Genomic DNA, 72,089 nt, shown 5'->3' with positions numbered 1-72,089 from the left:
TCAAGAAAGGTCATGGAGTCCTAGCCAGAGCAATAAGACAAGAGAAAGACATCCAAGGAATCCAAATAGGAAAAGAAGAAGTCAAACTATCACTATTTGCAGATGATATGATAATATACATAGAGAACCCCAAAAACTCCACAGAAAAACTAATTCAACTCATCAATCAATTCAGTAAAGTGGCAGGATACAAAATCAACACGCAAAAGTCAGTAGCCTTCCTATACACAAACAATAAATCTGAAGAAGAAGAAATCAAAAAAACCACCCCTTTTATTATCGAAACAAAAAAAATCAAATATTTGGGAATAAATCTAACAAAAGAGGTAAAGGACCTATACAAAGAAAACTATAAAACACTGTTAAAAGAAATAGAAGAAGACACAAAGAAATGGAAAGACATCCCCTGCTCATGGATTGGAAGAATAAACATTATTAAAATGGCCATCCTACCAAAAGCAATATACAGATTCAATGCTATTCCAATCAAAATCTCAATGGCATTCTTCAAAGAAATAGAACAATTATTGATGAAATTCATATGGAATCACCAAAAACCCCGAATAGCCAAAGCTCTACTGAAAAAAAAGAAGGAAATGGAGGCATCACACTCCCAGACTTCAAACTATACTACAAAGCCATAATCATCAAAACTGCATGGTATTGGAACAAGAACAGACATACAGACCAATGGAATCGAATAGAAAGTCCAGAAATAAACCCACAGATTTATGGTCAACTAATCTTTGACAAAGGAGCAAAGACTATGCATTGGAGCAAAGAAAGTTTGTTCAATAAATGGTGCTGGGAAAACTGGGTCGCTACATGCAAAAGAATGAAGCTTGACCACTACCTCACACCATACACAAAAATCAACTCAAAATGGATTAAAGAACTAGACATAAGACCTGAAACCATAAAATACATAGAAGGAAATATAGGCGAAACACTACGGGATTTGCACATCAAAGACATCTTTACAGACACATCACCCAAAGCAGTGATAGTGAAGAGAAAGATCAACAGCTGGGACTACATCAAATTAAAGAGCTTCTGCACAGCAAAAGAGACAATAACAAAAACAAAGAGAAACCCCACCAACTGGGAGAACATTTTTGCACCCAACACTAATGATAAAGGACTGATCACAAAAATCTGCAAAGAGCTGATGAGACTCAGCAACAACAAAGAATATAATCCAGTCAAAAAATGGGCAGAAGAGCTAAAAAGAAACTTCTCTGAAGAGGAAATGCAAATGGCCAACAGACATATGAAAAAATGTTCAACATCACTTGTAATCAGGGAAATGCAAATCAAAACTACCATGAGATACCATCTCACACCAGTGAGAATGGCACATATTAAAAAAACTAGCAACAACAAATGTTGGCGAGGATGTGGAGAAAAAGGAACTCTTGTGCACTGTTGGTGGGAGTGCAAACTGGTCCAACCACTATGGAGAGCTGTGTGGAGATTTCTGGACCTACTAAACATAGAGCTTCCATATGATCCAGCAATTCCACTCCTAGGTATTTACCCAAAGGACACAGAAACATCAATTCCAAAGAGCACCTGCACTCCTATGTTTATAGCAGCACTGTTTACAATAGCTAAGCTTTGGAAACAACCCAAATGCCCAAAAATAGATGACTGGATCAAGAAGATGTGGTACATATATACCATGGAATATTACTCAGCATTCAAAAAAGATAAACACATGCAATTTGCAGCAACATGGATGGCACTGGAAGGGATCATGCTCAGCGAAATAAGCCAAAAAGAAAAAGAAAAATACCGGATGGTCTCACTCATAGCAGGAATCTAGAAAACTTAAATAAGGGACCAGGAAAATGAATATAAGAAAGTGAAAATCAAAATCAACAAAAAACTATGAACCAGAGACACTTTTTGGGGGGGGGGGGGCGGGAGGGGAAGGATTGGGGTCAGAATGGGGCGTTTGCAATTGTATGGGGGAATATAAAAATAAAATTTAATATTTAAAAAAAAAATAAAATAAAATAAAATAAAATAATGTCAGTTACTTAAATTTAAATTTAAAAAAAAAAAAAAAAAAAAAGAAAGGTCATGGAAAATCCAACAGAGACATCCTCTTTATACCAGGATAAGCAAAGATGAGTAACATAGCTGGTTCACTTGGGGGGAGACAGATAGGTAGACAAAATTCAACAGACTGTGGTTATGAAGGTGTTATTCAGGGAAACCAATCTGGAGGGGTGTAGGAAGGCTTCCTAGAAAAGGGGGCATTCTCTAGAAAGCTGGAAGGAAGACAGGCGACGTACTCAAGGAGAGAGAGAGCAGAACATGTATAAATGCTTCAGAGCATTAAAGAGTTTGGTGTATTTGAAGAGTTACAGGGAGTTTGTTTTTGCCAAATAATAAAGTGAGGCCTGAGGAGCTGGTGAAATAGACAAGGTCATAAAGAGCTTCAAAATTCCCGTGAATGACTCTTTAATTCTTTGGGCAATGGAAGTCACTAAACGGATTTTTTCAGGGGTCACATGGCAAGTTTGGGGCAAGTCATCCTCACCTATTATGTTAGTACAGTCCTAGAATTGGGAAATTCTGAGGAATTTTATTTTCTCTGAGGAAAATTATTTTCTCACCCTTTTAGACTATGAAACTATTAAACTGTAGAAACTCTGGAAAGTGTCCCAAAATGTAATCAATGATAAGAAAAAATCTGCTTATGAGCTCTTCATGCAGAGGTACCATTGTGAACATTTTGGAACACATACCTTCACTTTTTTTCAATCCATATTTTAAAATAATTGAGATTATAAATTTTATTTACTTATTTATTTGTTATTTTATTTATTTATTTTTTTAAATGTAGAAATGCTGTTTCTTTCTTTTTTTTTTTTAAAGATTTATTTATTTATTTATACAAGCATTGGGTACAGTCAGAAGCGCGGGAGGGTGAGAGAATTCACCAGAGTCAGAGCAGAGAGCAGAGCAGGCAGACTGACGAAGTACACTGCTGAGGGGAGCAGCGGGTGGCAGGAGAGGTCTGCGCGCCATGTGGGACCCTCCTCCGGTGGCCGGGGAGCACCCGGGGATTGAACCGGCGCCACAGAGGCTGCGGGCAGCTTAGCAACCCAGCGCTCAACTGCTGTGCCACCAGGGAGGCCCGAGATTATAAATATATAAGTACATTGTTATTACTGTGCTTTATTTCATATTCATTTCCCATGACTGAAAATGGAACCAATCAGAAGCTTCCTGACAGATCTCCCTCCAACAGCCCTGCCCCCTTCCCAGTTCTCATTCTATCCTCAACAACATAAACCAAAGTAATTTTGTTAAAATCTACAGAAAACTACAAATAGCAAGAAGAAAAAAGTTATATATACACTTGTCCAAGGTTCCATTGTTAACATATTGATGTATTTTTCCCTAGACTTTTTATTTTGTGAATATTTTTAAATAACTTATGTTACATGGAATGTAGTCATTTTTTTTCATTTTCTTTTAGCATAAATCCAACTCTAAGAAGAAGTCAATTATACAAACTGATATTTAGAAATTATTTCCCAAGTATTTTCCATTCATGCAATTTTCCAAATAATCTAGACCCTTTCCCCTCCCCCAATCTCTCAGCTAAGAGAGGCCATCAAAGAGTGGCAAACTTGGTCTGAATTGTTTAAATCCACTTTAAAGTTGTGTTTTAAATTGTGTTTTGGTGTTGTTCCCTCAGCTTGTAAAAGAGCATTTTTAATATGAGATTTGCTGTCATTTTGCTTTAAAGATGTTAGTGAGACCTTGTCCATTACCTCACAAGATGTCTCCTTTAAGAGGTCTCAAGAGGAATATTCTCACAACTTATTGCTAAAAAAAATGTTTTGCTTCTCCATAGCAGGGGGAAGATTTTTCATAAATCTTTTATTTTGTTTTTTAAAATATTTTTATTTATTTATGCATACTAGTACTGGGGTGTAGGCCAGAGGTTTGGGGGAGGTTATAGGATTCACCACAGACTGGGGAGCAGAACAGGCAGATCCACTGAAATACACTGCTGAGGGGAGTAGCGGGCAAGATAGGAAAGGTCTGCTGTGCCATGAGGGTTAGTTCCCTGGCCCGGGACGGAACTATGTTGCAGTGGCTGCTGATAGCTTGATAGTGCTGAGACTTAACTCCTTACGCCACCAGGGAGGCCCCATTTTTCATGTCTTATGGATACTGCAAACCAGGTAACAAATGTATTTTCTTTTTTTAATTGGCCACTAGGAGATTACAGCTGAAGTTCTAGTATATAAACTAGTATGTTATAGGTTATTGTGTAGTTTATGGACCAATATTATATATATATATATATATATATATATATATATATATATATATAGGATTTATTTATCTATGCATACAAGAAATGAGGTATAGGCCAGAGGTGAGGGGGTAAGAGGATTCACCAGAGACAGAGTGGGGAGCAGAACAGGCTGATTGACTAAAATACACTGCTGAGGGGAGCAGCGGGCAAGGCAGGAGAGGTCTGCTGCGTCATGTGGGTTAGCTCCCTGGTGGGGGATCCAACTCAGCTTGCAGCCATGACAGGGCTGAGACTTAATCCCTAAGCCGCCAGGAAGGCCCCCAGGGCAGTTCATTAACTTAACTTTGTGGAAGAGAAATTCAGTTGCAAACCTGGGAGGATGAAATTTTTTTCTTCTCTTGCAATGTAAATCATGCAATAAACGGCACAGGCTTTGTCTCTGAAACACAGCTTTTCTCTGCTTGGTCACATGAGGTTAGGTCTGCTCCTGCTCACACACTGAAACAGCAAAATCTCATCTGAAGCTCTGACATGGTGGCAATCCTTTGATCTTGCAGGGTGGACTCCATTTTTAATAGCAGCCAAGAATTCCAGTCATGGCAGGTCTTTCCCCTGTCTACTCAGGTACACAAAGCTGGAGAACTGACCGGAGAGCTTGGCAGAAAGTAGTGATCTGAGAGTTGGAAAGAACTCTCTTCAGACTCTATCTGCCCATTCCAAATCACAAATGAAAATGGCTAGAAAGGTGACATTTCAGGACTTCTGTGTTCTTCAACTCATGTTTTCTTTTTGTGAGATTAAGAAAAAAATGTCCATAGTTTTAAGTTTTCCAGTTCTGGTGTACTCTATTTAAGTCAGTGGGAAGATCTCGATGTAGAAACCACCTGCTTTAGAAGTTAGGCAATATTTGGGTGTGTTGTGGAAAGTTGTCTTGGAGAAGCTTTTCCACTGCATGAGAATGACTTATCGAAAAGGGGCAAGGACGTGCCTGGGTTGCGGTGGTGTCCTGAAGTCTTGACACCTCCAGGTCATTGCCCTTGAGTGCATGGGCACAGCTGAGAGACCTCAGCAAGGCACAGCAAAGGAAGCTTTGGGACTGACATGGAAGAAAATATCACTTCTGGCCCTGCCACTCACTCTTGATGGGACATGGTACAAGGTTCAAGACCTTTTTAGACTTCAGTTTCTTTACTTGAGCGCAGCCCTGTGAAGCTGTCTGCAGCCTCTGCAGTGCGGGTTCGATCCCAGCTGGCCACGGAGAGACCCACATGGTGCAGCAGACCTCTCCTGCTTTGTTTAAAATTGTAAGCTCTTTTAGTTTTTGTAATGACTGCATCTGACCATTCTGAACTTTCTGAAAAACTACTTCTCAGTTGTGATTAGGGCACCACAGTTGTGAAAAGTGCACAGACTTTGAAAGTCAAGAGACCTGGCTCCAAGTGCCACCACTGCCACTTCTTAAATGTGTTCTGAGCACGTCACTTTTAATCTCCACACTTCACTTACCTCTTCCATAAATGGGACATTCTAATATCGCTGGTGTATGTTTTTGTTGTGATAAGTGACTGGCACAGATATTAGCAAAGCCATGCTTAATAAATGGTAGTTTTTATATTGTAATGACTGCAGGCTTGATAAGGACATTTGGGTCTACTAATCAGCTGACTAACAGAAGATGGTGGCTGTCTTTTTTTTTTTTTGTTTATTCTACAAAAGAATGAGGCAACAACTTGAAGTAGAAGAAACAACAAATGCACAAATTCTGTAGACTCAGTTTCTTTATTCATAAAGTGAAGGCCTTGTGCCAGATAATTCTTAAGACCTCACTATGAGTCTCTAATTTTCCTGTGTAGTTGTGAACTGAATCTGAATATAATTCCCAAGAAATTCAAAGAAATAAACTCCAAAATGGGGCTTTAAGTAGTGGCAATATTATTGCAATAAATTAAAGTATGACTAGTTTAAAGGACAATATTCATTTGAATGCATAATTGAAGTTAGATTATTTCAATACTAAGTAATGAACGCATACTCTGTTATATTCTGGTGGATTGGTTACACTTTGTAGCCTCACCTTGGACATATGGGAAGAACAGAAAAAGATAGTACAGATAGTAAGAGGTAGAAGATTAGAACAAGAACAAGATTTTCAAACAAGGTTGGTTCCAGCTCCAGCTCCTCCTGGGTAAAACAAGACTCACTTGACTCACTTGTAGAGTGTGTCTTACTCTACACAGCGACTATATTCCTGAAAGCAACTGAGAAGTATTTGTAAATTGAATCATATTTTATTTTTTTTTAAGATTTATTTATTTATGCATACAAGAGTTGGGGTACTGGCCAGAAGTATGGGGGTGGGGGGTGAGAGGATTCACCAGAGACAGAGTAGAGAACAGAACAGGCGGATTGAATGAAATATTCTGCTGAGGGGTGCAGCGAGCAAGTCAGGAGAGGACTGCTGCACCATGTGGGTAGCTCCCTCGGTGGCCGGGGATCGAACTGGTGCTACAGAGGCTGTGGATTTCTTCATAGTGCTGTGCTTAACCCCTTGCACCACCAGAAAGGCCCTGAATCATGTTTTAAATGTAACATTGGTGTGTTGCATTAAGAACACTTCCATGGTTATTGTAATAATGCCGCTATGAACGTAGGGATGCAGGTGCCCTTTGGAATTAATGTTTCTGTGTCATTTGGGTAAATACCTAGACATGGAATTGCTGGATCGTATGGAAGTTCTATGTTTAGTAGGTCAAGAAATCTCCAAACAGCTCTCCATAGTGGTTGGACAATTTACAATAGCTAAGCTATGGAAACAACCCAAATGCCCAAAAATAGATGACTGGATCAAGAAGATGTGGTATATATACACAATGGAATATTACTCAGCAATCAAAAAAGATAAACACATGCAGTTTGCAGCAACATGGATGGAGCTAGAAGGGATCATGCTCAGCGAAATAAGTCAGAAAGAAAAAGAAAAATACCAGATGGTCTCACTCATAGCAGGAATTTAGAAAACTTAAATAAGAGACCAGGAAAAAGACTAATCAATACAAAGTAAAAATCAAAATCAACAAGCAACTATAAACCAGAGACACACTACGGGGGGTGGGGAGGGGTGGGGAGAGGAAGGACTAGAGTCAAAATAAGGGAGGGGGGTGCAACGGTATGGGGAGTACAACTATAATGAAAATGCATACATTGTGCAAAGATGAAAATGATGTAAGAATTATATAAAATAAAATATTAAAAAAAAACACTTCCATGGTAAAAATTTTTGCAAAAAGAGATGCTAGTTTCTAACTCTAAATCTATAGTGGATGTGCTTAAAGGAAAGTTCAACTCTAGCTATTTTCCTGGAGAGGAAAGTGATGTTAAGCCACCCTGATGAGAGCCGGTGTGGGAACAGCTTGTTTGGCCTCCTGGGCTCTCTGGGGAAAAGTAGATGGAGAGGAGAAATAGACACATGTTCCAGAAGTGGACTTTGAATGGGCCTTTGGCCAAACTTGGCCCAATTTCTCAACTGAAAGAGGCACTGACCAAGTCTGCGTGCTGACCCAAAGCCAACTTGCGTTGGATATGCTCTCTGCCAGGCCGGCCCAGCACCCTCTCCCAGAGGCACTGACCCAGCAAGGGGTAGGAAATGCCTCCTGGGACCAGAAATTTTGCTCTTTCCTCCTTCTTCCTCCTGGTTCCAGCTCTTGTGCCGCTCTCAAGATTGGGGTGGGAGGATGGGAGAAAGAGGCCAGCAAGTGGAAGGAGAGGCAACAGGGCCACCCATGAAGATGCAGGGCTTAGAGAATGCCAGGAGAACCCAGGAGGGAGTCATCTCAGAAGAGGAAAACAATTTGGATATGCTTGGGGACTAAGAGAAAAATGAGGAAGGAGTTTAGGGAAACCTCAAGAACACAATAGAAAAGGAGGAAGGAAAGAATCTAGGATGGAACGATAACTGGGAAGAGACATAGAAGAATCTGGTTCAAGCTTAATGTCCCAGGTGCTAATCCAGAGCCCAAGTTCAACCCTTTTCAATTTAGAAAAATATCCTGCCATTAACTCTTCAGAATGAAGCTTGATGTGCAGGAAATTTCATTTAACTGTTGCTTCTTCACATTCTTCTGGAATGACAAGGAATTTCAGCATGATAGCTCATTTTCCAGAAAGATTCATGGTAGGAATTTTAACTCTGCAGAGTCTGCATTTGCAGAAGTTATCACTGGAATGACATGCTAAAGAGCAGAGCTAAAATTAGCTTGCTGTTCAATTTGAAATCACTACTTTGGTTTTAAAACTATCTCACTGTGATATCAAGGTTACCGTATTCAATATTCTCTGTCCTGGAAAGGGGCACCACACCTGGGATTCATGGATAATTCCAACACCCACTTTACCACGCCATTGTCAACACAGTTACGTGAGGGAATAAGATTGTTTCTACAAAATTTCATTCTTTCATAGTAACTGTCTTTCTAGAGGTAAACTTTCAGACAGAAGAAACAAAGAGGAGCTGGATCAAATGGTTTAAGTAACCCACACACTGTGTAAACAACTTCTGGGAGATAACCGAAGGTAAGAGTCAACAGATTTAACTGCTAAGTCACTGATCAACCAATCAGATTTTACCCTGGGCACAAACAGCCCATAACAGTCCCAGAGATAACACTTCCATAGCAGCTGATTCTTCTTCACCGAGGTGTTTGCCCACTTGCAATGATGTACCTAGTCCTTGAGTATTATTTGTTTAATATCTGCCTTCCTCTCCATGCTCTAAGCCTATTGAGGGGTTTCGCTAGGTGTCAGATAAATTGGAGGTGCTCAGTAAATCTCTGTAATCTGACTGCAAATTCAACACTAGTGACTCATATGGAGAATATCCCAAACATTCTATTGTAGTTAATTTAAAAGTTGGCAAGCAGAATAGAAAAGCCCTCAGTTTCCAGCCAATAGTTCTGCTTATGTCCCAGCTCTGCTATTAACTTGCTGTGTGACGCTGGTCAAGTCCCTTCTCCTCTTTCTATCTCTTTGCTGTGAAATGACCTTTGAGGATTTGATGACTTTAGAGGACAATTCCAGCTCTAGAATTCAGTTTGCTTCTAAAGTGGACAGGGAAGGTTCAGTGGTAACCAGAAAAAAATATTAGGAACTGATAACAACTACCAAATCCTGCTTAGAGGAAAAGTGGGAACAAGATTTTGTTTGAAATATGCTTGGGTTGCACGAGGTAAATGTTCTTTCTGTGAGAGAGGAAGGTCATAGGATATGATTACTTAATCCGCCTCTGAGTTTCCTGGGTAGCTTTGGCCAAGCTAGAGATACCTATCACTCTTGTTCAAGGTCCATTTCCTACTGAGTTGTCACACTGCTAAATTATTGTTGAGTGAAGTCCAAAAGGGGAAATATTTTGCAATCTAGAGTTGGACCCTGGAGTTATACAGTCATGATTACTGATACGGATTTTTCCAGAAACATTCAGTGCACCAGCGCCATACTGAGGAGCCCTCTTATTTCTGTGTTATTTCACGAGCTTACTCTGCTGGTAGCGCTGGGGCTCATGAATGTTTTCCCAAAAGAGCGAACAGATTTCACTTTGCCACTTCTCAAGTCATTTCTTTCACTATAAGGAATGAACATTTAAGCCAGACTTTATTTTAATAACTCAAATTAAAAAGCATTTTAGCAGTTAGGTTGCATTTGAAAACATAAAAAGAGTAATCTGTGTATTAAATCAGAGTAAAACAGCTCCAGAACTTCCTGAATCTTAACACGGATGCTGTTTTGACACTTTGACAATTGTTGACTTTTATTAATTAATTAATTGACTGATTAATTAATTGTTATTTATCTATATTTAGTTGTTGACTAAAACTCTCACCATCCTTAGAGTTCACCATTAAAACTCCCACCGTCTTTAGAGTTCTAGAGTTGGACCCTGGAGAGAGCTGTTTGCTTCCTTGCAACTATGTACCTAATCAGTTATGAGAATGGTGATAAAATAATTTTAGCACAATGTGTTCAAAGATCCTAGACAGGCTTTCAAGAGCCCTCCCTTTCCCCCAGGTATGTGTGAGCCCTCTTCTCGCTTTAGTTTGCTCCCCTGAGAACAATGCAGCTGGAAGCCCAGAAGCTCTGGATTCTATGAAGACTCTTAGAGGTTGAGATGGGAGGCACAAGGGAAAGGTAGAAACAGAAAAACGATGGGGTTCTGGGCTTTAGAAAGGGAGGTTAAGCTCATCTACCTACCTCTTCATACATAAGGAAAATCTAAGTCCAAGAAAGGTTTGTGATTTGCCCAAGGTCACATAACCTATTGGTAGCAGAACTGCCCTACTGGTCAGGTCTCTAGCCCCTAATCCTGTGCCCTTCCCACCATGCCACATTGTTGAAAAATAAAAAATATGGCATGTCTGTATGTCCTATATTGATGATTCCAAAGTAAAAATGTTTCCCATCTACCTCTGAGAAATGAGTGGATCTTTAGGTCTTTCAAGAACCATCCCCCGCCACCCCCCCCCCCCCCCCGCCACCAAAAACAAAAGTGTAAACACACACACACACACACACAGAGGCACTATGCCAAGGGAATCAGGGGTAATGAAAAGTCCTTGGCAAGTAGATACTTCAAAGCTTCAGAGCATGTATCTAAAGAGTTTCAATAGAGTGCAACGTTTTATGGGTTCTCCTAATCCCTAGTAAACGTTCCTTGCTGAATAAGCAAAAACATTTTTAATGACTACTAGAGAGCTAGAGACACAAATCCATGATTTTGTGTCAGAGCTGCTTTTCCTGGGACTTTTAGTCTCCTGCTCTGCAATCATGGAGGGAGAATTTATATCAGTGCCACTAGTTCCAAGCTAATGAGTTTAGAGAGCCCAAGGCTTTCCTTTCTGAAGTTTGCTGGCCAGTTACTCTATACTTATTTCTAGCAATCAGTCCTTCCACCACCACAATCTCTACCCGTTGATCCACCACTAAGAACATTTTTAGGCTTATGTTAGTTTCATGCTAATCCTGGGGAATCTGTCAAATATCATCCCAGAACCTCCTTTCTAGGTGGGGAGTAGATGATGAGCCAGCAATGAAAATGGGATCATTATAGTTAGTTCAAGCTAAGAACTGGTCTCATGTATGGGAAGTCCAGGGCAACCAGTTCATTGTATGGGGAGCTAGTGGTCTACAGAAGACAAAAGCCCACGGCCCTGTGGTTCAAGAGAGAGAAAGGTGAACCTTAGAGAGCTGAGGGGCTCTAAGGGCAGATGGTGCCTTGGGGGACAGGCTTTCCCAGCCTTGCTGCGTTGTTATCCCTGCCAGGCCTACTGCCAGAGCCTCTGGGAAATTCCATTTCAGGTGGCAGCTTCAGAGGAATTGGAACTGTAAAAACTTGTGTAAACATTTGGAGTTTACATTCCATTGGTGGAATGAGCAAAAAATGGGGCATTTTCAAGGCAAAATTTCAGGCCATAGATGACAAATTGAAGGACTTGGGTTTTCTGAGGTCTCTTTTAAGGTCCATACCAGGTCCCTTAGATATAACCTTTCTTGCAGCAGCTTCACAAGGAGTTCATGTCATGTTCTCAGTCTTACCACCCTTTGATCATTAAAGTTCCTATTAGGAGACAGTTGATTTAAATGTTTCTTGACCATTGTATAGATTGACATGACATACCAAGTCAAGTCTAGCATGGTTTAACTAAACTTACCAAAGAATATAAGATAAGAAAAGGTACCAAACACTAGAGTAAAGCAAAGTAAAGCTGAATTGTTGTGGCCTCTACCTTCTGCAACAAAGGAAGCAAAACAGGAATCAGGAAGAATCAAGGTTAGGATGGGTAGGGCCTCTCCCACTCTCCCAAGGTTAAATCTGTAGAAAATTGCTGGATGGTGGAATAAAAATTCAGGAAGGAGATAGAAACACTTAAAAAAATATAATAAGTTCCAAAAGTGGCTCATGCAGGATATCTAAGTTTTTTTTTTTTTCAGTGGAAATTTAAAAGGAAAATCTGAAAAATTACAACATCTTTCTACCTGGGGTGAAAATAACTCATGTCCTTTCTTTCAACCTTAAATCTGATAAGACTTTATACCTTAAAATGGGATGGAAGAAAAATAGTTGTGACTCATATCCCATATTAAAAACTTGAAGGTTTTTTCATGGCAAGAAGGGATAGTGTGGAGGTAAATGGTCAGGAAAAAAAGGCAGACAAAGACTTTGAGAGTGGGAAGAAAGTCAGAGGATATTGGGGGGAAGAAAGTGAAGGGGACCCATGGAACTTTTTTTTTTTTTATCAGTCAAGGAACATACGGATACCTTAATTGCAGTAAGGCTCCATGCTTGCAATATAAAAGATGAATAATGAGGTGGCGAATGCATCCAGCTTTCAATTCCTCTCTAAAAACTTAATCTGAGAACTTCCTTGAAGCTCTGGGAATGTGTCCCCTTGGGACAACCCCCTACAGTATGATAAACTAGACTATACCTAAGGCATTCTCAGTGTGGCTCTTATAGTGGCCTTGTGGAGGTATCTATTTTGTCAAGAAGGGAATCCTGAGAGATTTGGTAGATGTGCTATGTTGAATGAAGTACATGCATTGAGCATTTGCTCCAAGGTCACCTACTTATTCTGCAGTCATATTTGGGGTTTGAAAGGCAAAATTGTGGGTATCATGCAAATTATATTATTCATTGCTTTGTAGCTAAATAAAAAGTGTCACCTAGCTCTATGCTGTCTATAAGAAACTGACTTCAAATGTAATGACTTAGGTAGGCTGGAAGTAAAGGAATGATATAAGATATAGCACAGAAATGCCAATTAAAAGTAGAAGTGACTATATCAATATTAAAGTAAATTTTGGAATGAAGAAAACTACCAAAGGTAGAAAAGGACATTATGTAATGACAAAAGGGTCAAACTACAAAAACATAGTAATCCTAAATGTGTATGTACAAAACAACAGAGCTGAAAAATATCTGAAACAAAACACAATAAAGCAGAAAGGAAAAAAACACAAATCCACAATTATAGTTGGAGAATTCAACAAATCTCTTCCACAATTGATAGAATAACTATACAAAAAATGGGCAAAACTATGAAAGAACTTAACAACACCATCAACCAATAGCAAATAAATGACATTTATAGAATGTCAACCAGTAGCAGAATATACACTCTTCTCAAGTATCCCCTTAACAGATAGCAACATAATCCACATATTGGGCCTAAAACAAAACTCAACAAATTTAAAACAAAACTTTACAATTGTAAAGACTGTGTCATCCTAACTATCAATCAATAATGGAAAGATAACAGAAAAATACCCAAACACTTAGAAACTAAATAACCCAATTCTAAATAATCCATGAGTTAAAGAGGAAACGTCAAGAAAAAAAATAAATACATTCAACTGAATGAAAACAAAAACATAATATGGCAAATTTGTGGAACACAGCTAAGGCAATGCCAAGAGCAAAATTTATAGCACTAAACAGATATACTAGAAGAGAAGAAATCAATAATTTAATTTCCTACCTCAAAACTGAGAAAAACAAAATCAAGGCAAGCAGAAGGAAAATAATAGAGATAAAAGCAGTAATCCATGACATTTGAAACAGAAAAATAATATAGAAAATTCACAAAACAAAAAGCTGATACTTTGCAAAGATCAACTGACACAACTTTAACAAAATCAAGAAATGAAAAAAAGAATGAAAATAACAAATTACCAATGTTAGAAGTAAAACAGAGGCTATCACTACAGATTCTGAAGCCATCCTGAGATTGTAACAATCCATGAATTTTAGAAACGAAGAGAGAAACATCCTCAACTTGACAAAGAGCTTCTACAGAAAACCTAGAGATAAACTTAATAGTGATATTTTATATAATATTTTAAAAACTATTGTATTTGATATACTACCAATGAACACACTGAGAATGAAATTAAAAACATAAGAGCATTTAGAATTACCCATAAAATGAAAACTTGTGTATAAATCTAACAAAAATGCAGAGGACTTACATGCTGAGACTATACAATGATGATGAAAAAATATCAAGACCTAAATAAATCAAGAGATAGACCTTGTCCAAGAATTTGGAGATACAGTAGAATAAAGATATCAATTCTTCTCAACTTGATACAGTTTTAATGCACTTGATGTCAAAATTCCAGCAGGATTTATTTTATATAAAAATAGACAAGAGCATTTGAAAACTTATATGTAAGGCAAGGAACTAGAAGAGCGCACGTAATTTTGAAAAATATGACATGAAGAGAATTCAGTCTAATCTATTTTAAGATTTATTATATAATTACAGTAATCAAGATTGTATTCTATTGGTGGAAGAATACACATGTGGAACAAAACAGAGACCCCAAAAATAAACTCCCACAAATATGCCAGACTAATTTTTGACAAAGATGTAAAAGTAATTCAATGAAGCCAACATTACACTAATACCAAAATCGAACAAGGACAACACAAAAAAAGAAAACTACAGGCCAATCTCTCTCATGAACACTGATGCAAAAAAAAAAAAAACAACAAACACCTTTTCAATAAGTGGCACAGGAACAATTGGACATTCATAAACAAAAAAAAAATGTTGACATAAATCTCCATCTTTTACAAAAATTGACACAAATGGATCACTGATTTTTATTTTTTTGCATAGAACTGGGGTGTAGGCCAGAGGTGGAGGTGGTGGTGAGAGGATTTATGAGAGACAGAGTGGGGAGCACAACAGGAGGACTTACTGAAATACACTGCTGAGGGGAGCAGCCTGCAAGACAGGAGTGGACTGCAGTGCCAAATATTATTTTGCTCCCTGGCTGGGGATCAAACTCAGGCTGTAGTGGTGATAGCAGTGACACTTAACCCCTAGGCCACCGGGAAGCCCCTGGATCACCTACTTAAATGCAAAACATAAATCTATAAACTCAGAAATAAATAGGAGAAATTCTTGGAAATCAAATAGTAGCCAGAGAGTTAGACTTGATACCAAAATTATAAACTGGATCTCATAAATAATAAACATGTTTGCTTTGCAAAAATCCCTGCTCAGAAGATGAAAAAACTATAAAGTAGAAGAAAATATCTGCATACCACATAACAGACAAAAGGCTAGTACTTAGAAAAATATTAAAAAAATCAAAACTCAATAGTTAAAAAATTAAACTATGCAGGTAGAAAATGAGTAAAATATATGAAAATTCATTTGCTCACAGGATATACATTTGCCAAATAAGTACACAGAGATGTTCAGCATCATAATCATTAGAGAAGTACAAATTAAAAACCACAATGAAATATTATTACTAATACACCCATCAGAATAGCTAAGATAAGAAGTTGTAAAACAAAAGTGCTGATGAGAATACAGAAAATGGGATCACACAGTCACAGCTGGTGAGAATGTAAATTGATACAGTTGCTCTGCAAAATAGTTTGGATTTTTTTTTAACTAAACATGCAACAGTTTATACCGCTGAGTATCTATCCCAGAGAAATGAAACTTTATGTTCATACAAATACCTGTATATGAATGTTTATAACAGTTCTATTTGTAATAGTCAAAAGTTGGAAGTAACCCAGGTTTTCTCCTATGGGTGAATGGTTAAAAAAGCTCATAGCATGGAATGCTTCTCTGTCATAAAAGGAACAAACTGATGATGTATGCAACAACCTGGATGAATTTCTAGAGAATTATGTTACATGAAAAAAGCCGACCCTCAAAGGTTACATATTTTATTATTGCAGTTACATAACATTCTTAAAATAACAAAATTATTGAAATGGAGGATAGATTAACTGTTGCCAGGGGCTAAGGACAGAGTGAGGACAGAAGGGAAGTCGTATAGCTACAATACAGCCACCTTTGGGATCCGTATGATGACATCCTGTTTCTTGACTGAATCAATGTCAATATTCTGATTGTGATGCTATATTTTGCAAAATGTTACCTTAAGGAGAAACTTAGATAAAGGGGACATGAGAGTTCTGTATTATTACTTACAGTTGCCTGTATTATATCATGCAACTCAAAATATAATTATTTCAAAATAAAAAGTTTGATTTGAAAAAGTCAACTCCACACATAATGGCTCCCAAAATATAAAATGTTTAAGAATAATTGTAATAAAAGGTAGGAAAGAATTCTACACTGAAAATTAACAAATGTTACTTAGATAAAATAAAAGAGACCTAAAAGCAAGAAATATATCATGTTCATGAGCAGACTTATAGTATTAAGATACCAATTCTTCTGAGACTGACTCATAAATTCAATGCAACCCCTATCAAAATGCAAACTGATTCTAAAACGCACATAGAAATACAAAGAAACAGAAGAGCCAAACAATTTAGAAATTTTTTTTTTTGAGAATTGATTTCTAGTCTTACTATAGGGCTTTTCTAACATTAGTGCAAAAATGTACCTATAGATAAATGAAGCATAACATGTCCAGTAATGGGTGCATATTAAAATGGTAAATTGACTTTTGAAGGTTTCCATGCAATTCAGTAGGAAGGGAGTATTTTGGTAAGGAAATGTTTTAAATTTTGATTGTGGGGATGGCAATGTGGGTACATGTGACTGAGCTGTCCCATTAAAATGAATGCATCTGACTGAATGCAAATCACTATATGTAAATAAGCCTGTGTATCTCACATCATACACAAAAATTATTTTGAAATGAATTATGCATTTAATTATAAATGCCAAACTACAAAATTTCTAAGAAAACAGGAGAAACTCTACAACTTTGATGCAAACAGTTATTTTTTGATACAAAAATCACTATTGTAAAAGAAAAAAAATTGATAAACTTGATGTCCCCAATGGAAGCTCTTCTTTTCTTCTATCAGTGGTTTATAATGCTGGTGGCACATCTGGAACATCAGTCTCATATAAAAACAAAACACTTATTCCAGGTAATTGGGTTTTAATGTGTTTTTGAGAAACACATTTTTTTTAAGATTTATTTTTTATTTATACAAGAGCTAGGGTACAGGCCAGATGCACAGGAGGGTAAGACGATTCACCAGAGACAGAGTAACAGAACTAGCAGACTGGCTGAAATACACTGCTGAGGGGAGCAGCAGGCAAGACAGGAGAGGTCTGCCATGCCATGTGGGATTCTCTCCAGTGGCCGGGATCGAGCCCACGCTGCAGAGGCTGCAGACAGCTTCACAGTGCTGCACTCAACAGCCTGCACTACCAGGGTGGCCCCCAGAAACACATTTGTAAGGTATATAGGTTTTGACGCCATTTTCAAAGTACAAATATATCTCACATGTCATTTGTATATCCTGTGTTTTCTAACATATGATCTATTTTTCTATTTATACATGAATTCATAAATAAAGTAAGCCGCACATACATCAAATAATTCATTCAATTTGCACCCTTTTTTATGTATCAGGGACTTTTAGATGCTTGGTTACACAAAGAACTTGACTGTTTCTGACCAGAGTTGCATGGGGAGACAGAACTCTAGGTGGGATAAAAGTGTGAATATATGGAGCCTCCCTGGTGGTGTAGGGGTTAAAGACAACACTATCAAGTTATCGCCAGCCACTGCAGTACTGAGTTTGATCCCCAACTGGCCAGGGAGCTACCCACATGGCACAGCAGACCTCTCCTGTCTCACCCACTGCTCCCCTCAGCAGTGTATTTCAGTAGATCCTCCCGTTCTGCTCCCCACTCCGTCTGGTGAATCCTCTCACCCACCTCTGACTCATACCTCAGTTCTTGTATGCATAAATAAATAAATCTTTAACAACAACAACAACAAAAGTGTGAATATATGGAGTAAAGCAGGTGGGCTATATCCACCTCGTGTGCGTGGCAGGGAGAGAGATCAGAAAAGGTCTCAGAGAGGAGGGAGGCATTCCATTTGAACCAATTTTTGAAAGATGACTGGATGTGACTCTGAGACACATGTGATTCTGATGACCTTAACCCTCCCCCACCACACACACAAAAACATGCACACATTGAAAGTAGCCATGCTTATCCTATAGTTGGGGACCTGAAGGGAGAAAACTCACTGCATTTCTGTCTCCTTTCTGGAGTTCTAGGGAAGTAGAATCTTTTAGACATGTTTTCCTTAAGCCCTTCCTCTTTTCTCCTTTCTGGCTAGTGAGCTCCAGCAACCATGAATCTTCAAAGTTATTGAAGTCAGCACAGAATTTCTGATATATGGCCATTTACATCCTTAGCCTTTTCTTCTCATTTCTAGCTTTTATCTTCTGACTTGTTTCCTCTAAGCTTCTGCCAGTTTTATCAGTCAGGTCCTTGGAATATACTGTCCCCATGGGTCCTCTTTGTGCTTTTAGAGAGTAAGAGGCTGTTCTGTGTAGAACTCTGCCATCTCACAGAAACACAGACAGCCAGAAGGGGGCTCATTTTCTTTTCATGTTGCTATCAGGATCTTAGGGAAAATATTCCACAGATAAACTGATTTCAAGATATTGGTTGGAAGGAAACTGTATACAAAGGGTGGATTTTGAACAAATAGGAACTGTAATGGGAAAAGGAGGAAAGGATAAGATCCATGAATACTTATCCTTGGATAATTCCCTGGATCTGGATTTCTATGTGTATCTAGGTAGAGACAGGTGATAGATCATCTCTGAAGTAGTGTGGGTAGGTAGCTATTGATAAATCTGTTTACCAGTTATGCCAAACAAATAAGCAGCCATATTTTACCAGGTTCCTTTTTCCTCCTGTGCCAGAGGAGAGAGGAGCCCAGTGATTCACTTCTCTGCAGACTCCCAGTCGCTCCTGAGCACACACTCACATCATGTTTGCACACACGGCCTTCCCACTACTTCACCAAACGCCTCCAGGCCTTTGCTCAGGGACCCAGTCGGGCTCCCAAAAAAATCCTTCATTCTTTCTCAACTGTGCCTCCCAAGACAGATGTTCTATGTCAAGAACACCAAGTCCAGCCCTGAGGCTTAGCCAGCAAAAACTCACTAGTGGCCCTTGCCTTTGGGAGATGATGTAATGCATGGTGGGGATGTGCACTGCAGTCTCCCCCAAAGGCGGAAGATAGCGTGAACTCACAGGGGCCTGGGCGGGGGATGAGATGGGCCATCCCCTTCTCTCTGCTGAGTGGCTACAGTGTTTAAGCCAGCCTGTGAGAAGGTCACTTGTCCTAGACATCTCCAGGAGATTCCACAGCAACTTCGACTTACAGTTTAGTTCCCAACACCCTCTGCTTACATTGTTCTCAGGGTAACACTGTAGCATTAAGTCAGTGTCTTCTGCTGTATTCAGCAGCAATCCCCACATGGCCCCACCATCTGTGTGGGGACAGAGTCACATGTGTCTTTGGGGGCTTCTGGAAAGTTGGAAAACATGTGAGAACCCATCAGTCTAGGGGAAAGTGCTCTGAGTCATAAAGGGCAGTCCCAAAGCAAAGCCCATGATAGGGCAGGCAGGCCTCAGGGACCTCCCTTATTTTATGTGTATGAGCAACGTGTTCACGACTAACACCACATTTAGCTCTCCTATTTCTGACCCCACAGCCAACAAATGTTGTTAGTTTCAGGAGAGGTTGTAACAGGCAGGGACAGGCCTAGAGGCAATGCTTAGCAAAGAGTAGATACTCAATGCGTATTTGCTCAACAAATGAGTGCCTAAATGGCGTCATAAAAGGCACAGCTAACAGGAAGGAGGAGGGAGGCCCCCCAAAATACCCCATCAGTTAAAATGGATACTCTGTGTCTTGGCTCATTTAGGAAAAGAACTTGAAATTGCAAACCGCCTGCTCAATACCCAGTACTTATCACTTATTTTCTCAGTTATTGATGTAGTCACCCATGAGGCATTATGAACACCAATTTACAGAGGCAGAAATGGAAACAGAGAGAAGTCAAAGAGTTTTACCAGGCCTTTTTAGTCAGTAAAGGACAAAGCTTCAGTCCCCACTCTGCTGCCTCAGCAGTCTCTGCTCTCACACCATATTTTACTACCTCATTTTAGTTATTTCCTGAAACTGAGCTCTTCCTCTTCTCCTTCCTGACCAACCCAATCCTTCACCTTTGAAGAGACATCTGACTGGCTTCTGTTTCCAGCCGCTACCCACCATCCCATGCATCATTTTTTAGGCTCTACTTGAGTAATATTTATCAAATCATTGCATGATCAAGACAGATCAAGCCACTCCCTATTAGAAATCACAGGTGCCTCCCCTGCCATGGCACCCAGTGTCACTGTGCCTCTTCCCACACTCTGAGCATGCCTAGGCACAGCCCCTGTCCTCTAAAAGCAACTTCTGTTTTGTTCATGTCACTTAATTGGTTAGGAAGTTCCTCCCATCACCAAAACCTTTCTCCCCCAACCACCACCGTTCTCTTCCAATGTCATCTTATTGTGATGCCTCCCTGGCATCACAAAATAGAGTATTTATTGTGCACAGTGAGCTTATTTGTTTAGGTCTGGTTTTCCTTTCTAAGCATAAAATTTCCATCTTTTAATGATTTGGCTTAATTTATCTCCATTTCCTATCATAGGGCCAGATACATAGACCATTAATAATGATCAACAAGTGTAGAAAACAGTAAATGCTTATAGATTAATTAGTCCAGCTAAGTGGTAATTAGAAATACTAAGAATGCAGGGAGTGTGGAGTTTATTTTAGAATGACTTATATTTGTATTTGTGTAAACATTTGCATTATTAAAAGTATTAAAAGTATTATGGTTATAGAGGTAAATTTCAGTTATATGAGAAAACACTTCTGTGGAACACCTTGTTCCCCTTTAAAAAATTTTTTTTTGCATAAAAGATCTGGGGTGTAGGCCAGAGCTGCGGGGGGTTAGAGGATTTACCAGAGACAGAGTGGGGGGCAGAACTGAAATGCACTGCTAAGGGGTTAGCTCCCTGGCCAGCTCCCTGTTTAGCTCCACAGCAATGAAACTTAACCCTTAGGCTATCAGGGAGGTCCTCTTGTTCCCTTTAGATAGCAAATGAAAGAAGACATTATTTTTTTTTTCAAGTTTTTGTGTATATATTTCTGGATTTTTTTTTTGAAAATTTTAGCACATTTTTATTTATATATTTTTTTACACCATTGTTCATTTTTAAACAATGTTTGCTTTCTCCATTCCCCCCGGTGTAGTCCCCATAGAATTTCCTTCACCAATGCACCCATGCACCATCACCTGTGCTCCTCCCCACTCCCTCTGATCCCTCTCCCTCCTTCTCCCCTGCAGGATGTCTGGTTTATAATTGTCTTTGTTTTGTTGTGTTGTATTTTGTATTGTTATTATTTTCCCCCAATAATGCTCAGTTGAAATAAACTCCAGGTTCTGCTGCACAGCATTAGTTCATAGGTAATCTCTTTAAATAACCAGAAAGCTAGAGCTGCTATGGATATGGATAGAAATAGCTATAGCTGTAGAAATAGATACGATTCAGACATAGATACTATGCACCTTTTGGTGGTCATCTCAGTGAGCACCCTGAACTTATTGGGATGGTCAGACAGTGGCATCAGCAGGCTGAGGCACATGGGATGTGGACTGGCTGGTTCTCTGATGTACCATCTGTACCTTGTGGCTCATGGCTCAGCTTCCTCAGTTTATAAAAAAAGATACAGTATTGCTTATCAAACAGGATGATTTTAAAACCCCATAATTAAAGCCTTTGGATTAGAGCCTCATTAAATTTGAGTATACATAGGATCTAGGGTAAAGTTTACCTTTGTACTATTCATAAAAGAAAAGGTTTAGAAAACTAAGAACCATAACAACTACATTGCTGGATGGGAGATGTGAAAATATTTAAGCAAACAACCTGTCTCTAAGCCACTTCTAACATTAGAAAGGCATTTATTTGCATATAGATGAATGGTATGACTGCCTCTGCCTGGAACCATTTTTCACTTTCCCGTTTTTTTTTCTAACTAACTTTTATGTACCCTTCAAGCCATGCCTTAACTGTCACTCCCTATGAGAAGCCTCCACTGACCCCTAAACTAAGTGACTCACTCAGATTATATACTCTTAGACCACCCTCTGCCCTCCATTATTTTAATTGCTTGTTTATTATCTGTCTTCCTTGCCGGGCAGCAAATTCCACAGGAACAGTAGCGACAATGTCCTTAGCCTTGGCACAGTCCTTGGAACACTGCCAAAAAAGTACTTTTTAAGTTAATGTTTGAATGAATAAGTGATGCACAATTACAAATCACAGGTTCATATAAGAAACTATTTTTTCTGAATAAGTCAGTAAAGTGGAGATACTCCTTTAACTGTGTCTTTTTTTCAAAAACTATTTATTAAATGCCTACTTTGTTTCGGATGCCATATTAGGTGGTGAAGCAGACACTTTTCTTTGCTGACACTTTTCATGTGTATGCAGCAATCCCATAATGCTTTGTGGCCCTTACTCATTAACATTTCGTCTCTACAACTAAGCTGTATGTTTTTAGAACTCAGAGTCAGAGTTTTGTTTATCTTACATCACCAGAATCTCACACAATCAGTGACACAAAATAAGCATTTCAAAATTGTATGTAGTCAATAAAATGTTTAATGATACAGTTCTTTGGAAATCAACTTGGCACAATCAATTGAGAACCTTAAAATATTGTATTCAGCAATTCTAAGTTTGCCTAAATAAATCACTCAAATTTAAATTAAAATATCTGGAAAAATATCATTATTTATAATAGTAAAAACTGGGAACCAGGTAAATGTCCATTTACAGAGAGAAGGTTAAATAATCTATGGGTCACATGTCTACATGTCCAGGCTTTATAAATGATTCCAAGAAAGAACACAGGGAAATGATTGTGAAATACTGTTTACTTTAAAAAGAAATATTAGAACTGCAGTGTAAATGTCATATTTATTTGTTTTTTAAATTAAAACAAGTTAATCATAGGAAACACAATACCTGAAAGAAATATACCAATATTTGGTGTATTTGGCGAATGATTAACTAGCATTTTGCCTTTACTTCACTATGCTTAGGTAATTTCCAAATTTTTCTATCTTCTCATTTTATAATAAAAATAATTTTACTAAATTTTCCCGTTTCCAATCGTTATGGAATAATGCCAACCAATTTTTTTTCTCTGATATAAATAACTATAAAACTGGACAAAAAATATGAGACTATTTTTTTCTTTAAAATTTTAAAATAAAATTTCAACTTTTACATGACTTTTTTAAACATATAGTAGACTATACATAAAGTGTACATTTTGCTAATTTTTTACATGTGGGTAAACACTCAAGAAACATAATGAAGATATTAATCACCCCCCAAATTTTCTTTATAATTCCTCCTTCTTATCGCTCCATTCCCAGATAATCATTGATTTGCCTTTGAGACAACAATTTTAGATATTGGACAACTGGTATATCCTCATCAACAGATGAGGATAATCCCTGAGGAAAGACAGACATGAAATGATCTCTGTGGATGTCCCAGCTCATGATCTAGATGGCATTTTAATACCACAGCAAGGAGAAGGAAAACATATAACCTGAAGGTCTCCCTGAGTTGAGGGAGCAGAGTTCAGTGGTAAGGGGATTGCAGTTTTCAGGGTAGAGCGGCAGAGATGAGAGAGCTGCATACAGAGAAAGAGGACTGCAGTAGATTTCCCTGGAGTTAATTGTTGATCTATGCATTTGTATAAAGAAACTACTAAAACTAAGGAAAGAACCACTGGAAAGAATTGGTAGAAAAATCACCAAAGCTCATAGATAGCTTGGAATAGTTTTCTATACTAGAGAGGAGAGGAGAATACCTCCTATACCATAAGGGCATCTGGTAGAATTCTCAGAACTATGTTCCCTCTGTTGTGTTACCCAAAGATCCCTAGACTAAAAATTATTCTGAACCCACAATATAGTGGCAACTTTAAAGCAAAGTTTAAATAGGAACAAATTATTCCCAAGTAACTTAATTGCATTCTAGCACAAAGTGCAGTAATATTTAAAGGACTGCATACAAAAAAAATGTTTCACCCAACAATGTAAATTTGATGATGTCTGTCCTCCAATCGAAAATTATCAGAAGCAGAAAAATATGATATATCTGAAGATGCTTCAAGACTGACATCAAGAACTCTTTGTTTTCCCTCAGGACTCAGACTGGATTTATGGTCTGCTCCAACCATTAAGATTTGTTTTTCTTTTATTTCCTGCTATGAGTGAGACCATCCGGTATTTTTCTTTTTCATGGAAACACCTCTTAGGGGCTTAATTCTGGGATCCTACCTATGACACCACCTCCAGAAATGAGACCCAACTATTCGACTGGGATGACCTATTTTTAGAGCTGAGAGACTGATTCAGCTTTTGAATTGGGAAACTTCTTGGCCAAGTTTCAAAGGCAGACTAGCAGAGAAGCAAAATCTGCCACCCTGAAATTACCTTTGACATAAGGATTATTTCCATGCAGGGACTCAGAAAGCTAGCTAAGGATTGTCCTTTTGGGAGGACATTTGCTTGTATGAAGGACAATCTCCCTTTGTGAGGGTTTCTCCCTTATAAGACCTGGAAAACCTAATCTCTTTAACTCTTACTAGGAAGATTAAGAGAAGGGAGCAATTTAAATCTGCACAACATTCACACCTTTGTTTACTGTGCCATCCTGGTAATCTCCCTCCCCATCCACAACATCCTTCATCTGAAATTTTTTAAGGAATTGACTTAAACCATTTTCGTGAGTTACTACTTAGTTTTACTGTGTTTCTCCCTTGTTTACAGGATGTATATATATTATTGTTAAACTTATTTCTGATGTTTTTTTCTGGTCAAAAAAAAAATATGACATGTAACCAGAAGACTTATCTATATAAGTAGACCCAAAATGGTAAAGATGATAGAATTAATGCAAAAGAATTTTAAAATCATTATTACCAATATACTCTAGAGTTTCAATATTAAGGGAGGGTCTCCCTAGTGGTGCAAGGGGTTAAGAAGCAACCTATGAAGCTATTCACAGCCTCTGCAGCACGAGTTCGATCCCCAGCCGGCCAGGGAGCATCGTACATGGCACAGCAGACCTCTCCTGACTAACCTGCTGCTCCCCTCAGCAGTGTAATTCTTCAGTCTGCTTGTTCTGTTCCCCACTCTGTCTCTGGTGAATCCGGTCACCCTCCGCACCTCTGGCCTGTACCCCAGTTCTTGTATGCATAAATAAATAAAATCTTAAAAAATAGTAAGGGAAAAATTCTTAGTCAAATATTTTATGATATATATGATTTTATTGGATATATAATTCACATATCATAAAATTCACCCTTCACAAATATACATTTCAGTGGTTTTAGTATATTCACAAAGTTGTACAAATCTTATCACTGTCTAATTTGAGACCATTTCCATCACCCTGAAAGGACCCCATACTATTTGCAGGCATTTCTCTTTCTTATCCCCATCCCCTGGAAAACACTAAGATATACTCTGTCTTTCAGATAAATGCAATCACACATATGGAATCTTCTGTTATGTTTCTTTCACTTAACGTGATGTTTGTAAGGCTCATCTGTGTTGTAGCATGTTTCAATACTTTGCTCCTTTTTATTGCCAAATGATAATCCACTATATGGATGCCACCGTTTGTTTATTTATTCATCATTTGATAAGTATTTCAGATACTCCAACTTTTTGGCTAAGGTAAATAATACTGCTAAGATGAAAAAATACTGCCATGAACATGAATGTATAAGTTTCTGTGAAACATTTTCAGTCCTCTGGATGTATCTATAGTAGTGGAAGGTCCACTACTTGCAAGGTCCATTGCCAGGTCATAGAGTAACCACATGTTTAATTTTTGGGGGGAGAAAGCTTTCCAAAGCAGCTGTATCATTTTGTATTACCACCAGCAAAGAATTTTTCTACATTCTTGTGAGCATGTGTTATTGTTATTGTCTGTCATTTATTTTAAGCATTGTCATGGAGGTGGTCTATCATTGTGGTTTTGGTTTCTATTTTCCCAATGGCTAATGATGTTGAGTATCTTTTCATGTGCTTATCTTTTCATGTGCTTATTCATTATATGTAACTTTTGGAGAAATGTCTATTTAAATTATTTGCACAGCTTCAAGTTTAGGGCATTTGTCTTTTTATTGTTGTTGCTTATTTTTGCTGGATAAAATTTCTTTTTGGATATATAATGTGCAATATTTCCTCTCAGTGTATGGGTAACTTTTTACTTTCTTTTTGCTATCCTTCAAAGTACAAAATTTTTATTTTGATGAGGTTCAATTTATCTGGTTGTTTTTTTCTCTTTTCATTTGTGTGTTTGGTATCACAACCCAAGATTATAAAGATCTGTGTCTATGTATTCTAGGAATTTTATAGTTTTAGCTTTCATATTTAAGCTTATAGTCCATCTTTAGTCAATTTTTGTATATGATATAAGGCAGGGGCTACAGTATCATTTGTTGGGAAAAAACTATTCTTTTTCTATGGAATATTTTTTCTGGTGTTTTTAAAGAAAGATTAAAGATTTCTTAATAACAGGTGAGAACAGATGAAGAAATAATTATTTGCTGCTTATGTAATGTTGCGATATTTAGAAAATGGAAACTCAGACATCCAATTCAATTTGAATTTCAGGTAAAACACGAATAAATGCTTTAGCATCAGTATGTATCAAACGTAGCATAGGCCATATATTAGAAATTATTTGTCATTTATCTCAAATTCAAAAATAACTGTGTGTCTTGTAGTTTATCTGGCTACCCTATGTGCTGCATTTTCATGCTCTGTGCCATGGCGCTGAAGCCTGAAGAAATCAGTTATATATTGTGCAGAGCTCACTGGAAATGTCACCACCACTGGCATGCCATCCCAGCATCTTGCATCACGCATCCAATGCTGTGTAACCTTGAATGTTTGTATCTCGATACTTGAGTTTCTCCTATTGCAAAACAGAATTCTCACTAGAGATAAGGAGAGTCAGTAATTATTGTATGGAAGGCCTCTTTACAAAGCATCATATGCTTGCTAATTTTTTTTAAAGCAACTGATTTTTTTAGTTCCTTTATATTTCCTTGACAGTTTTAGAGACAGCCCTCTCCTTTCTTCTTCCTTCCATTTAGTCTTTTTTAAGGGGAGGACATTTAAAATGAACCAGCAGTCTTAAAGGACTGAGATATAGTTCAGGTATATTCTACAACTGACAAATATACTGTTCAGGAGGAAAAATCTCTCCTTGTCCTTCAAATATGTTAAGAGACTTTTCAACAACTTGACCAACAATCTCCCTTGTCCCTCAGGGAAGATATGCTATCCATCACTCTGAGTAGACTTGCATCCACGGCCCTCAGATCTGGTGTGGGCTAGTATCTAAACAGAGGCTGTGAACCAGGTGGCAGAGGCTGTTAGCTAGACCAGGCAGCCACATTGAAGCAAGCTGTGAAAATTTCTCTTGGTATATCAGGTTGTGTGTCAGAATTGTGGTGGAGACCTTGACCTGTGCAGGTTGAAGCCAGAAAGTGTGCTGTGCCTACTTTGTAAAATCTGTTGATTTAATAGATAACACCACTGTCCATCCATGAAAGCTCTACTCTTTTCTCCATTAAACACACATGTTTAAAGATTCATAAATTGCTGCATGACTCTCTGTAACAGATCTGTTTGATCCTTTTGGAGAGAAAAACTTAAGTGCTATAGAAATGAAACATTTATGGTTTTCTTATAGAATCTTTAAATAACAACACATCTGAATGGCCTTCTTGACCACTTCCCAATATTTCAAACAGATCCTTTTGTATAGAAAATGTTCAAACATGTATTCTCTCTTGGCACTTGCTAAAATTCTTCTTCATAGCTGTTAGCACTGGAAAAAATCCAAGAAAAAGTGAATCCTCTACAGGCTTTTACCTGATCTGTCCACATGGTATCTAAGCATAATTGTGAGATATTTGCAAAGTCTGAGTTCTTCCTGGAAAAATCCTGATAATGATTGTATTAAAATCTTAGTAAAGTTAACAAAGTGGTCAAAATAAAATGTTATCCCAAGTTTATATTTTGCAAGTTTGACATTATTTGAAAATTTATACATGACCATTCATCAAGTCACCTCAAAAATAAGCTTACTGTTTCTTTTGATGACTTCAAAGACTTATGGGCATGGTCAGACATTTAAAACTCCTTTAGAGTCTGAGATTTTTTCAAAAGAAAGTTCTTATTTTCTTCTGGTTACAAACTTGTAATTTAAAATATGTAAAGTTCAAGTTTCTCAAATGACTAATGTAGTTTAAATTTTGAAATTATGGATAAGATTGATTGCCATTGCACTCTTTGGAGATGCTTAAGACAGAATATTTCTTAAAACATTATGTAATTGGTCTATAAAAATTTCTTCCTCCAATGAATATACTATCTATGCAATTACTAAGAAGCAAAAGTCTCATGGAATTTGTGTTACTATTCTCCTTTTATGGTGAGACTCTAAAAAATTGTGCAATTTCCAAGGGTACACAACTGATATTTTAACCAAGGTCTTCTGCTTCAAAAACAACCACAAACAACTTATAGATAAAACATTATTTGTTGACAATATTGGTTTAATCAGAGCATAAGCTTAAATTAACATTACAAATATTAACCACCTTGACACTGATAAGTTTGGCATGGTTGACATTAATATCAATAATTAGGAGGGTATTGATTTTGAGGAAGGCCTGAAACCTTGAAAATCAATGAAAACTTTGCTGTGGAAGGAGCACTCCTTTCTGAAAGACACATTTATAAGAAGATTGACAATTGGTTAATATTCCCAATCATTGCCAAGACAAGTACGTACTTGGGGGTATGGGTGAGGATCCATTTCTCCCAGCAGGACTCCACCAGGGCTTAGACACCCCAGATTGTGGTTATCTCTGTCCTTGATGTTACAGCCGTTGGGGTCAGAAGTCCAGCTTGGAAACAGCTCCTCAATTACCCATTTACAGGAGGTTCTCAGTGTAGCACCCTTGACATGTCCAGATGTTATGTTATCTTCCCTTTGATCTGTAACAGTGTTTGAGTTTTATCAAAACACAGGAGTCAGTGGGGATCTCTTCATGCTACTATAAAAGTCAAGCTAATTAAGTCATTCAACCCTTCATAAAAATCACCCATGATGGCAATTTGGTCTTCACTTAACTGAATAAAATCAAGAAGTCTGGCATGACTAGGAAGCTGCACCTGACATCTAAATTAAGTTTTATCATCTCTTTCTCTCTCTTTACTTCTAATTTTAAAATATGCCTTATATATTTGGATGCTTTCAGATCAAAATACACAAAAGAATTATTTTTCACCATAGTGTACATGTGAGTGTACAAGTGTATGGGAGAATTCAGAGCAGTGGTGAATGCTTTGTGCCAGCATCATCTGGAGAACTTTAACTTGTCCTTGATGATTCTGCTCCTGGTTTTGCACCATCATTTTCTTTCCCTGTAATGAAATAATTTTCTTTCACTGGATGAAATAATTGAAGTTTAAATCATTTCCCACTCTAGCATCTATAATTTTCAAATGATTGTTTGGAAAATAGCTTCCCACTTCTACTGAAGGGCTCCTCTTGTCACTTATGCTGCAGTGGGAGTTGGGCATGTTTGAATGCGGAGGGTAAAAGAGAGGACCTAGAAGTAAGAATAAATCTCAGGGTCAATCAAAGCCCAGGCTGTGGTTTTCTGTCTGTCCTGAAATATGGGGATTGCCTAAGCATCAGAGTCAAAGTCTTATTTATCTCTTGTTACTCTAATTTAGATAACAATCAACACAATTAACAATAGGTGTGCACCACATACTCAAAAAGACCCAAAGTTATTTTGTCAATAAAAGGTTTCATAAAAGAACTACTGACACCTTTTTTCTATGTCTATGTAGAGATGAAAACCAGAACAGTCACTTAAAATGATCCTAGAAACTATTCTTTCAAAAGGTGAAAATAACCCTAGACTATATGATACATTTGAAGACAATAGCTAATAACTACTAGCGGTTAAATATGTTTATTTAACCCTGGAAATGGGATGGTGTTTACAGAACTTCCTCATTCCAAAAAGTTCTGTGACTACCTAAGCAGCTTGACTCTTCCCTATGTGCAAAGGATTTGTATTTCGAGCCAACAAGAGAGAAGGCCCTTCAGTGTCTCCCATGAGGTACTGCGTGGGAGGGAAACTTAGTCTTCGCCAAATCACTATCCCACAGTGAAGTGCCTTACATGACCTGGGGAAGAATGAGTCAAGAACATCAAATCCATGAGAACAGCTTGTATTTACAGCAGACATCAGAGGATTGAGAAGACATGGCTGGGTCAGGAGCCAGCGCACAATGAATTAATGTTGAGCACCTACAGGAGGCCAGGGCTATTTTAGGACATAGGGAATCAGTGAGAAACCAGGTCAAAACAGTCCCATCCCTTAATGGAGCTTAGAATTCATCAAATGAGGCATATTATTTTAATTTTTTTTAATTTTATATATTTTTTACATCATTTTTCATTTTTGCACAATGTATGCATTTTCATCTTGGTTATAGTACCTGTATAATTCCCACCCCTTTTGTTTTGATCCTACTCTCTCCCCCCGCCCCACCCCCTAGTGTGCCTCTGGTTTATAGTTGCTTGTTGATTTTGATTTTTACTTTATTATAATTAGTCTTTTTCCTGGTCCAAATGAGGCATATTTTAAAGGAATAATCCCAAGTTGTGATTTCTTGGCTGTGCAAGGTAATGAGATTTTTCCAAGCATCAGAGATAGTCTTAAAATGGTGATAAGTGCAATGAAGAAGTAAAAAGAGCAAGGAAAACAGGCTGGTCAATTTTCAGTGGCATCAGATCTCCCACAACATCCATTCTCTGGACCTCAAAGAGATTCACGCAACCCTCGGAGTGAATAATAGGTATGTGTGTTACCATTTTCTGGGTCTGCATGATATATTAGCCATCAGTCACTTCCATTGCTTTATCTCATTTAAAACAGGGGTCAGACACTGAATTTAATTTCTGAAAAGCTGATGATCCTTAGTTAGAGTACGAGGAGGGGCTTCTGCATAGAGTTTGAACATGGAACATGCTTTCATTTGCCAGGGAGTACAAATGAGGACTCAGGATTTCAAGTTTGTTGATGCTTTATTAAATTGGGATAATATGCTACAATTCACATGTAATGATGGGGTCCCTGATGGAACCTCAGTACCATAAATTTTGGGGGTGTTTCACAGTAATAAGAATAAGGTTGGGCTCTTGCAGAGTCTCAGTTAGGTGGAAAGCTAGAGGGCAAGTGTGCCATGGAGCGCAGAATCATAACCCAGTACTCCTGACTTTGCCTCTGCTCTCTCCCTGCTCCCCTCACCTGGGTCTAGGAAAGTGAAACAGATTTGCCAGACGATCAGGCTTGGGAATGTGGTCCCATTCTCGCTGCCCCCTCCCAATTCAGCTTCTTAGGCCAGACATCATACCACTAAGGCATCAGTGTAGGTGGTGTGCAATTTTATTGATTCAAGATGGTTTTATAAGTCATTGTATAAAAAGTACAATGTAAGTGAAATTTCCACTAAATATGAAAATTTCTGGACAACTAACAAAGCATTTATTTCTGGCACTCTTATAGTCAACATTAAATTCTAACCAAAATTTGATCAAAACAAAAGAAAATTGGGGAAACCATATGAATGGGTGAGGTAGAAAGTGGGAGGCAGATGGAATAAATGGTATGAGAATGATTCATGTTTCTGATAAAAATAGTTGTCTTTTAAACCAAAAATTTTCAATAATGCCTAAAATAACTCATTGTCTGAGAAAATTTAACAAGGTCAAAATCTTTGCTATGTCTCTTAAATTATCAGCACATATATTAGACTTCTTTTAGAGTAGATTTTGCCCTTTTTTTTCTTTAAATGGTCTGAAAGGTTTCATTGAATTGCCTCCTACATAACAATATTTTGACATATGGTCATTTAAAGAGATTTTGGTTTTTACTAAATATTGATAAAGGAAAGGTGGAGAGTGGAAAGAATAAAGGTGTGTGGGGTAGGGGAGTGTTTCACTGCCTTTATCCTTGTCAACCTATAGGCAGGTCCCACTGAGCTCCTTGAGGATATTGATCCATTAGAGTCCACTTTCCTGACCACCCTGATACCCCTTTGATGAATCAGTTTCTCCCTCATCCCTCCTTCTTCCCCACCCCACCCCACACAAATTTTTATAAGGAAATGGGGGAGAGGAGCCAATATTTCATGTTTGGTAAATTAAGATAGGATTTTACTAGATAGAATGGGAGGGAGGAAGCATGTTCATTTTAGGAAGGTAACTGTGAAAAAAAACGTGGCTATTGGGTTAGGAGGTAGGAGGTAGCCCAGTTTGACAGGTGCAAAGACTTGAAGCAGTGAAAGAAAGGGAAGGCAAGGTAGACTGGGAAAATTCTAAGATCTCCACCACAATTACATGATGGGACCTCAGGCATGTCTACAGGACTCAGATGATTCACCTATAAAACTGTGAAGCTGAAATCTACCTGTATTTTTTTTCTAATTCCACATTTTCAGATGTTGCACTGACAAACTTGGGCATTACTGCCAGCAAGAGCTTTGTGGAGCTTGAGATACAAATTCAAGGATCACTCACATTGAAGTGACATAAAGCAGTGCCACATGAATTTACCAAAGAATAAGGTGCAGAGAGAGAAGACAAGAGAACCAAGAGTAAAATTTAGGGTCATCTCCATGGTCAGAGGAAAGAAGAAAAAGAACCACCACTGAGATTGGGGTATTTTGTAGAGAAAAAGGAGGAGAATCAAGATGGCACCCTCCCAACAAGGCCATTACTACAAGAAATTAAGAACTATGGAAAATGGTTAGATAGAGGAAATTGGATTTGGCACCTAAGATGTTGCTGTGAATCTTCAAGAGAGCACAGTAAGTAGCAAACCTGGTTCAGGAAAACCCATCCCCAGATCTGGGATACACTGAAAGTGAGCAGATAGAAAGCTCCAGGGTCCTGTTCCTCAGCTGTAGCATTCCGGGTATTAGGCCTGATGTTTGAAGTAGGTAAATTTGGCAAGATGAAGAAGGCCAGGTCAAAAGCTCTGACGCTGCTTAGAGAAGCTAGACCAACACTCACCACTTAGACTTCACACCAATGAGTTAACTGGACCAAGGAGAGGCTGGGCTATGCCCGTGGCATGATCCATCTTTCACCGCTAGTAGAGAAACAGAGTTGGTGGTGATGATACCTGATTTAGGAAAAGCCTGAGTGTGTCTTTTCCAGGGCGGGCTCCTTGGTCCAGTCCCTTCTTCAGAAGCAGGGAAATAGAAAAAATAAGTAAAAACTAGTGTAGATTCCTTTCCTCCAGAGAGAAAGAAGCAGGGATTGAGGAAGAAAGAGGGAGGGCAGGCTTTTGCAATGACCCTGACTCTGAATCCTTGAGTGACCATCTCCCTACAGAAATGAAGTGAAAGAACCATGATGGGGAGCAAGGCCCCCTGGAAGGACCCGTTGCTTTCTGCCCCAGTATTCATACCCAGTAATAAACACATACCAGATCTCTCTCTCTCTCTCTCTCTCTCTCTCACGCACACACACCACCCCCACCACCCCCCCCAACCCCCAGGTTGTGGGCTGCTGGAAGCAGACCCAGGCCTTTGGGAATCCCCTGAATCAAGTCATGAAAAACATTCCCTTCCTTAGCACCTGTAACACTCTCCCAGTTTGCCTGTTTCTCTTAAAGCCACAGGCATCTGTTTTTGAGTTTGCTCCTTGGAGACAAACGAATTACGAATGATGCTTTTTTCTCATTTCCTGGCATGTGCTGTTTTAAGTTCTATGACGGCTCTTCCATCCCTTTCTCCAAGTGGTGAATCTATGTGTGGTCACCCTCCACCCCCACCTCTACCCCTTGTTCATGGGCCTAGACTTACAATGGGAATGTTTAGGAAATGGAAATTTCTGTAACCAATGTTGTTTCATCTGCTATTTGTGAAAAAATAAATCTTTCTACAGATAGAAGCCCACTTTGTAAGAAAAAAAAAGATCAGATAGACTCTGTCTTTGAAGATGTGGAACCATATTCAGCTTCAGAGTCATCATTTAGATCATCATTCCAGTCATCTGTGACCTCAGTGCTGTGGGCTGTGTTACAAGCCCTGAGGATTAGAGCCAGAAGCCCAGGGTCCCAGCCTTGGCTGTACTCTGGAGCAGTGATATTTGGGGCAAGTTGCTTAAAAAAAAAGAAAAACTCTAAGTCTCAATTTCGTTCTCTGTAGAGTAGGCTTAAAAAAGCAAATCTATTTCATAGAATCATGTGAAGATTACAAAATTGCTCTGTGGAATCGTTGGCATTTACTTCAAATACTCCACAACTCCAAGGATTTTCTAGAACTAGAGATTCAACTCTAGGAGCAAGATCAGGCTGAATCTTGACAGAGATAGGACAGGTGAGTTCCAAAGGTAGATTTCCACAAAAACTCCCAAATTGAGTTTAACTTCTTGTTATTTACCTCTTTTATCCTCCAAGTGGGGTGCTAGCAAAAAAAAAAAAAAAAAAAGATTTCCCACTTAAGTTGCTTTTCAGGTAGCCACTAACATCTATATATAACTGTAGGATAAATAAAGTATAAGGCTTTTCTGTCCTCCCACCATTAGGATTGATCATGGAACCCTGTGGTCTTAAATGCATGCCTGATGGCAGGCACCTGGAGTGAGGTGTGGGCATGCATCGTGGGTACACCTGGGCTGAGAGACTGGGCTTATAAGGACACCAGCCGAGCGAAAAGAACGAGAGTGAAAGAGAGGCAGAGGCCACGGGAGAAGGCCAGATTGCCCAAGAAGAGTGAAGATTCGCTGAGGGCTGGGAGACCTGCCAGCCTCCTGGCTCCCCGGTAAAATCCCAATAAAAGCCTGAAAAAGCCACTGAGGGCTCAAGGATTCCTCCTTACCCCATCTGCGTGAATCAGAGAAACTGTCCCGAGCCCTTCCTGGTGCTACAATAAGATACGGAAACGAAGACCTAGGAAGTTGATTTTTGTCTATTTTTAAGTGGCTTATCCTAAACCATAACTATCACGTGTTAACTTCAGGATTCACACCTGAAATCTCATTAGTCGATTGTAGAGGACAGGACTGGACCACTGTGCAGGTTCTCTGATCCCATGCAGACCAGGTAAAGGAGGAGTCAGAGTCCTTAGTGGCTTTTGCACGTCTTTTGTTGGGGTTCACCAGGCATATGGCAGGCAGGGGTGCTGGGGGGCCGGGAGGCTGGCAGGCCTCCCAGCCCCCAGCAAATCCACACTCTATCTGGGCTCTCTGGCCTTCTCTCTGCTTCTCTTGGCTTCCGCTGTTCTTGGCTTCTGCTGGCGTCCCCAGGATGCCGCCCTTATAAACTCAGTCTCAGCCCAGGTGTACCCACTCCGGGTGCCCGCCATCAGGCATGCATTCAGGAACACAGGGTTCCCTCATCTATCCTCATGGTGGGAGGGCAGCAAAGCCTGATACTTTTTCCTTACCCTACAGGCTCTTCTCCCACTCCTCCCTGTGGGTGGCCAAAGCAGTTGTAGGTAAGGTAAAAAATCAGGCTTTTCTGCCCTCCCGCCATCAGGATAGATGAGGGAACCCTGTGATCCTGAATGCATGCCTGATGGCGGGCACCTGAAGTGGGTACACCTGTGCTAAGACTGTGCTTTTTAAGGGCGGTGTCATGGGGACGCCAGGAGAAGCCGAAAGAGAAGAAGCCCGTAGCAGAAGCAGAGAACGCCAGAGAGCCCAGATAGAGTGAGGATTTGCTGGGGGCTGGGAGGACTGCCAGCCTCCCGGCCCCCCAGCACCCCTGCCTGCCATGTGCCTGGTGAACCCCAATAAAAGACCTGCAAAAAACCACTGAGGAGTCAGAGTCCTCCTTTACCCAGTCTGACTCCTCCTTTACCCAGTCTGCATGGGTTCAGAAAACCTGCACCTTGTCCGGTCCTGCCTTATAGCAGTCAAGACCATGCCAGTGTTCTGGTGACTTGCCTAGAGGAGAGGGGAGACATCACAAGTCACTGACAAGGAAGGAAGGGAGAGGTACAGCCTCCCCTATGAAGAGCTCCACCTCCTGCTACTTCACACACACCTTTCGGTTGAAGGAAGGAACTGAGTTCCAAGGGTACTAGTACTGCAAACAGATTTTTGTCTCGCTTCCTCTCATTCCTTTGTTCCTTCAGCGCTTGTATTTGAGCCAAAGGCCTAGAATCAAAACTTTGGATCTGTGTTTTACTCATTATTCGATCCTCTAAAAATGTGTCCCCAGTTTTTCTCAAGATCTTTAGAGTGATTCAGGGGGTGGAAACAGAGGCTGTTACCATCCCTGTGACTTCAGAAAGTCATTCAGCGCCCGGGTTGTCATCTTTGCATGAGGATGGGGCAGCTACCATCAAGTCATGGAAAGGACTACCTGCAAGGAGCCCAGCGGCACTTGCCAGCACTCACTATGGAGCAGCTGCTATTATTAGCAAATAGGAAGATGTTTCAATTAAAAACAGGACTGAGGATGATGCTTCAACAAGATCTCACAGGACTGTAACTTAGAGTTACTTCTCTCTCTCTCTCTCTCTCTCTTTCTCTTTCTTTCCCCATCAAAGGCCCAATATTTCTGCCTCACCCACAACAAGGCCCTTTGTCAGCTCTCCTGTTTTTTTCTTCAAATTTGAACTTCACTTCATTGTTTATTATCCCACCCCTTTCTAACATCTGCCAAAACCTCCTTAAATTTTTCCTACCTTTGCAGTATAGATTTTTTTTTTTCTATTTGTAAGGGAAAGTCATATTTCCCTCTTAGGAATTCGTGAACTTGGCCAGACACATAGGAACAAATCATTTTCCCATTCTTGTTCTGCTTTTCAGGGATGCTGTGAGAATTAATTAGATGACGTCTACGAGACACAGCCTGCTCTTGGAGAAATATGATATATTAATATCACATTTAACAGACACTGTTTCACATAAAGCAAATAATGTGTCCATCCACCTGTTTCAAATTGGCCCAACCCTGGTGGGGACAACTCCTGCGAGCTGGGTGACCTGCAGCCGCCTAGCTCTTCTCTAGACACACATTTCCACTGAGCCGTAGTGTAGTCTCTGACTGGCAGCATTGCCAGATGAGTGTGCTTCCCCCGAACTGGAATCTAACAGGTTGCTAAGAAACATGCTCTAATCTCCCTCTGCAGCTGGACTCCTACTCTGCCTGCCTTCTCACACCGTTCTGTGACAGGTGGAGGTTTTCTTTCCCCCTAAGCAAAGAGACTTGTTCCATGGTAGAAGCATAAGCCTCCTGGAACTTCTTAGCTCTGGCAGCATTTTCTTAGGCATGATCACCAATGTCTGCTTTTATGGTAAATTCAATAACCAAATGATCTTAGTTCTAAAACCCATTCCATAAATATGAATTTTACTGTAATGAGCAATTAGTTTACTGTAATGGGCAATTAGGATTAGTTTGCATGGTTGGCAATGATAACTACCTGTGAAAGCTAAAAATAAATTCAATATTTGAATATGACTGGTATTTTACTGTTCAGTTAATGAGATATATATGTGTGTGTGTATATATATATATATATATGTATATATACATATGGTGGGATTTTTTTTTTTACTCCTATTGTATCTCATGTACTTGTCACTCCAGGCTGAGAGAAAACTCCTTCCAGGGTCTACTAACACTAAAATCAGAGGAAAGTGGGTCATACTGTCAGTCTAATACAAAAGACAACAAAACAAAACCAGACAATTATAAATCAGAGACATCTTGCAGGGGAGGAGTCGGGAGAGGGATCAGAGGGAGGGAGGGAGGAGCACAGGGGATGTGGTGATGGTGCACGGGTGCATTGGGGAAGGAAATTCTGTGAGGACTATGCCTGAGCGGGGAGGAAAGCAAACACTTTAAAAATGAACAATGGTGTAAAAAATAAATTTTAAAAAAATTTAAAAAAGAAGAATATTGCTAACTAGAATAAAAGGTAGACATACTTAAAAAAAATAAATAAATAAAATCTTCCTGGTAAAATGCTGCCTTTTCCTTCTAACTTAAAAAAAAAGTGCTGCGCCGGTTCGATCCCCGGCTGCTCCCCGGCCACCAGAGGAGGGTCCCACATGGCGTACAGACCTCTCCTGCCGCCCGCTGCTCCCCTCAGTGGTGTACTTCGGTCCTTCTGCCTGCTCTGCTCCCGGCTCTGGCTCTGGTGAGTTCTCTCACCCTCCCGCGCTTCTGACTGTACCCAGTGCTTGTATAAACAAAACAAACAAACAAATAAATAAATAAGTAAAAACATGCCTCTATAAAAAAAAAAAAAGTGCTAACTTGCTTCATCAAGTCCATTGAAAGGAAAGCATCACTAATTCTCAAAAGGCAGCTTTAAAGAAGTTGCCACCAAACCCCATAACGCAGCCACCCCTGTGTGGGAGCCAGACACAGAAAATGAGGTTTCCCTTTAGGCTACAACTTTATATTGGTTTCTTTCTTTCCACCCTTTCCCTGCCTTTTTACAGTTTCCTGACATGGCAAACACTAGCAATGTCTTTTTATTTATTTTTGCAGTGTCAATTTTGTCCTCCTGATGGAGAAGATGAGCAGGATGGAGGGGGCCCTAATGACGCTTCCTTTCCTGTGCTCAGGGGAGACCAGGAAGCAACCGTTCGCAGAAGGACTCCTGAGGACTCATTCTTTTTATTTTTTGCTTCATTTTTCCCCCTTCTAGACATCCTTGACCTTTTGTTGTTCAGAAATTTGAACTCAGAGTTATAAATATAAGAAAAACATTTCCTGTTCATTTTGTCTTATTTTGTTTGTTTGCTTGTTTTTATGCTAGGCCTGCTATAAAATCTACTAGCAGGTCACTGTGTTTTCCCAGAGAAAGCTCAACTTTTTGTCTGTTGATCCTTTTCTTTGTTCCTGTACAAGAAGGAGGGGCAGGGAGGTTTCCTGGTACCATCAGGAGACATCACTGACCTCCCAGCAGGTCACCATGGCGGACACATGATGACAGCAGATGAGCCGCGAATGGAATGGGGTTGCCTGGGTTACCAAGGGTAACTATTTGGGCAAGCCCTCACGAAAGAATTCCAATAGAACACGTTATCTCCCAAACAGATTAAGGTGCTGATTTTGTTGACTTCAAAACATGACAATTCTAGCCAAGCTTTTCTTAATTAAACCAACAGAGCAGACAGGAGGAATCCAGTTCTCTCGATGCAATTGGAAATGTGGTTCTCAACAGGGTCAAGGGGGAGGAAGTATTTTTTCAAACTACACATGGCCGCATCTAGATTCACTGCCCCTGAGGAGGAGGGCCATGGGCGGGAGCGCAGGGCATACATAATGGGGAGGAGACAAAACAAAACAAACCACAAACTGTTGGGAACCGTTAGACTCTGGAGAGTGTGTATATGTGTGTGGGGGGTGGGGGGTAAGGAGTGGGGGTTGAGTGTTGGGGGGAGAGGGAGAGAGAGACTCGTGAGAAAAATTATTCCAGTCCTCAGATTTTCCTAAAGTATGAAATACATGAAGAGATCCAACTTTTTGATTTGGACTTGAGACTTTAAATTTAATGTGACATATTAATGAAAGCAATGTGTGGTATTTACTCAAATCATAATTTTCTTTTCAGTAGTGTAAGAATGGGGAGTACTCCAGACTCAAGTGTGGTTTTTATAAAGGTAAGAACATATTCTTCAGCAAAATCAAAGAAAGTGGGTGCAAATGTGAAATTTTCCTTGAAATCTAGGTGTATAAAAGTAGGAAGATTGCACAAAATCTCTTGGATATCTACTGTTTATTGAGTGCTTCTTATGGGCCAAACCAAATTGTTTGCAAATACTACTGGGTAGATGAATGAATAAATGAACTAACTAATCCTTTCCATTTTAGCAATATTTCCATTTTGCCAATGAGGAAACTGAGGCCTGGAAAAGTTAAAAGAATTTACCCCATCTAATAAATATTGGAAATAGAACTCAAACCCAAATCTTTCTAATTTATGTAATACAGGAGAGAGTCCAAGCAGAGTGCTGGGGAGGATCATAATCATAAAAACCCCTCTGTGTTTTAGGCTGGTGGATGAAGATAGTTCTTCTCCCCCGCCTACCCCTAATGAGTGCCAATCCCTTCATTTATTTTCTCACATTATTCATCTCTTTTACCCACAAAATTCTGCTTGAAGTTAGTGGAATTGTCATGCTTAAGACCTTCTTATGACATCGAGAACTGGGAATACTAACTCAATGTTCTGATCTTTTTAAAAAGCCCAGACAGAAAAGAATATTGGCCCCAGTGGTCAAAACCCAGACAACTCCAGTTTGGATGGGACAGCTCCCAAAAAGTTCAGATGCTTCCCTGAACTTATCCAAACCTTGGGCGGTCTCCTGCTTTTCCGGAGGGAACATGCTTGGTGGATGATGCACCAAGTTTGAAACACATGGAGAATGTCTTCCATAGGGACTCTTGGGTCATAAGTGAGGTTAAGTCCCAATTTTACATCAGGCCGTCATGGTATTTCCCCTCTAGAGAAATGTAGGCAGGCCTTACTGTGTTGAAAATGGAATCTCAACCCAAAAGCACTGGAAGTTATGGTAGGTGAAGTCATCAAACTTTTGCCTATGGTCTTCATTTATTATGCACCTACCATGCACTAGATACTTTCTTAGATGCCTCACCTATATTATTTCATTTACTCTTTTTGTCAAACCAGCAGGTAATTGTTATCACCACTTAAAAAATGAAACTGAGCCCCAGGTTGTTTTGGTAATGTGCCTAGAGTCACTTGTAGGTAGCAGCTGCAACTTGAAATAACCCTGTCTATATCCAAAACTTGTACACTGAAGCACAACATGACTTCTGAGCAGCCCAGAAGAACATAAGCAAGTTTATATCTGTGGGTGTATTTATACCCTAATTTTATTTCTCTTTGACTGCATCCTCCCTGTTTCATTCCAGAAACAAGATGGAAGCAGTGGAGCTGAGAGGCACCTCTGGTTTTCATGTAGCTAACAGGAGTGACATGACCAGGCTGCCTGGCAGAGGTCATGACTTCAGGCTAAGTGTCAAAAGCTGAAGAACTCCAAGGAAAAGCAAACCATTCACTGGCTGGAACCTCTGAGAAGCCATCAGAAAAAGTTTAACAAGAGAGACTAAGAAATTCATGGATGACATTAGAAATCAGAAATAAATCTGGAAGGAAAAAAAAAGTGTTATGCAAGCCAATCCCATAAATATTAGGACTTCATAGAATCATGAAAAGTCCCCATAACTAAAACTGGTCCCCTCTCTGTAGTAATTTAAACTCAATTATTTATTTTGGCTTCTGTCCTCAATGACTTGTTCTAATCGAAATGCTTTGATGAGATGTACAAAAGGAATAAAAATATGATTGAGAAGTCAGAGAGTAAAATCTTGTTTTAAAACAATTGTGAACATAAACTCTAATCTTTGGCCATATTATAAGGGCTATCTTTCACTGACTAGGGCAAAGGCTTTTAAGATCTTATTTGGAAAAGCATTTTGGTTTCAGAGTGGGAGTAAATGTATCCTACCACTACCCGTCCAGAACATAAGTCCACCAAAATGCCTCTTAGTCTTCCTATAAATCAATACACATTTGACAACTAAAACTCTATTTTTTGGAGGAGTTTCTATAACAATCCATGGCTTATAAGAAGTAAAATTCAACTTCAGCTGAGGTTAAACACTATTTGTGAGATTTGGGTTCCTGCTTTTCCTACAAGGAGGACAACACGGTTTTCTCCTGCTTGATGTGAAGTATCTCCATAGATCTACATCCAGTTCCTTTTTTGGTGGTGTGCTTACCTGATTTGGATTTTATCACCTTGAAGTCAAAAGCAACAAGAAAGAATAAGTGTGAATATTTATTAAAATATTACCATATGTCAGGTATCCTCCAGCCGATGGGGTTTGAAGTCTGGCCAATCTATTGATAGTTGACCACCTGTGAAACTGCAAACAAGTTACTTAACTCATAAATCATAAGTTTTCCTCTCTAAAAACTGGTGACAATAATACATTGATTTGTTCAGAGAAGTCACTGAGATAGCATATGTTGTATTGGTTTGGTAGGGCTGCCATAACAAATACTATAGATTGGGTGGCTTAAACAACAAAGATTTATTCTCTCATAATTCTGGAAGTTAGAAGTCCAAGATTAAGGTTTGCCAGGGTCTGGTTTCTCTCCTTGGTTTATAGATGACTGTTTTCTCTCTGAGTCTTCACAGGCAGAGTGCATGTGTCTGTGTCCTAATCTCTTTTTTTCAATCTGGATACCAGCCAGATTGAATAAGGATCGACACTAATAATCTCAATTTTAATTTAATTATCTCTTTCAGACCCCATCTCTAATGACAGTTAAATTCTGTGCTACTGAGTTGCTGTGGAGAGGAAGGAATTCAGCTTGTAACATACATGTAATGCTTAAAATATGGCACACTTTCAAAATAAATGCCTTCCCTCCCCTACTTCCAAGGTTTGGCTTCAAGAAAGCACAGAGCACATAGTTCAGGTTTTTGAAAAGGTTTTTAGGTGCCTTGACAAAGATGCTAAGATGCAGAATAATCCCATTAAATGGAATGTCCAGCTCATCTGAAAACTTTCAGTTGAAAAACAGGCAAACTCAATTTCACTTTATGTCTCAAAAAGTATATGTCAAATAAAACAGAAACTTTTTAAGTCCACAGTTCTCAGTTCCTGTTGATTTAATGTCTAGTCAAATGCAAGCAGAGAACTGTAATGATGATGACAATGATGAAGATATGACAAGAGTGATAACAGCAGCTAATATTCACTGAGGACACACACACAATGCTCTTCAAACGTATTGTCCCATCTGATCCATATCAACAATTTCTACAAATGGGTAGCTGTGTGTGGTCTTTCAAATAACTGAAAGTTGCTTTTTCCTTTTTTATTTAAGAACACATTGGGGATTTCAACATATAAGAAAGGATAAAATGGTGTTGATTTCACTGGCCCAGATGATCATTGTTGCTCTAACTGTAGTCTTGCTGACACTGAAGAATAAATAAAACATGTTTGGATCAACTAGGGAATGCTGGCATCTAGTTTTGGACATGGAGTGCCTCCTGGAGTGCAGAAATTCTTTGACAGGTGTTAGTAACCAGAAAAGCTGGGGAGGGCCTGGTTATGAGTCCTCTACCTAGCATCCAGCACACCAACTCCACTCCCTGTGAAGATGCATAAATATTTGTGGAATAAATGATGCACCATTCCTCCAAATCCAACTTACTCTCCCCTTCAGCACTGACCACAGCTCTGTCTGTGCTCCACTATGGACACTCAGGAGACCCCTAAGAACCTACTGCTGCAGAATGAAGAGCCCACCACTTTGCCCATTTGTAATTTACTCTCAGTCAAGTACTTAAGAGTAAGATTCAAGAATCTTAGTCATGATTGACTAAACAAAACAATTGCTGGGGAAGCAAAGACCGAATGTTGAAATTGCAAAATTTTTATTTAATGGCACTTCTGCACACACCTCCCAGGAGACACAGACATGGTGGCTGCCACTGACAGGGATGGAAACACATATTTTGAGATGTTGCAAGTCACAGAAACATCCAGGTCTGGATGTCTGTTGGAGCTACTTTGCCTATATCTTTCAGAAGAGGCAGGTTGTCTTTTTCTCCTCTAAATCAGTGCAATCACCCATCAACAAGGGTCAAGTAGGCATTGCCTTTGATAACTCCTCTAGGCTTGAGCAAAAGTATAGGAGAGAGATTGGCTGGCAGCACCACACAGAAACTTCTCTCCAAAACTTCACTCTCTGGACAAGCTCAGGCCTGCAGGCAGGCCTTGATTCTGTGGACTGCTGTCAACCCCACTGAGCAGCAGCCTTGGTTGGATCATTCATGGCATTTCTTCTGTCTGAAGGATGACCTGGTTAACAGTGGACAAATACTAGAGCTCCCCCCAAATAATTAAATTTTTGGACCCTTTTCCATGAACACAAATCTGTGTGTGGTTTTCTGGAACAAATGCTCTAGACTACATTCCAAAGGCAAAGAGGCAAAACACCATGCTGGCTAGTCACCCATATTCTCTCCATAAATAGCACCAAGTCATTCTGAAACAATAAGACAAATTATGAGGCAGTCCAGTTTATGGTACCATCAGGGTGGTAACTTTAATGATCATGAATTAACAGACAACAACAGGGGTGGACAGAGAGCAAACATAGTCAAATCAAAGTATACTGGGCATGTCACTTAATTACTTGAGCCTCAATTTCTTCAGTTCTAAAGTTAGGCTGATAATTCTGTTCCACCAGGTTATCTGTTTAACCAGAACACACACATTGAGAAACTACCATGTGCTCAGTACCATGCTAATGGCTGGTAGTGTGAGGATTAAATAAAACACATGTCTCAAAGAAGATTTTCCTAAGTGTTGGTTGACTCTCTCTCTCTCTCTCTCTCTCTCTCTCTCTCTCTCTCTCTCTCTGTGTGTGTGTGTGTGTGTGTGTGTGTGTGTGTTGGGCAAAGGCAGGATTACAGAAGAAGGAAGACTTGGACCAGGGTTCTTTTAAAATGTAGGCTTTATTCGTACTCCAGATTTATTTATTAAAAAATATTAAAAATCACTTTCTTTTTTGGGAATAATAATGAGGCCAGAGACAGACAATGATGACCCTGGGGTCAGAGCATTGAGATTGGAACTGTGAGCTCTGTTCCAGCTTAGAGGGACCTTGAGTGGGCTTTGACCTCTGTGAGTAGACTCCCAGGAGAATCCACGGCTTTAGATCTAGGTTCAAATTCTTGAGTAGAGAAGAAAGGAGCCAGTGGGTTGAGGGAGAAGTGATGAAAGGGACAAATTAATGTAAGGAAAAATATAGAATTCCTGAGAACAAACTAACAGACATGGTTACCCTGTGAGAAGTTGTAGTCATGTGGGTGGTTGACGGACGAGAGAAAATTGAGTTTGCGTTAATCATGCTTCCAAGTTTAACTCTAGTTTCTAACAAAATAGACAATACTGGTAACATTCCTCCTAGACTTCATACTGCCCAGGGTCAAAGCCTGGCTGGAATTACCAATAGGATCAGACCTGGGAACTTGTGCATTTCAGATTAACTCTGAAATGCATGTTACAGATAGAAATGAATGTTTCTCCATCCAATTTTGAGAGACTATGAATTTAGGAGGACACTATAAATAGTCCCCCTACTTTATTCTCAATAGAAACATTGTGTGGCAAAGCATAACCAAGGGCACTAATCACACTGATCTCTAGCCCAAGTTTGGAAGGTAGCTTTTTTTTCTTTAATAGAAAAATACGATCTACCCTCCTTTTGCCTTTCCCTTGTGTATCATGATTTGTCTTGGCCTGATCATGCTCCTCTAGAGGGTTAACAAAAGTAACCTTGAAGAGCCAGTGCCTCAAAACACTGGGGGAGTGGAGGGCGGGACAGGGATTGCAGACGACACTCTTCAAGTGCCTGGGGTGCACCTTAGGAGACCAGGCACACCCAGGCTGCAACAAGGAATTGGCCTGCACTCAGGGACAATCATAGACACATGTCTTCTGCCAATGAGATATGAAGTAGAAGTCAAAGGGTGAGAGCTGAGTGTGGGGAGAGTAGGAGAGAAAGTCAGGCACAGAGGAGATGGCAGACAGGGGAAGGAAAGGCAAACCCAAGCATTCAATGCAACCAATTTGCGGGGGAGGCCCCCTCCAAATGCTCGAGTGTCTTCCAAGCTGAAGACTGATGTTCAGGATGAGTCCAATTTTAGCCCAGGAGAAATAAATCAACTAGAGGGTAAAAGGTTTAAGGAGGGAAAAAGAGGATCACTCCAAGTATGTGATGTCGTCCACATCCAAAATTTCTAGGTCGAATACAACAAGGAACAAATGTGAGAAAAAGAAAGCAGGCTGAGCTTTTGGCACCCTAGTGGGTCCCAGTCTCACCCTAGTATCATTGATATCCTGGCGCAGCTGTTGGGTGATGGGAGGGAAGCTCAGACCTTGCACCTCTTAAAGCTTGGGGAATGTGGGGTGGAAGTTTATGATGTGTATCCCTTTAAGAAAAGGGAATATGACCTTTCTATGATGATGATAATAATAAAGCATCTCAAAAGAGCATAGGGGCATGCACAGGCTTATATATTATCCAAATTCTGTGGAAGCAAGAGGGCTTAGACCAGTAAAATCTTGTTTGCTCATGAGGCTCTGAGTAACTTAAGGGGGGGGGGGAAGCTTAGAAAATAATTGATTAGATGCCAATTCACATAGCTCACTTAGTCTGCTTTTTATTATCAGTCTTTCTTTAAAAGGCTAATAGATCCTGTTCCTGACAAACACGAAGCCAGAAGGTGGGCTCTTATCCAGTGTTTTCATTTTTCAACCCTCCAGAGGTAATGATTAGATCTTAATATTGAATACACAAACCACACTCACTGTGTGAAATCTCTGAGAGGGCTCCCCACCTAAGGATAAAAAAAGTAAAGAAGTTTTATTAGGAAGATTATAAAAGAAAGGGGGAGGAGTACTCTGAGTCTCTTTGGGCCAAATGATTAGGGATGAGTTAATTTTCTTGAACACTCTAAATCTACTCTCCCTGGGGCAAAAGAAACCTGATCAGACTGGACTTCAGTGATTTAATTCTCAGTCTAAGAATAGCCAAACCTAGGTCAGAGAGGAGCAAGCAAAAGTCAACCACTGAGATAGCATTGCAAATTGAGCAAAATCCTGTGAATCTTAGGTAATAGCAATGGACAGATTTTCTTTCTTCCACTTCTCATAAACTGTAACTGAACTTAGGCAAGCATGCCAATCAATAGCTGCTCTCCACAGATGACATGACTTGAAGCTGAGCCACAAGGAGCCAAACACAATGAAAACATGCTTCCAGTCATAAGTTCAAGGCTACGCTTCTCAGAGACATCACCTGGACCCACAAGCTCCGGGATGTTTTATTCATACCGCATGGTCAAGTTCAAGTTGCCACGCACTGCATCTGTGTCCACCCTATAACCACCCTCACCAGATACCAATAAGCAGCCCCCTCTCCTTTGTAGTGGGATTGACTGGTGAGTCTCTGGCTATGCACGCAGAGGGTAGCTTTCCATTCCATTCACCAGCCTAGTGAATCAAAAGGACAAAGATTTTTTTCCCCAAGGACAAAGACAAGTAAGTGCACGGATTGACAGAAACCCTAACCTCTGTTGTTAGATCCTGGGATGATCCCAGTTCCTTCTCATGGCAGAATCTCCCCGTGAGGTGCTCCAGGGGCTGGTGAAGCTGCAGATCCTTTCCAGACTTTGCCCAGTTAGATAGAAATGCTTTTCAGTATTTACAAATCAGCATTCAGATTATAGCTTCCAGTATCATTAATTATCACTTAATGGCAATATAGATGAGTCCTAATAGTAAAAAGACAAAACTCTCATTACTTTAAGGGCATACTCAATGTTAATGCTATTTTGCTCAGAAAGTGACCCCATTTTTATGCTTCCTGGGAACCAAGGGCTACAGATGATAACACTCAACCCCAGGGAAGGTGAGTTGAGGAAGTGGAGTTTACACCTTCTTTTCCTTTCTGTTAGGAATGTGATGCCATGGACAGCTTTTCCCCAGAATAATACACACACACACACACACACACATACACACTTTACTATACATATACATATAAATGTGTGTGTGTGTATTTTTAAGGGAGGTTAAATATATTTGAGCTTTGGCAAATTTGTTACTATGACCATAGCAAAGTCAAGTGAGACTCAGCTATCATTGTGCTTTATTATTCAGCTCTGATGGTGGGGTTTTTCCCATGACTCTTATTACAAAAATGCTCAACCAGGTTCTCACCCTCTGTCACTCAATGGGAGGCATTTTTTGAAAGCTCATACACAGTTTGAAAAGTTTGCCGTCACACACTTACGTGAGATTTGAAGAGCTGTCACTATCATGCTAACTAGTATTATGTGTATTATCTAGTATTATTATACTAGATTATCATGCTAGTATATCATGCTAGTATTATCAACTAGTATTATCATGCTAGTATTCTGTGCAAAAGGCAACATTTTTTTTTCTAATTTTTCTAAAACCTTTCACAAGTTAGGGTTTGCTCACTACCTCCGTGCTGGTTTCTCACGCTCTTAATTTACTGTTGGATACCCAGGAACAAGGTTCCTTCTGGGTGGAGCAGCCTCTAAGGGTGGCCAGATTCAGAGTGAATTTGTTCTTCAGAGGAAAACAGTGAAAGCATCCAATGCGTTTATTCTGAGAGAACTTGTTTACTCCTGCAGGTTTACCAAAAACTCCTGGGTGGACACTGACTATCATTAATAGTGACAAATGTGGATTGGTTTCTTATAGGGGTGGTATATGTTTATACTCAAGGCCAAATGATAATCCATTATTTTCTTTTCAGATATTTTGACCAGATGACATGGGGCAGTGTGTGTGTGTGTGTGTGTGTGTGTGTGTGTGTGAGAGAGAGAGAGAGAGAGAGAGAAAAGAGAGAGAGACCCGCCTCACAGAAGAGCCAGATTTTGCCCCTGTTCTAGTGGGAAGTCTGAACTATACACTGTTTCTCAAAGAGAAGCAGTTGAGAATCCTTGAGAATTCACCAGTCTCTTCCAATTTTTATCATTTCATAGTTAGCTCAGAAGTGGCTTCCTAAGTATATCTCATTTAAGCCCAGGAGTAAGTTAATATAGCAAGAGAAACATTCTAGACCTTGATGCCTTTTGTTTGTAATATCTTTGTGCATTTTATGTCCCCCAGAGCAGATAAACAAGGGGTGTTCACTAATTAGAGTCAGAAACCTCTTAACCCCAAATGTCTGGCATTCTGTTAGTTCTAATACACTCACATCAGTCATAAGGGATGTGTAATCGTGCAAGACAATAAAATCCCTTAGTGTTTTCTGTTTTAGGGAAATCCTGCATGGTTGCACGAGGGTCATAAAAAATTACTAATGTGTTTTCTCATGGCGCTCGGCCATAATATAAAGCCCATGCAATGGTATTATATGCGGCCTGTAATCACAAACAAATGTATTCCACCAACAGATGAGATGTTATATGAGAAAGTGTGAGAGGTTAGAGCTTGAGCCTTGGTGTCAGTTATGAAGCAGGTCTCTCCACAGTTGGAAGACCCCCGAGGCCATGCAAATGAAAATGACAGTGCCTGGGAGGGAGGGATGGAGGGGGAATGCCAAGAAGGATGAGGTCACTACCGTGAACATTCAGCTTCCCTCTGAGAGGGAAAGAAGAAAAGGCTTCAACTCCGAGGCTATTTAGACTAAGAAAGAAGATGGAATTAGTACGTCAGGTGGGACAGATGTGGGGAACCCAAGAGGAGGCAACAGGTGACATCAGTGGGTGTCCCAGAGGGAGGGATAGCAGAACATGGAGTCAGTAGTCCCGAGTCAACCTTAGATTATCAGCCAGTGAAATGGGGGTCTACTTCTGCATCACTTACCTTGCACATCACCCACCTTACACCTTACACATCCACGGATGCATGAGGAGACAGGTTATCCATGGAGTGCTAAGGTTTGTCACCCACTACAGGTCTGATTAAGAAGGACATTTGATGGATGTTTCTAAGACCAATTATCATTGAGTCATTCAGTTCAGAAAAAAGGAAATTCTCATAAAGAAGTTGACATCGTCTACCTTCACCTTACAAAAGGGATATTTGGGCTGTGAGCAGTGACATCTTTCCAAGTGAGTTCCTGTGACAAGTTAGAGTATTTTTCAAATTCTCAGATATGGAAAATAAACTCCGTAGAAGTACTACAGTCAGATTACTCCAAAGCAGTGCAATTATGCAGACACAGTGATGCACAGTGGCAATGCAGGGTAAAGAATCTGGCTTTACCACTCCCTCACTGATGTTGAGCAAGTTATTTATACTCTCCAAAACTTGATTTGCTCCTCTGAAAATAGGGAGAAAATAGCTGCCTTAATAATTGTTGTAAAAAAAAAATCGCCCACTTTCAAAATGAAATCATTATCTTTGCTCCTTTTAATCTCAAAGATAGGTTTTCTAACTCAGTATGGATGCCAACTTGTATCACCAGAAATATCTAATTTCTTTGTCTCCATCACTACTCTCGATTTTTAAATCACATAAATATCCAAATCCTTCTGGTTCCAGCTCTTTCAAAGCTTCTAGCTATTTCCATCCTTCGTTGGGGTGCCACCACTTCATGCCTCTATCATGGCAAGAGTCACCTTCCTCTGCTATTGTTCCATTCAAAGAGATATTTGGAAAGAAAAAAATCCATTTGGTTCGCTTTCCTGCTTAAATAGCTTCTCATCCTCAGAACATTTCCTACTCTGATTTGCCAAGATCTGGTCCTTTCTTACAGCATCATCGCCACAGTTCCTGGCACTATAAGCTCTCTGTCGCCATTCTGAACTTTGTTCACTTTTACTCTTCTCTGGCCCTTCACAGAGGTTGTTCTCTCTGCCTGGAATCTACTTCCTTCCCCTTTACCTAACTGATTGGGACTGTTACTAATCCTCAGATCCCAATTTAGATATAATCTTCCTTGGGAGCCCTCCCTACCCCTCCTGGATGGTTATGTGACTCGCCCATGCATTGCCACCGTGTCTTGTATATCTCAGCATGGCGCATAGACCTCACCATACTGGACTTTCCAGGTACTTGCCTGTCTCTTCCATTAGACAGGAGACTCTTGTATCTTCAGTTGCAGTGTCAGACCACTCAATAATTTTGTGTCAAGGAAGGAAGGAGAAAAGGAAAGGAAGGGAAAGAGAGATGAAGGGAAGGGAAGAGGGAGGGAGGACGGAGAAAATAATATGATATGGTGAGCACTAATCAGTCACAAACCAACAAATGCTAGTTTCTACCCTATGTTGAAAAGACCAGATACGTCCACTTTTCATAACAATATCCTATACTCAACAAAGTGGTAAAAACCCTTCATATCTAGCTATACTAAAATCTCTACCATCAGCCAAGTGTCTCCAAATTCAAGTGGCTCTATCGGTTTGAGAAGCCTCCAGACTGGAGGTTTTCTTTGTCTGACAGGGGTCTTTATTTGTGTTTACTTTTTAAAAAATTAATAACTTTATTTTCTAGAACAGAAAAAACAAGTGTAAAGTACAGCGTTCTCACCTACTCACAACTGTGATTTTTATTACTTGTAGTTTTTGTCTACTTGAGTCATTCATTCTATTCTCATCCTTAAAACGCCCAAGCCTTCCTTAGTAATTTCACCTGCATTTCAGTCCCCATTCCAAGACTTTTTCATTTCTATAACCCACTAGGGCGATGAACTTGTTAACAATGCCATGGCTCACCCCAATTCCCATATTTTGCTTCAGTATTCTGTTTGAGGCCATCTTAATATCTCCAAACTTTCTTCAAAGTTATTTGAAAATTTTGTCTTTCTCACTCTCTTCAACCCAGTGTTACCATCATTACTTATAGGAATAAAACAACGTGAAATAAAGCCCCAAACATTTTCCCTATACTTAATTTTCCATAGGATTCCCTCTAGTCTTCTTAGTTCACCTAATGAGAAAGGTGAACTAAGAAATACCTGTGAAGGTCTCAACTCAGAGACAGACCCAGTAAATGATTGAGGATTAATAATAATAAGATTAAAGAATTCTTACCCTCCCCCACATTTTATCCCCAGCATTGCCACCACAAGTGGCCTAGAACTGAAAGAGCTGAAAGGCAGAGGCCCTATAAGTAGGAGTACTTAGGGAAACCCAAATTTAACATGGGGATCAAAAACAAGGATTCAAGAGATATTTGAAGCCACTGGCACCTACATTTACAATACATAAAAGCAACCCAGCTCCTAGATTAATGTGGATTAACATAAAACCTTACATTAGTGCTATACTATCAGGCATGAGGTGACATTATTTTAAAGGATCGATGTGCTGTGTTATGGGAAGGCTTTAGAGGTACAGGAAGAAGTAGGAAGAAGCTACTGCTATCACCCAGGTAGAAATCATGTGACTTGGTTAGGGTGTTTAGGTGTCACATTCTGAAAACATTTCAAAGAAAATGCCCACAGAATTGCCTGAAAGAATAAAAAGTATGAGAGGAAAGAGGGGTCAAAGATAACTTCAACTTTTTAGCCTCAACAACTGGAAATAAATTGTTGCTATTCCTTGGGGTGGAAGAAAGATCGTGAGCTTGGCTTGACTTCCAACATTAACAGGTTAGAAAGATGAGGAAGAATTAGCAAAGGAAAATCTAATGGAATAGCCAGTGAGGGAGGGGGGCAAACAGAGATAATGTGGTGCCCTAAAAATGAAGTAAGGAAAGTGCTTTAAGGGGGACAGGTTGGTCAATTATATCTACTGTTCAGATAATTCAAGTAAAATGGGGACTGAGAACAGACCTGGAATTAGCCATGGAGGAATTGGTAACCCTGACAATTTCAGTGCCTATGATCACATAGGGAAATATTTTAATCAAGAAAAGAAAAATAAACTAGATATAATTCCAAGTTGAGAAATGAGGGAATGGGGTCATTGTCAAAAGGTTGAAGTCTGGTTGGCAAGTTCTCTGAATGGTAATGGTGTGACTTTGGCCCTATCTCATCCCCTGGCTCCACCACTGCTCGTGAATTATGGTTCAGATTTGTTAGTAAGTTCAGGGATGGGGTCCATGACCTCATCATCTAACCTTGAACCACTGCCTAAAATGATTTAGACTTTTTCACAATGAAAACAAATATAATGGTCACCACTAAGCTAAAATATCAAAGCCTACAAATGGCTGGCCTCAGGGAACAATGCTGGCACTGGATTTTCTGAAAAGGAAAGACACATTCCACAATTACCTTAAGTTTGTGGAAAGTTTTTCAAAAAGAGAAAGAAAATTGCCAATCTAAATGCAAGGGTGGATTAGGTGGCTCCTCTACATAATTAGTGAAGCTCTGGTAAAATTCAAAAAGTGTTTTACAGTGAGAATTTTCTCCTCACTGATGAGAAGAATCCATGAATAAGATTAATTAATTGCCTTTCAGTAGTTTTTCCTGAATTACAGAGCAAAGCATCTGAAAACTCTCTTCTCTCTCACGGGCTCTGGGTCTTTGCACTTGCTGCCACAAATATAAACAAAAGGGGTTTTGGTGCAGAAAAAAAAAAAAAAGATAAAAAATAAAGGTTTTAACTAACAAGGCAGGAGGAGAAAGAGAGAGATCTGGTAACCAACCAATGGTTTGAGGTGGAACTGCAGTTATAAGATCTGGCAGGAACAGCTAGTCTTGTAGCCACTGATGTCACCCACCCTCCGCCCCTCACTGGTGGGGGTGGCTGCCTTCCACAGAGCTCCCAAGAAAATAGTAAGAGCACTCATATGTTCAGTTTTACACCCAGTATGCTACTTCCTTCGCCCTTAGCTCCCAGAGGACCCCAGTATATGAAGTCAGATTCAGTGCATGGTGGGAGTTGTAATTCTCAGCACATGAGTTCTCCTGGGTGTAGACATAGGAGTGGATTCCCTTCAGGATATCATTCACTGGCTCAGAGTTCACAAAATGTCACCCTCTGCCCACTCTAACAATCTGATCATATACTAATTATTTCTTGTCTCTTTGGTACTAGCAACTTGATTCTGAGTTCCTTGAGAACTATATCATAATATTTATTATTTTTTACACTCCCTACCACGCTTGGCTTAGTATTACAGCTATTGATCAGTGCACCAGTCAGGGTTCTCCAGAGAAACAGGAGATACAGGATAAATGCATATATAAAAGCAGAAGTACTATAGGAATGTCTCACATGATTACAGAGGTTGAGAACTTCTGCTATGGCCCTCTGCAAGTTGGAGAACCAGAAAATGCTGGTATATTCAGTCTGAGTCTGATGGTTTGAGAAGCAGGGAAAGCCAATGGTATAAGCCCCTGTGTTCGTAGGCTCAAAACCAACAACACCAATGTTTACGTGCAGGAAAGGATTATTTTTTTTCATTTGAAGAAGGGGAGCAGGAGAGGGAAGGAAGATCAGAAGAAGGAGGTGGGGGGGACTTGCCCTTCCTCTGACTTTCTGTTCTATTCCAACTCTTAGTAGGTTAGATGATGCCACTTACAGTGGTGAGGGCAGTCTTTTTGATTATCCCAAAATGAATGAATTTGTTTATCATTGCTTACATCTGCAACAAAAAACTAACATATGAACTTTGAGAGGTTTGAGGGTGGTCAATCCTAGTCAAAGATTGTTCAGCTCATGCTATTTATTTACATTCAAGATACAAATTTATTATATCTGTGATCTTCAGCAATGACTTTAATAACAACAAAGGTAATGTGGAAAAGTAAAATTTAAATGTTAATCTAAGACATTATTTGTGATCTTTTCTCCTCTCTGAATTAGTAAGGGAAACATTGCAAGCTTTAAAACAATGGCAAAAAAAAAAAAAAAAAAAAAAAAACAAAACCAATGGCAATGTGTACTTGGAAAGACGGGGAATGTTGCTTTTTTCTGTCTCCCCCCCTTCCCAGTAAACTGTTTATGCTATTGGTAATATGATACTTGAGTTTGTAGCAGAACTTCCAAAATAAACTTGATCTTTAGAGTTTTACAACAATGATGGGTGAGACTCACAAAGTTCAGCGATTCTGTCTAAACGGAGAAGTAATGTTTTACTGCCAATTTTTTTTACCTCTGAGTTATTGAGTTTTCACAACAATGGTAATGCCTTGACTCTTTCATGATAATAATAGGAAATTACACAAAAAGAACAAGATTTCTCAACAATCATTCATCCATTCAACAACTCAATGTAGTTTCTACTGTTTTGAGTCTGAGCCTAGATTAAAACATTGGAAATAAGGAATGTTGTTCAAGGTGGGAAGTGAAAGCTCAGTCTTCATAGTTTGCATCTGGACACACACAGTCCTCCTTATTCCCTCCTCTTTGATGGAGACACTCACTCAGGTGGTCAACGATCCTCAGCAATGAGAAGGATGGATTTCATAGACCAGGCTTATCAAAAGATGAGAAAGAATTTCCTATTCTTATCCTTTACAATTATAGAAAGAAAGAAAAAAAAAAGATGTCACTAAAAGATGTTTTCATAACAATGGAATCAAATCCTAAAATAAAGCCCAACAAGGCCAAGCATAAAAAAGACAGCTGGTACTGGGATACCAGGATACACTAATGAGACCTCAAAGCAATGATAACAATGACTTACACTGTGGGACAATTTGTCTTTCAAAATATCTTGGCATATTCACAGCTTACAGAGATGACATCTCTGTGAGGAAGGCAGAGTGGGCACACACGCCCACCACAAGCTCTGAAGTGGGGTGCTCATGCTCACACAGGCAGCAAACTACAGATTCAGGGTTTGAATCATGATTTCGGTTTTTAAATCCACAATACCACACTGCCTCTGACATGAAACCTTCAGTAATGAAGTTCTTTCTATTTTACTAAATATTTTGAAAATTATTTTTTAATTATCAGAACATGATTGATGCCTAAATTATGTCCTGACATTGCCACATTATCAGTGGACAGATAATATAATCTTTTTAAATATAGGTCCATTCCATTATAAAAGAGGAATAATAATTCGAGACTCTCAGATTTATTATAAGAATTATAAGGCACATAAGAAGTATTCAGTAGGATATGGCTTTAATTATTGATAGCAAAAATAATATAATTTCTTATTTTGCAAAAATAAAATATTTTCATTATAGAAATGTATCCATGGATCAAGTAGAAAATAACAACCATTCATAAATCTACTATCTCAAAGTTATCACCAATTATCACATCTTTTCTGGTATTCTAAAGAATATTACAATAATGCAGTTCCTTGTTATGAAAATAAACATATACAAAAATTAAAAGACAAATGCAGAAGACACCTGCATATTTTCCACCTAGAGTTAATAATTATATTTTGCTATATATATTTTATGTGTTTGTGTATGTTTTCATATAGATGTACAAATTTTTCTGAAATATTTTAAAGTAAATTATATTCATTATGACTCTTCAAACCTAAACACTTCAATATGCATATCCTATAAGGACATTGTCCCACAAAATTACAATATTATTAGCAAAATAGAGTATCAATGATTATTTCCTATGTTGTTTAATATCCAGTTCATATTCAAATTTTCTTTAATGTCTCCAAAATGACATTTTGCTGGTTTTTTCCAACTAATATATGCATTGTATTTGGCTACATCTCTTTTATTCTAGAACAATTTTCTCACCAATTTTAAATTACTCTAACGATACTTTTTTTTCTCATTGTATAATTTTTTTCATATTTTTATTTTAACATTTATCATTTTTTATATTTCTTTAGACAATAGTTGCTTCCCCCCACCCCCTCAGACTGAGTCCCCATAGAATCTCCTTCCCCAAGGCACCCGTGCACCATCACCACAGTCCCCTGTGCTCCTCCCTCCCGCCCTGTCACCCTTCTCCCTCCTCCTCCCCTGCAGGATGTCTCTGGTTTATAATTATCTGTTTTTGCTTTGTTGTGTTTTGTGTTGTTATTAATTTTTTTTTACACTGATGTCTTATTCGGTTACCCTATATTCCTGCTATAAGTAAAACCATCCAATATTTTTCTTTTTCCTTCTGGCTTATTTCACTGAGCATAATTCCTTCTAGCTCCTTCCATGTTGCTGCGAATGACATGAGTTTATCTTTTTTGATTGCTGAATAATATTCCACTGTGTATATATACCACATCTACTTAATCCAGTCATCTATTTTTGGGCATTTGGGTTGTTTCCAAAGCTTAGCTATTGTAAATAGTGCTGTAATAAACATAGGTGTACAGGTGGTCTTTTGAATCACTGTTTTTGTGTCCTTTGGGTAGATCCCTAGGAGTGGAATTGCTGGATCATATGGTAGCTCCATTTTTAGTAGACTGAGGAACCCCCAGACAACAATCCAGTCAAGAAATGGGCAGAACTCAAAAGACATTTCTCCAAAGAGGAAAAGCAAATGGCCAAGAGGCATATGAAATATGTTCAACATCACTTATAATCAGAGAAATGCAAATCAAAACCACACTGAGATACCACCTTACACCAGTAAGAATGGCACATATCAAAAAAAACAAAGCAACAACAAATGTTGGAGAGGATATGGTGAAAAAGGAACTCTCCTACATTGCTGGTGGGAGTGCAAACTAGTCCAACCATTGTGGAAAATATAACCATACTTTTTGATGATGAATATGGGGGGCTCCCTGGTGGTGCAAGGGGTTAAGCACAGCACTGTGAAGCTATCCGCATCCACTGAAGCACAAGTTCCATCCCTGGCTGGTCAGGGAGCTGACCCACATGGCACAGCGGACCACTCCTATCTCACCCACTGCTCCCCTCAGCAGTATTTCAGTCAGTCTGCCTGTTCTGTTCCCCAGTCTGTCTCTGGTGAATCCTCTTACCTCTAGCACCTCTGGCCTCTACCCCAGTTCTGTATGCATAAATAAATTAATCTTTTAAAAAAATGATGAATATGTTCTAGTGTAGCCAATCCTTTAGCTTTAGATGTAAGCTGCTTCCTTTTTTTAATTATAAATCATGCCAAAGATGAATATCTTAATGCATTAATTGAATTTTTTCTAATTACTTTCAAATATTTATTTTTCCTGAAAGGTATGAAAACATTTAAGAACTTCCTTAGATATTAGCAGATTGCATTCCAAAAACATTTTCTCTACTGCTATCCCTCTAAATAACTACATGAGGATGCTGGTATGGTGGGGTTTCTCATTTCCTCCTCATCACTGGGTCCCAGTTGAAGTGTCAGCTCGAGAAGACACTTCATGATCACATGCACTGGGCGAGCTCCCCTGACATTCTTTCATAATGCATCCTCCCCATGATAACGTAATCCCAGGCTCCTCAATGAGGAACGAGGAATCTCTACTTAAAAAGGTCACAATATTTCTTTGAAACAGGAAGCTTTTGCATTGTGCTGATTTTCATAAAATTTTGCCAGAAAACTTCTGATTTTCATTTTTTGTCAACACAATACACAATTAAGAGTACATATAACCAGATGAACATTAAAAATTGTCATTATATTGAAACCAACAAAAGTTTAACCATAAAGAATGGTTATTGTTTAAGATAAGTCAAATAATCAATATTAGGTGAGTACTCAAGAAAATGTACTAAATCTGTAAGATAATATAGTCTGTCACTGTTAAAAATTGTATTCATGAAGGCTATGTAAAAACATGGGGAAACACTAAGTGGTGTGGGTAGAATATTTGTCAGAATTCAGAATTCTAACTATAGCACAAAAGGACTAGTAAGATCTAGTCAGTGTTGCAAAGATGGGTGATCAAAATTGCTTTTTCTAAGTGTTTTCTTTTCTCTCTGTCGAAAGGACAACAATGAAAGCAGGAACTTTGGAAAAAATTAGTTAAGCTCCTGTGGTTCCTGTTTTCCAAACTATCAAAGAGAAAAGGAGTTTCCACGCATGGTAATTTCTAAATTTTTCAATCTGATTTATGTAGGATGAATTTAATGTTCACTATACTTTATAAACTTCAATATAGAAATAATGTGGCAAAAATAAACCAAGGAACAAGCAAACCAATGAAAATTTTTTTGGAAGTCACCATTTCCTTCCGAAGATTTTCACATGGTCTATCTCAACAGCATTTGTAATAATTCCACTTTTTATTTACAGGCCCCTTGACAAAACTTATCAACACACTTTTTAACCTGATGAAATGAGCATCCGCTGACAAGTACATAACAAGACATCACTGTCTTTGAGTATTAATTAAACAGCAATTACCAAGCATAACTTGAACGGGCATTATACCTGGTGGTATGTAAAGCAGTTTGCACAGTGAACTCGGCTCTGAGCTACAGAAAAGTAACAGCTAATGATCTGTGATCAACAGACTCATCTTTCATCGAACCACATGACAAACCTCCTGGACCCAAAGCCAACGGAATTTATGGCTTTCCAGAGGAACATGATATTTGCTTTGACAGTTTCACATAGCTTTATCATGAAGCCAGACAAAGAGCTGAGGTTTCATCTTCATTTGCCCTTCCTAGGATCAATTCCTTTGATGGAAGGAGATCACTGGGAATCCATCCCTAGACCCGGAGGTGTTAGAAGCAGAAAACAGACATACAAATCCCGCTCTCCTCGGCCTCTGGGAAAATACCCAGCCATCACTGCCTTGATCTACCAGTCTCATGTTGCCCACCCGGCTCCGGCATTAGCACAAGTGCTGACCCCCAACACTATGTGTGTCTGGGCGCTGGGACCAGAGAGGGAAGAGGAGAGACAAGAGGCATGAGGAGCCAGCTAGTGACGCCTGCCAGGAGCACTGGCTGACCTCATTAGGCTCTGGACTGATTTTTGAAATGTTCTCCTGTTGCACCCACCTGGCGCCCAATCCCTACCATTTTTTTTTTTTTTAAGTATTTGGTTTTTGCTTGTTTGCTTGCTTGCTTGATTTTTTTTTTTTAATGTACAAAGAGCTAGCATTGTTTCTGCTGTAAAGTAGGTATCTTAGCCACTTCAAGGAAGTTCACTTAGTCCAAGTTTGCATACTAATGGAAACACTGACTACTCATGTTGAGGCAGCATTTTCTGATCAGATCTTGTGCATTTGAGAAGATGCCCCAAGAGTGAGAACCCTGGCTGAATTTTCTCAGATGGATCCCGTAGAGCAGCTGTGAACTAATCTTGCTTTCTCAGATGCAATGAGGCAAAAGAAAGGAAGCCATTTTAGTTAGCTTTTAGCATTTCATTCTTCTCCCAGTCCTGCAAGGTAGATGGGACTTTTACTTTTCTTACAATACTCATATCAACACTGCTTTTGAGCAGAACTTTTAGTCGTAGAGCCAATATAGTTCAGCCAGTTTCTGCAGTCAAAGTGAAACAAAGAAAGGAAGCTTTTAAAAAATTGGTGTTGTGGAGTGGAACCAGACACAATAAATAACAAACAGTGTGTGTGTTTAATGACCTAAGGGCTTAACATCTCGAAGAATTTCTTGAAGTGTCATGCACAAATTTCTGAGAGGGAGGTGGCATTTTCTAATTGGGAGTGGAGATCTGAGGGCCCCTCCAAAATGAACATAGTCAAATGTAGCTGTCAGTTTTCCAATGGCAATATGGGAAGAAATATCAAACTGTGCATCCAAAACACCTTCAAAGAGTGGACACATGATGTGTGGGCGATGAATGAATACAAAGTAACCAGGCACAGGTAACAAGGCCTCTTGCTGGCCCCCTCCATCAGAGAATACACAGTTTGTTAGAAGAAAGAAAAGAGGTTCAGAGTGGCTGGAATGTGGGAGAGGGCAAGTAGGGTGGTAAAATTTATTATGAAAGACAAGAAAAAGAGTAAGTAGGACAAGTTCACAGAAGGCCCCGTAGGTTCATTAAACAGTTGAAAGTCATTTAAGTGTTTGAGAGATGTTGCAGCATGATGAGACCTATGTTTTAGAGATAATAGTCATGTTGAAGCAGAGAGAAAGGGTTGAAGGCAGGCAAAAGTAGATGCAGAAAGACTGGCTGTAATATTCAAGTGAAGGCTGAAAGTGGCTTACATTGGGGTGGTATTCAGAGAAGTTCAGAGACAAATATGAATTTGGGAGGTATTCAGGAGGCAGAATTGATAGGGCTTGGAGTTCAGTTAAGGAGTCAGGATGAGGAAAATAGTGAAGGAGAAAGAAGAGCCTAGAATAATCACCAGGTACCAGCTGAGGCATCCGACATGAACAGATGGTGGCAATGAGGGAGTCCAGGAGAAGCACATTAAGGGTGATAATAATCAATTCAGGTTTTGGTCACTTGAGGTCAATATGTGTTTGGAAAAATCTCAGTGAATATGTTTCCACACAGTTGCATGTTAATCTCCTAAGATCCGCGTGCTGCAGGAGTCAGCAGGATACATATAAATATATGAAGCTGTTAGAGTGTGGGGAGTGCGGTTGTCTAGCAAGCAGAGAGAGAAAGGCACATGCATTGTGTTGATTCTTGACAGTTTAGTGTAAACTCATTTAACAACCCTTCCCTAAAAACAAGTTCTAGAGGAAGGCAGCATGTCACAACTGGACTTATGGATGAGGAGTGGAAATCACCAAAGTGAGAAAGGAAGAGAAATAATCCTCAGCGTGACCTTCGTTACTGAACACATTCTACATGCCAGGCTCTGTGCTGAGTGATTAATATATAGTGCTTTTTTGTATTCTGTTTAATTCTTACAACAAGTCTACGTAAGATAGATATTATTCTCCCCATTTTATAACAACAAGAACAATTAAGGCACTCTGTTTCTGATGTCTTTTTGGTAGTAAGTAGCTGTGCCAGCTATTAAGAAATTGGAATGTGTAGCTGAGGGACTTAACTTCTAATTAAATTTGATTTAAATTTTATTTGACTTTAATTTTAATTTAAAAACTAATGCCAGATACCAGTAACGATTGGAAAACCTTTAAGTAATTTTGGAGCAACTTCGGTACATCCATCAACTTTTGCTACTGTATGTTTTACCATATGTTTTATGAAACTTAAATGTAGATCAAATATTTTCCACAGAAAAATCAGTATCTGGCTTGAGATATAGACTGTTAGTGTGAAATACATTTTGAATTTCAAAGTGTGACAAAAAGAATACAAAATGCTTCCTTGGGTTAAATACCATGAAAATGAATTTCATCTTTTTTTTTTTTTTAAATCTTTTTACTTTTTTTAAACACGGCCCTTGGAAACCATAAATGCCCTAAGTGGTTCACACAAGATTTCCCTTGAGGCTGACGAGGGGGCACACACCCGCAAAGCGGGACCCAAAGGACTTTCGGGGAGCTGAGCTGTCACAAGGGTGCGCGCACGTGTGCGCTCGCGCTGTCCCGCCGCGGGGGGACCGAACCTCAGCCGGTGCCACCGCCAGCCGGCTTTCCTGTTTGCCTTTTTGAACTCTGTTTTCTCTGAGCCTCGCAGAGCCAGGGGCTGTGATGTCACTGTATAAACAGAAGGGAGGGTGGGGGCGAAGCTTCCCTGGAGAGGACCCGGCGGAGGGCGGCGGGAGGGTGGGGGGTGGGGGCGCGAGGCTTTCAAAGGTGGCTGGGTCTGGAGTGCGCGGGGGCCGCGGAGACTCCGCAGGGCCGATAAAGGAACATAATGGGACTGCCAGTCACCCAACTGGGGGCAGGGGCGGAACGTGGCTGCAAGAGAACGCGGTTTGGAAAAACGTGGGACGCCTCGAGCTAATTCCCCTGATTAAAAATGCATTAGTTTGGAGGTGTCAGGGACAAGCAGCTGTTTTCAAGGAAAGCCTGGCTCCAAGAGGTCCTCCCTGGCCGGGCCGCCTGGCGGCTCCATCTCGGGGTGGATGTCAGCGAGCCCCCAGCCCGCCGACGCTTGTCCTCTCCCTGACAGGCCCCTGGCCAATGTCCTGCTGCTGAGGGTCGTGGTAATTTACATCCTCTCTGTGTACATTAACTTATCTGCAGCCGCGCTGGCTGCGCTCCTTCAGTCAGCCTGTCTCCTGTGCAGCCTGGGAGACTTCCCCCACCGACGGCCGGGGGCTGCAGGGGGAGCTGGGCCGCCAAGTTCCTGCGCCCCGCGAAGAACAACAAACGCCTCCCGAGGAGTCCTGCCGCCTGGGCCCGACCTGGACCGCGCGGCGCTGCGCGGAGCCTGGCGTGGGAGGCCACGAGGGGACCGCCAGGCAGGGCAGAGGCAGGCGGCCCGTGGCTGGAAGCGAAACACTTAGTGGCTAATTCATGACTCATGACTCATGTGCAGGCTCCTCTTCAGTGACAGCTGGGACAGTTACTGGTTATTTGTAGCCCCCCGGCTTTCATTTCGCTGTAATTAAGCAGTCATTTGAGGGTCATTTCAAACCAGTTATAGGTTTCCCTGTTTTAATAATGTTTTAAGTTCTAGGGGGGCATCAGGGAGTGGAAAGGGAGGTTGGGAAGGAGGCGTGGAGGCCAAGAGGGTAATCGTCTCTGAGAACGTGTGCACTTTTCATAACTCTTTCCCTGACAGGCCCCAGTGTGGAGTTTCCTCAGATGCAGGCCCCTAACGTTCTGTTTCACAGCGCACAAGCCAGAGCCTCTTCCCTGACACGAACGGTCTGCCCCAGAAGAGGTCTGGCCTTGGTTGAGTCAGATGTTGGATTTTCTTCTTTCCCCTCTGGCACCACACTAATCATTCTCTTTAATCACTGTAGCTTTTTAATGAGGCCAAGTAGGTATTTATGGAGCCGTCTACTCTCTAAACGTTAATGCTTGATAAGTCATTTATAACTTATCGGTGGGCTTTGCAAGGGCCAACCCCAGAAGAAAGGAAGTGAGAATAAAATAGAGTCTGGAGTTTACCAGGAAAAATGCAGCCTATCTTCAGGTCCTGGATGGTACCAAGCCCTTGTGGGAAATGTTTCATCCATCAGGCATAAGCAGTCTGTCCCAACGTGATGAAAATGTCCTGGTTGTCCTCATTCCCAACACTTTCTACTTGGCTGGTTCATGTATCTTTGGATATCATTAGAAGTTTCCATTCTAAAGCCAATTCTGCAGAGTTCTTTAAGGAATCTTGGAGTTATTACATTTGGAAAGTTCACAAAAACAAATTGAAAAGAATGGACAGAAAGTACAGAGACCAGATATACTGTCACTGCAAAAGTAGGTGCCACGTGCTCCACATTTCAGTAAATGTTTAAGTTAAAGCTGGGTTAGGGAGTAGCTGCGGGAGTGTAGTTGCCTTCGAAAGAGAAGAGGAGAGAAAATCGTTCAGAGGAAGAAAGCAAGACAGACCCCACAAACTAGAAAAACAGTGAGTCAATCCATGCACATATGAGTACTTAACATGTATTGAGACTTACAAGTTTTCAGTCGTAAAAAGGAATGAAACACCGATACATGCTAAGCATAAATGGCCGTGAAAACATGTTAAGTGATAGAAGCCATTTCCAAAAAATCACACATTTCGTGATTTCATTACAATGTCCAGAATAGGAAAATCTAAAAAGACGAGAAGTAGATCAGTGCTTGTCCTTAAAGGCAGTGCAAGGGATCAAGGGGGGAGTAACTGCTAAAGGATAGAGGGTTCCATTTGGAGCCACTAAAAATGTTCTAGAATTGATTATGGTAGTGGTTGTACAACTCTGAATATATTAAAACTTTTGAATTATATTTTAGATTGGTGGGCTGCATGATATGTGAATTATATCCCAATAAAACTGTTATTAAAAATGTTTTCAAAATTCCAATAGAATTAGGCAAATACAAATAAAGCACTATTAAAAAATTCTCTTGCTAAGTACACTCCTACCTTCTCCATGATAGTACAAACAACAGATACTGTCTATCAGAGCAGACACCATCAGAGTAGAAACTGCCCAAAAGTTCTACATTTATCTTCCTATTGTCTAGAATAATGCTACTTACTGAAGGTACTCAACAAATATTTGCTGAATATTTAGGTATTAGAGAATACCTTGTAAATAAAAGGCCTGGCCTATTTCAGATGTGTACCCTACTCACCCTACCGTTTCTTCTCTGAAGTTTCTACCTAGCTTTCCAAAATGCCTATTATTGTCATCATTATTAGTAATAATATAGCTAGAAACAATAGCTAATAAACAAAATTTTATCTATTTTGTACCAGGCACTGTACATACATTTGTCTCTAATCCTTATAAAACCCAGCAATGTAAACCCACTGAGCCCAGGTCTGTCTGGCTTCCAAAGTGTTCGTCTACTGTAAACACTGCCTCCTAGAAACACTAACCACAAAGGCAAGAAGGAGCATAATGAACATGCATAAATATTCAGCCAGAGTCACCTACAAAGCGAACCAATTTGCTTTCTATGTTTAAACTGAAAGAAGCATCATAAACATATCCCTCACTCAATGAGGGACTGTCTTACTTAAAATCACTGTAGTTACAATAACTACAGATTATATATCCCACAAAGATGGAATATTTTCTATGAACATAGCCCAAAGGCAACACTGGGAAGAGTTTACAAAAACGGTCAAGATGTTGTTTTTTGTTTGTTTGCTTGTTTGAATAATTATTATTTTTTTTTTATTTTTTACATCATTGTTCATTTTTAAACAATATTTGCTTCCCCCCACCCCCTCAGGTGTAGTCCCCATAGAGTCTCCTTCCCCAATGCACCCGTGCACCATCACCTCAGTCCCCTGTGCTCCTCCCTCCCTCCCTCTCATCCCTCTCCCTCCTCCCCTGCAGGATGTCTCTGATTTATAATTGTCCGTTTTTGTTCTGTTGTGTTTTTTTAAGGTTAACAATAATAACCTTTATTTTATTATGTGAACACTTAGACCAAATGAAGCCAAATGGATTCATAGGTAATGTACTTTATCTCTTATTTTTTAAATTTATTTTAATGCTATTTTCTTTTTACATCACTGATCATTTTTAAACAATATTTGCTCCCTCCCACCCCCTTAGGTTTAGTCCCCATAGAATTTCCTTCCCCATTGCACCCGTGCACCATCACCTCAGTCCCCTGTGCTCCTCCCTCCCTCCTTCTGCTCCCTCTCCCTCTTCCTCCCCTGCAGGATGTCTCTGGTTTATAATTGTCTGTTTTTGCTTTGTTGTGTTTTGTACTGTTATTATTTTTTTACACTGATGTCTTATTTGGTTTCCCTATATTCCTGCTATAAATGAAACCATCTGATATTTTTCTTTTTCCTTCTGGCTTATTTCACTGTATGCTCGTGCTGTTAAAAAAAATACTGAGTGTATTGTCTAAATAGTATACCGAAGATTTAAAAACATCATCTGAAAAGTCCTGGTTTCCTGAGACCTCTTTCTAAAATTGAAACATTTTTGTGGAACATTAAGGACTATGTTCAGCTCTATGAAGAGCTGCCACTTACTTGACAGTCCCCCAAATGTGACTAGGGAGGAACACAAGTAAGGACACATCCAAACCATGTGAAAGCTACTGTGGTTTCTGTGTGGGCTTGAGCCTGCTGCCTAAGTGTCCATTAACTGTTTAATATTTCTCATGTTGGTGATCCAACATTACAGTCCCATGTCCCTACTGAGACAAATTCACTAATTTATCTCATACGTTTTAATTGGTATATTAAAGTACCATGTAGAAAGGCAAAAGAAAAAAAAACTAATTAAACATTCCACATTTCCCCTATTTTACTATAAGAATTTTCTTCAAGTTATCAAGCATGATAAATAATCCACATTTTACAACAAAGAAATGCATTTCAATGTTGGAAAAACCAAATAACCTCTAAAACTACAAACTGAAACTGTCCCCCAAATCCATCACAGTATCAAGAAAAGATGCAAGGAATTGACAGCAAGTTTTCCAACTGCTTGATATCTCCTCATCTAACCTGGTCAAAGGTATTTCTTTTGTTTTAATAATAAATAAAACTAAAAACTATACATGTATACATTTTTTTTAGCTAAGTCTGAAAAGGGAAGTACAAACCAATCCACAAATGTGGGGAGTATTCACATTTCCCCCTCTCCTCCATATGGGGGATTCCAACCACTTAGACTGATGAGCTTCAAGAAACTCTACTCAGGACTCAGGAATGTGTGTTGGTACCACTGTGTCTACAGAATGGCCATCCACCCCTAAGCATATGTGGTTGTCACCCTCTAGTGGATGATCCATGATAATTAAGTTGGCAGCCTCCTGTGGGGGGCCAAGTGTGAATGTCATCCAATACTGACCTATCTTGAAGCGGTAGATGACAGATAAGTCTGCGCCAGAACTCTTCAATATTGGACACATATTTCCCAGGAAAATAGGTGGTCACAGCCTGTTTATTCAGTCTGCAGCTCCCTGCTTCTTTGAGTCTACCATTTGTAGACTTTTTAAAGAACCATACAAATTTCCTTAAGCCTGAGTTTTCTACAGCTGAGATAGTTCTAGCTACCTCTGGAAGTTAATTCCCAGAGGCTGTTTGCCTCTAGACTGACCTTGAAGACTTTCTCTGTTTGCAGGCCTACTGAGTGTGCCCAACATTTGAGCTGGTAGTACAGAACTTGCCAGCTGAACACCAGTCCCGTGTTGAACAATCTGATCTGCCTGCAGAAGTTGTGGATCAGTCAAGATTGCCTTGACAGTCATTATTGCAGGAGCCTAATATAACCCTCTAAAAATGAAATCCGGCTTTGAATATGTTCATATTACAAAGTTGAAAATGTAATAGTATGATATTCTGGTTTCCATTTTATCAGATAATTGAAGAATTGCATTCTAAATCAGGGTAGAAATTGAATTTCTGTATCATAGTTTCTAGGCAGTAAGGATTATTGGTACAGGAAATACTCCACATTCTCAAAAGCCTACATTGTTGGCACTTGCATTTGCTCTGCGAGAACTAACTGAAAAAAAAAAAAAAAGTCATTTCTCCCAAAGACAAGTATAATTTCTCAAAGAAATTATGTTTATTCTTCAGCAGAGGAGTTGAATGTTTCAAGTCAAGGATGACCTTATTTCTAAACCTGAGGTCAAATGAGAGCATGAACATTGTAGAAATGAAATTTCCCTCATCTTACCTATTTGACAGATGAAGAAACTGAGGTTTGGCCAGTTTAGCAGTGTTAGCTAATTCCTAAGCTGGTATCCAACAAGAGCCCATACTACACCTCCTAGGGCCCTGTTCTTCCCCAAAACATCACCGTCAGGTAGAGTTTTCCTCGTGATTATGAGTAAATCAGTTCCCAAGGATTGTTCATAAAAGTATATATTCTACTGGGTTAGAAAGTGTTTTTTATGGTGACAAAATATTCATGACTTAAAATTTTCCATTTTAGCATTTTTTAAATGCACAGTTCAGTGGCATTGGGGGTATTCATGCTCTGGTGCAACTGTCACCACCATTCACCTCCAGAACATTTTAACCTTTCCAAAAAGAAACTCTGCAACCTTTAAATGATAAGTCCCCATTGCTCCCTACCTTGGTCCCTGGTAACCACTGTTCTATTCTCTGTCTCTATGAATTTGACTACTCTAAGTAGCACATATATGTTAAGTCATACAGTGTCTGTCCTTTTGTGTCTGGCTTATTTCACTTAGCACTATGTCCTCAAGTTTCATCCATGTTATAACATCTGTATTAATGTCCTTTTTAAAAACTGAATAACATTACATTGGAAGATATACCACATTTTGTCAATCCATCAATACACATTTATGGAAAAAAGTCTTTAAATGCACAAATAAAAATATATAAGAATCTTCTTAAAGAAATAAAAACATCTCCATTTTAAAGGCTACTGGGAATTGCTTGATTAAAGAATAAATGAATGATGTTAAGTAGAATTATTTTAAATTAAAGCTATGGGACTTGGTTCACCTATTTGTATGTTCTCTGCCACCATCTCCCATCTGTCTTAGCAGCAGTATAGGTGGCATGGGGTAAGTACTCAATAAACATGTACTGCATTTCCAAGTGAGACACAGAACAATCAAATGCAGTCTACATTGTCTCATGGTTTTCTTAATATTTCCATTGATTATACAAGAGAAAGACATAAAGATTCCTGGCAGAAATACAGGGGGAAAATATTCTGCTGGGAGAACAATGAATCTATCAAGTTTCTTAATTTCAAACAATTGAAATTGATTGTAGCAGAGCAAGTCCCAACAGACTTTATTAAAAGAATATGTGTAGCTAATGAAATTGCTGGAAGGCAGAAGAATCAGGCTTGAGCACTTCAGAAACAATGTCCTAAACAGTGTCCAGAACTGACCAGAAGAGGAAAACATCACCAAAGGCTAAGCTAACACTGCACAGTGGGCATCCAGCATGCATGGCTACCAGGGCTCAATTACACCTAGCCACCACCATCACATCTAGCTGTTTCTGTCCAGAGCCTTGCTCCTCCTGCTGTGTCCCCAAACTAGATGCCTGGACCTCCCCTCAACATCACAATGGATTCCACAGAGCTCTTCCCTCAAATTGCAAGTCATGTGTCATACAAGTATAGTTGATGGAGAGGCAATCGCATGCCCACACCCAGCTATGAAGATGGCTGGGAAGTATGTTTTGTGTCTTCTGCCTAAAGGAGATGAGTCACAGGAGGAAGATGATTTGCCATACATAGAAAGGGTGTTCAAAAGGGATTGCACAGCTTCTACTATAGGTAAATGGACCATGTTCATGTTCTTGTTAAAATTATAGGGCAGAGGGACAAATAAAACCCTTCCTAGAATTATATGAATTGACAATTATTTGATCTTTTTACCTTTTTTTTTTTTTAAGATTTATTTATTTATACAGCACTGGGTATAGTCAGAAGTGCGGGAGGGTGTGAGAATTCACCAGAGCCATAGCAGGGAACAGAACAGGCAGACCTACGAAATATACTGCTGAGGGGAGCAGCGGGTGGCAGGAGAGGTCTGCGCGCCATGTGGGCCTCTCGCTGGTGGCCGGGGATAGAACCAGCACTGCAGAGGCTGTGGGCAGCTTTGCAGACCAGTGCTCAACAGCTGTACCACCAGGGGAGGTCTTGATCTTTTTACCTTTAAAAAATTTTAATTGTATACATTTTTATTTAAGTACATTGGTTTGCAACACTGTATGTGATTCAGAGGTATAGGTTCACACCTCTTCACATGTGTGTTACCACACCACACCCATCACCAATGCACCCATTGTTCTCCACCACTGTCCACTGGGCACCCTCCCCTCTTTGCTTACACCCTCTACCCTCTCCTTCCCCTTTTGGTAGCTCAATTAAGCAATCAGGGTTTGTTTTGCTTTAGTTTTGTCTATTTATTTGTTTTGTATCTTCATAGTCTACAAATGAGTGAAATCATTCAGCATTTGTCTTTCTCCTTCTGACTTATTTCATTTAGCATAATTCCCTTTGGTTTCATCCATGTTGTCACAAATGGCAAGATTTCATCTATTTTTTCCATAGCTGAGTAGTATTCCATCATGTATATGTACCACATCTTCTTGATCCACTCATCTGTCCTAAGGCGCTTCAGTTGTTTCCATAACTTGGCTATTGTAAATAGTGCTGCAATGAACACAGATGTGCGTGTGTGCCTTTGCATTAATGTTTTTTCATTCTTTGGGTAGATAACAAAGAGTGTAATTGTTTGGTCATAAAGAAGATCTATTTTTAATATTTGAGACGCCTCCATATTGTTTTTCCAAAGGGGCTGGACCAGTCTACATTCCCACCAATAGTGTTCAAGGGCTCCTCTTTTTCCCCTCCATGCCTTTGCCAATAGAATCAGCGATTATTTTAAAACACCATTAACACCTGATATGGAGAAAGAGAATGAATTGGCAAGTTTTCAGTCAGTTCATTTCAGCCCACACTGCTATTATAAAATTACAAAGCATCCCTGGAGAACTTCTGTCTCTAGAGATAGCTTCAGTCTTGATAAGGGAAACCAGAGCTTGATTAAGCAATAATTGATAGCAGCTGAAATGTTTGAGGAAGACGCCATACCTTGTAGTTAGACATTTGAATTACTGTTCTCATTCATTTCTGCACATTGTCTTCAATATTTTGATAGATAAATAATCTACATTATTATTTTATAAGTATATTCAAGTTGGAAATGTAGACAATATTAGATCATATGTTAAAACTTTTATTTCTATTATTCACATTTTATTAATTGGGCTCTATACTCTCAACCAGACACTATTAGGCAAACAGATATGTCTGGAAAGAAATCACCCACAAGGGGCTGGTGGTGCCGGCTCTGATTGAATAAGAGATAGCAAACCCAAAGGAAGTCCCATGCATCACCATCAAAAAAACTTGCACTAAAACATCAGAAGAAGAACCTAATTTCATCTGACCATGGTTTTTCTCCCCAAATTACCTCAAATGCTTCAGTCCCTAAGAGCCACAAATTGTCACAACTTTTTGAAAAAGCATTAACTTTTATGAAGATCTATATATTTGAATACCTTTAAGTAACTCTTCTCCAATAAAGTTACACAGATCAAGGAAACTACCTACCCAGATAAATGTGCTTCAACTAGCATTTTACCTTTAAGAGCAGTCCTTCAGTCCTCAACTGTAATTCTAAATCCATGAAAAAGAATTAAGTTATGAAAGCTGATGGAGAAAAAAATAATTTTAATCTATACTTCAAACATTCCTGATGTAATATTCCATAAAATGAATGGGTTTGGTATTTATGGTTTGGTATTTTATGCTAAATAGCATAAAAATGCTATTTAGTAGAATTTTTCTGCTTTAAGTAAATAAAGATGCTATATAAATTTTACCTTTAAAACAATCTATTGTATCTAATAAATGTACTATTAAAAAAGAAAAGCCTGGAGCCCAAAGTATAAAATAAACATGTACAATATTCTAATTAACATTACCTCAATAAGCATAAATTTAAAAAAATTTTTAAAACAATACATAACACTCAGCTAATTGATATCGAGTCCCTGAATTCACAAACTTAATAATTATAATACTCCTGAAAGAGTTCATACTATCAACTTCACAATTTCCATTGTGAAATTGGGAAAATAATACAAATCATATGGTTTATGATGGACTGTGCATGAGCTAATTTATTGGTCATTAAAAGAGAATTTTGTTAAAAAAAAAAGAGAATTTTGTTCCTTTATTCATGACTTAAAGGAGAATGTTAAAGCTTTTACTGTACATGAAATGATGATTAAGCTATGGCTGCTGTTTAAAGGCCTGAAACCCTCTTTGCAACAACTCCAAAATCATAATATACCACAATATCTGCAGTTTATACAACTATTTACCTTCATATAAAAATGATGATGATCATTAGTGTCTTTGGACTTAATAATGTCTTGCCCCACCTAGTAAGACAGCATAATTATCTAGC

General features: G+C 39.4%; 1 long non-coding RNA gene across 1 annotated transcript; it reads left to right on the top strand.

Moving 5' to 3' along the window:
* Positions 1-39,337: 39,337 nt before the first annotated feature.
* LOC119243810 (uncharacterized) lies at positions 39,338-41,647 on the top strand. The gene is made up of 3 exons (XR_005124836.2): positions 39,338-39,376; positions 39,888-39,936; positions 41,213-41,647. It is a non-coding gene; the product is annotated as an uncharacterized LOC119243810 (long non-coding RNA).
* The last annotated feature ends 30,442 nt before the right edge of the window (positions 41,648-72,089 follow it).

Source organism: Talpa occidentalis, unplaced genomic scaffold (genome assembly GCF_014898055.3).
Source record: "Talpa occidentalis isolate TD23 unplaced genomic scaffold, MPIMG_talOcc4v2.1 talOcc4.13, whole genome shotgun sequence".
NCBI classification, from domain to species: domain Eukaryota; kingdom Metazoa; phylum Chordata; class Mammalia; order Eulipotyphla; family Talpidae; genus Talpa; species Talpa occidentalis.
Note: the sequence above shows the minus strand (reverse complement) of the source record. Positions and strands in the feature narration are given on the sequence as shown.